This window comes from Perissodus microlepis, chromosome 8 (genome assembly GCF_051167445.1).
Source record: "Perissodus microlepis isolate ML-2025 ecotype Zambia chromosome 8, ASM5116744v1, whole genome shotgun sequence".
Classification (NCBI taxonomy): Eukaryota; Metazoa; Chordata; class Actinopteri; order Cichliformes; family Cichlidae; genus Perissodus; species Perissodus microlepis.
The window spans coordinates 9,413,217-9,470,490 of record NC_140468.1 but is presented as its reverse complement, the minus strand read 5'-3'; the positions used below and the strand labels follow the sequence as shown (position 1 = coordinate 9,470,490).

General features: G+C 40.8%; 3 protein-coding genes across 6 annotated transcripts; 2 read left to right on the top strand and 1 right to left on the bottom strand.

The window, feature by feature from the left end:
- Positions 1-4,918: 4,918 nt before the first annotated feature.
- On the bottom strand, positions 4,919-38,907 carry LOC146381371 (neurotrypsin-like). The gene is made up of 14 exons (XM_084937373.1): positions 38,593-38,907; positions 34,674-34,716; positions 22,344-22,586; positions 20,079-20,217; positions 19,811-19,989; positions 19,509-19,656; positions 14,278-14,456; positions 13,822-13,963; positions 13,442-13,662; positions 12,072-12,213; positions 11,698-11,976; positions 10,899-11,021; positions 10,518-10,786; positions 4,919-8,439 (listed from the first exon to the last, which is right to left on the bottom strand). The coding sequence occupies exons 1-14, from the start codon at positions 38,689-38,691 to the stop codon at positions 7,904-7,906; spliced, it is 2,742 nt and encodes a 913-aa protein (XP_084793499.1). The 5' UTR covers positions 38,692-38,907; the 3' UTR covers positions 4,919-7,903.
- Positions 24,410-47,096, top strand: LOC146381370 (E3 ubiquitin-protein ligase TRIM21-like). Of its 3 annotated transcripts, none has more exons than XR_014801060.1 (3): positions 24,410-24,679; positions 26,186-26,292; positions 45,459-47,096. XR_014801060.1 is itself a non-coding variant. In XM_084937374.1 (3 exons), exon 3 carries the CDS (start codon positions 29,560-29,562, stop codon positions 31,276-31,278), a length of 1,719 nt encoding a protein of 572 aa, XP_084793500.1. In that variant the 5' UTR covers positions 24,410-24,679; positions 26,186-26,292; positions 29,558-29,559; the 3' UTR covers positions 31,279-32,956. The 3 variants fall into 3 exon arrangements, 2 of the variants coding, with proteins under 2 accessions (XP_084793500.1, XP_084793501.1); XM_084937374.1 differs by lacking the exon at positions 45,459-47,096 and adding an exon at positions 29,558-32,956; XM_084937375.1 differs by lacking the exon at positions 45,459-47,096 and adding an exon at positions 29,558-32,956 and having other exon boundaries at positions 24,410-26,292.
- Positions 47,097-49,885: 2,789 nt separating this feature from the next.
- On the top strand, positions 49,886-56,990 carry LOC146381369 (cerebellar degeneration-related protein 2-like). 2 transcript variants are annotated; one of them, XM_084937372.1, is made up of 7 exons: positions 49,886-49,984; positions 50,080-50,151; positions 50,785-50,897; positions 52,188-52,336; positions 52,441-52,608; positions 54,220-54,439; positions 54,613-56,990. In XM_084937372.1, exons 2-7 carry the CDS (start codon positions 50,082-50,084, stop codon positions 55,213-55,215), a joined length of 1,323 nt encoding a protein of 440 aa, XP_084793498.1. In that variant the 5' UTR covers positions 49,886-49,984; positions 50,080-50,081; the 3' UTR covers positions 55,216-56,990. The 2 variants fall into 2 exon arrangements, with proteins under 2 accessions (XP_084793498.1, XP_084793497.1); XM_084937371.1 differs by having other exon boundaries at positions 49,886-50,151.
- Positions 56,991-57,274: the final 284 nt, after the last annotated feature.

Genomic DNA, 57,274 nt, shown 5'->3' with positions numbered 1-57,274 from the left:
CAGCAGGTTGTCTTGACCAGGTGTAATGTGCTAAAATGCATTGGTTTGCATTGGCCCCAGTGGGCCCCAGAGGATAATAATGCTATACTGTTGACCTGTTTTTCATTCAATTCAACTTAGATTCTTTTTTGTTGCTATTTTTTTTAACCTCATGAAAGGCACTGTCATATGGAAACATTTTTGTCCTTTCTCTTAAAAAGAAAAAAAATCTTAGTAGAAAGGTATCCATCGCTTGCACTCCATCCATTCCCAGACAGAGGAACCTGCCAAAAACCCTTTGTGTTTACCCAGTGTGCTTTCTGTCACCATGGTCGCTCATACTTGTCCTGAAATCACCAAATTTGGCGCTAATAGAGATGTAACACACTTTGCAGATTATGTAACACTGCAACATTGATTAGTTATGCTGAAAATCTCTGCTCCCATACTCGCTTTTGGGGAATTTTAGGAAGGATACTAGTTTGTCCCAGGCGATGTTAAGCAAGGAGACACTGGCTTGCTGCAGGAGGAAGATTTTGATTAGAGCAGAGTTAAACTGGCAGTAGGTTGTGTGTCACTGGTTGGCAGGATGCACTGAGCAACAACAGCTGGCATAATATTTGCCCTCTGTGCAGGACTGTCATCGCATCACGAATTCAGATTAAGCCCCGAGTAACACTGCAAAGCCTGCAGGCCATTAACATACATACAGACTAAAGCAATCGCTGCTCAACAGATAGTGCAGCTTCCCTTCTCACCACTTCAGCCTTTACCATTTTACAGTGGTCTTATTTGAGCCGAACACTGAAGTGTTGAGTAATGATTCAGCTTCATTTAAAAAGGTTTTGTGCTGTTATTTATGATGGTCCCGGTTATTTTAAGGGTCTGGCTTGTGTGTGTGTGTGTGTGTGTGTGTGTGAATCTGGGATGTAGGACAGCTCCCCCTGGTTCCTTTGCTTTCTGTGTGATTAATGAGAAGAGCTCTGCAGTTGGTTAACTTCCACACTTATACTTACTTTATCAAAGACACAGAAAGGGAGGAACTCTGGAGGGAATGTGTCTTGTTAGCTCTCTCTGACCTCTGACTTTTTAGTGCCTATGAAATTGGGAGAAAAGCCAGAACAAGTCTGCTGAATGTAAATTACTTTTGACTTTGCTGAGGTCTTAAAGGACTTTTCCCTGTCTTTCATTCTTTTATCTCAGAGTTTGTAAAAGTCTTTTCAATCATGCTCAGCTTTTGTGGCAAGGTGATCCTGCAAAATGCTTGTAACTACTTAAAAAGCATCATATAAAATCACACATTTTCCACCAAGGCGTGCCGGTATCCAGTCCACAAACCCGCTCCACCCATTTCGGTTGTTGTCAGCCTCGCACAAACAAAATCCCTCAGCCTAAGGTGGTAACCACTGATGTCACTACCACTAGAAACTCACCAGTGACTCATAGATACAGCCCACAGATTCTATCCACTGTGAGTTTATTTGGTTAGTTTGCAAAACTGGAATCGTTTTAAAATATAAGTTTTAAAAATAATAGTGAGAAAAGAGCAAATGTCCCAGCTTTCAACATCAAGTGTCCAGGTGAAATATGTGTGCTCACTGACTGCAAGTCCCAAAAGTCAGCACATCAAAGAGTTCAAAATGCTTTTAAAGTCCATCGATGTTTTGTGCCCAAAATCCAGCCGTCTTATAACACTTCGGAGCATTTACTGGGGACAGTTACAGGGACAAAAACCACTTAAAAGGTTTGCTGACTTCACCCTAAAATAATGTTTTTAAACTCTTTTTAACCCCTAAAAGTTAAACTTGTTCCACTATCTTTGCTGTTGCAGAGTTCTCTTTTAGATTTCAGTGTCTCTGGCAGCACAAAAAAGCAAAGTTTCAAAGGCTATCACAGGAAACAGCACAGCTAAGGGGGGGATGTGTGTTAGAATAAATTCGGTATCTTCACACTATTCACTCCAGATCTTTTGTCTCATAAAGCTTTTACAAAAGTCCTTGAAGCCCAAAAACTGTTAACAACGCATCAGACCATTGCATCATGCAGCCATCAGCATTGCAGTTTATTTTGTGTTATTCCTGCACACAGCACCCCGATACTGTATATCCTCTCAGGTGTTTATTCTTGTGTAGGTGAGCCACACCACAATGTAAGTTTACTAAAACATAAAGTGTTTGAACATCTGAACATATTACCTTAGGTCTGACAGGACTGAAGTGCCCACTTTTGAACCTTAATCCTGTTAATGTGTAGAATACATATCTTGATAAGCTTTTACAAGGATTATAGCCATAGGATCTGTGCTACAGGGTAAATATGGGTCGAGTTCTTCATTCAAAGTCTAGAATGAGTGCAAACACGCTCCGTCCTGCTAAGCAAGTCCAGAAGAAGGCTGCGATTCTTGTGCATCCTGTGGTCCACAGTGATCTTAAGATTGCACAGCATGTCTTTCTCTTCAGGCCTTCAACCCTGTGGAGGCTCCAGGTGACTCTCATGCAAAGATGTCAGGCGTTCATGGAGAAATTCTGTTGACCTGCTTGCAGTTTGCAAACTAGCAGTGGTCATTATTGTCCCAGCAGGCCTCACAGAAGTTGAGGAAACATTGCAACAGACATGGGCTCAGTGAAGACCTCAGAGGTTGAGCACTGAAACTGCTCTTCACACCAGAGACTGCTGCAGGAAGCCATGGCGGCAAGCTTACGTAAACCACAATGTTACTTCCTGGAAAACAATATCAGGTTTTGTTTTTCATCTCCGAGCTCGTGTTTTCTTTGCCCTGATACTCAAACATACTGAATGAGCCAGATTAACTTGGCTCTAATCTTTCAGTTAAAGGTGAACTAACATATTATCTTGTATCCTACCGAAGGCCCACATAACACTATTCACTGGCTCACACAGATGCATCCACTCACCTGAGGGTATAAATGCAGCCCATACACGTGCTCTGCAAGCTTAAATTAGAAAATGACACAGCAATTATCCGTGTGCACGCACCACTGTGCGCTGTTTCTCTATAGCTCATCATTATCTGTCTGAACTTTTGCTCTGGTGTTTGTGTCAGTAACCTGTTTTAGGCAGACGTTGAATGTTGAAACTCCAGGAGGATGAAAAAGGGCTGTATGAATACAAAAGTGTGTTTATGTTATGTTTTTATATTTACCATTTATTTCTTACATTTGACAGATTTATCAGACAATTTAAGTTGTGTTACTTGGAAAATTCTTTTTTTTTAGTTTGCATTATCTGAAGGGGTTTTATCACAATTTTCCTTCATTTCGATCATATATACACTCATCTGACACATTATCGACCGATTGCTGATCAGATATCTTATCCTCCCATCAATGCATTTACACATGTAGACAGTAAAGATATCCATCCTTTTATAACCACCAGAGTGCATTTGGGATGTGGTGGGATGGGATCAAACATGTGACTGCTCAGATGGTCAATTTCACACTTTCTTTTTCTATTCTTGGCTTTCTATGACATCAGAGGGAGGGGATGTCCCTAATATGGTCATCTGCTGTTTGTGAGGGGCAGCCAATCAGAAGAAAGGCAGTTTAAAGGGAGAGGAGCTAAGGGAGAGGACCCAGTACGTTAAATAAGGATTATTTTGAACTGTAAGTCAGATAAAACTAACTTTTTTTTCTAGTTTTTTTTGTTTTTGTTTTTTTTTGCATTGTGGTATAAGTACCCTTAAATGAGAATAAATTGTACTATTTCCTCCATGTCTGAAATAAAAGGAATAAAGGGAAAATTAAGGAAAGGTTACAAGAAGACAAACAGTAAAAAAGATAAAAAGCAAAGATTTTTTATACACTTTAATTAAAGTGTTAATCCAATATTCCCAGCCCAAATTCAAATTTGTATCCCAATGATCGCATCCCATCTTGTTCAAATCATTAGCATCATTAGTCAGATTTATAAATAATTAGCCTTGTCCCAACAAAACCATCTCAATTATACTCGTTATAAATCACTCGTTCTACAGTTTTCAATAGTCTGGTCAATCCAGTCCAGCAAGGGTATCCTCTGATCCCCTTTTATTTCAGAGGGGAGCCCATTCCAACAAAAGAAGAGATTAACAGCGCTCATGGGTGACTGAGAGCAGCAGCTAAGCAGATTTACTTTTCAATTACTTGGACGGTAGAAACGTTTTGTAAGCAATCTCACACTCCCCCCCCCCCCCGCCCAGTTTATAAAATCCATGTTTCTAGTATGTAAACCAACCAAGATTATTAAAACCAGAAAGATTTTTTTGTAGTTTAATATTTCTTAGTGGAAAGTGTTGAGACAATATAATCTAATTCAGCGGTCCCCATCAGCGGGCCACAGACCGGTACCGGTCCATCAGTCATTTGGTACCGGGCCGCAAAGTTGAGGCTCGGGTGTAAAATTGATGGTTTTCAGGGTTTTTAATCCCTATTTTTTTTTTTAATGCTTAGCTCGGTTTCCCTGGGTCTTTGTGTGTTATGAATAAATCTTCTTTTTTTTTTGGTACCGTTACTGCTTTTATTTTGTTGTATTTATCCGCGACACCTTAAAAGGTCAGTCCGTGAAAATATTGTCAGACAAGGTTGGGGATCGCTGATCTAATGGACATGAAAACATAGACTTTAAATAAAAGATGGACAGAACCACTAGTTTAGATTATTTACAATTTGAATTTTAGCATTTTGGCCACATTTTTCTTTTCTTCTTGGCATGAGAAGTGCCCATGTGTAGAATAAAGTACAGTCAATAAAAGTAACCAAACCACCATTTCAGGTTCTAAACATATTAATTCACTCCCTTTCAGAGCCTCAAGTGGTCATTAGAGGAACTGCATTTCTTAGCTCTTTTCTTGTTTTCTTGCCACATGGGGAAAACAGAGTTCAGGAAAGCTAATTAATAAATATCTGGTGCTAAAAACAGAGACGACAGCAACACTCACTTGTTCTCAGCAGGTACACATTTTTAATACTCAACCATGATTCAGCACATTACACTGAGGAGCAGCTGATGGGTTTAACACAGGTAAAGCAAGAGTACATCTGAAACCCTTTACCCTGTCTGCGCCCTCATCGCCCAGCCAGAGACATACAGTATTTACATGAACCAACAGGATCTGCATGGTCAAACATCAAGTCTGTGGTAGCAGGGCTTGAGTTTATGTACAGGATTATAACAACAGGCTTGGAGAAATGTTGGAGTTGAAGGTTACAGGATGCTTCACGACACAATGGTTCACAGTATATTAAGCACAAGTCCATACACTTACAGCATAAACAGTATAAAAAGAACCACCAGGGTACCTGATGGACCCAGTTAAAATAGAGCAATGTCGCCATCTTCTGGTCAGATCACACATCTGCTCAGAGAACAACAGATCAGACAACGTTTAACTTCACCAGCTCGGCTATCTAATTCAGTCAAGAATGAATGCAGAACACATACTATCTAAATGCAGAAGTAGCAGCTAGCTATCTGTCTATCTGAGGACCTGTCTATTTATCTAACTAGAGCCAGTACAAAAAGATATTTATGACCCAACAGTCAGCTTCCAATGGCTTTAAAAGGAGAGTCCTGTACAATTTTAAAGGACCATACCAATGTTTTTGCACATTTTAGCTCTTTATCCAGTACACTTAATGCAACCGTTGACTTATTTCTAAACAAGGTTGTTGTCATTCAGCCACCGTTTCCTTTGTTTCCCTGCTCAGACATCTGAAATCAATGAGCAGACTCCTGCAGCTGTTTGTTCTATGCTGTTATCATAGGATGAGCGGCCTGGTTTACCCCTAGACTACTCTGAGAAAATATCTACAGATAAGACATTTAGTGTGAGGGATTTTGATTTAGTATTGCACAAAAATCACATTAATTAATAACACATTAATCACACTAGCAGGGATTCTTCTTTTTAACCACAGCCAAAAGAAAATCATTGGCATTATTATAAAATTGTATTTTAACCATTTTTTAAAATGTATTTCATTTAACCAAGAATAATATGCATTTTGTTGTTATTAAAGGTTCTGGCATAATAGAAAAAATCATACATTTCTGTCATATAATGTAACACACAATGATTAAATTTCTCATATGTATTTCACTTTTTCTTATTTCCTTTTGGTTGTATTGGGTTAGTCTAAGTTTGTGTGATATTTGCGGCTTACTGCAAATATCAATGATCAAGACAAAGCACATAATCCCTTACTTTGCATGATTGTACTTTATCACTACATCAGTTTGTTAAGGTAGAGGTCTGTCCATAAATATTTGGACAATAAGATTTTTTTTTTAAATTTGCCTCTGCACACCATCGCAGTGGATTTTCAATCACGCAATCAATATGTGGTTAAAGTGCAGAGTCTCAGCTTTAATTCAAGGGGTTTTACTAAAGTATTCGATTAACTGTTTGGGAATTACAGCCATTTTAAAACATATTAACTGGACAAACCAGCATTATTTTCAATATAGCGGTTGTTTTTAATTCTTGGATCAAAACCCCCGCCTGAAGTCTAAAGCCTATGGACAACACCAAATGCTCGGCTTCCTCCCTTGCAAAGCTCTGACAGAACTTGATGAGTTGTTTCTCTCCTTCTTCATACATTTGTCTTCCCATCATTCTGCCACAAGTTAATCTTGGTTTCATCTGTCGCTCTGTTTTCTGGCAAAGCCTAATCTGGCCTTGTTGTTCTTGAGTGTAATCAGAATGTCCCAGATTGCTGATTTGGCCATTCCTAAAGTTTTTGCTATCTCTCTGATGGGTTTATTTTTGTTCTTCAGCCCAATGATGGTCACCTTCACTTTCATTGCTTTGTACCTTAAGTGTTTCAGTGAACAGCTACCAAATGCAGGGTCAACACTTAAAATCAACTTTGGATCTTTTATCTGTTTAATTTATTCAATCGTACAACAACTTTGTATTCCCAAACAGTTGATGCAATAGCCTTTTTTACTACAATGATCAGACAGTCCTCTGTAAGTACAATGTTGGCAACAGTGGGAAGGAAGAACTCAATTTTACCAGGAAGAGACCTCCGGGTCAACCAGGATCAGGGAGAGACCGTGATTGGTTGAGAGGTGATGTGAAAGGAAGGAAGATAAACGAGATTACAAGGAGATTGGCTCAGTAAGGCATTAATAAGCGCTTTAAAAGGGGAAAATAAGGTTAATCTATCCAAATAAGAAACAAGCTAAAGGAGAACGTGTGTAATGCAAAGTGACCTCATTTGTAATAAATGCACTAAAACTTGCTAAATCAGTGGTATGGTCCTGAGTTAAGTAGCTTAGTCATGGGTCCAAATGAACAACTGCACTTTCACCAGTAAAGGTATAAGACAACAGCCTGAAGAGAGAAGCCCTGTTTGAAAAAGAAAGCCACATCTGGATTTTTATAAAAACCTAATGTGGGACGAGCCTCATCTTCTGCGAGGAGTTTGGAGTTTATCTACATTAATCATCTCAAAGGGACATCAGTGATGGTCAGTCAGCCTTTGTACTTGATGTTTTGCTCTTTTTCTTAAGCTCACACAATGTAAATAGGTGAAATTAGCATAGATTCTTGTGTGACCGTCTCAAAATTTTACCCCCGGAATATTTTACGCGAGCAGTAGATTCCTTAAAGTACATGCAATTGGGATTTTTTTTTATTTTCAGTAAAAGGGCCTGATCGGCATGCTGATAAATCTGTCGACCTGTTTCGCTCTAAACGGGCTGAAACTCACACGTCGAGCACCGCAAATGACCCGTACAGCTCAGGAAAGCCTGCCCACAGCACACACCCGCGATTCACGAAGACTGAGTTCAGATTTGACAGACGGCCATTTGCACTGACTGAAGTTTGGGAGCATCTTTCTTTTCTTTTCCTCATCTTTTAACCCTCCTCAGGCGGTCACATGGCACAGGTGGTAAGCCAACGGCACGGCCTCAATCAGACCAGAATTTGTGTGTTTGCGTCCTCCGCCCGGCGTGTGTGTGTGTTTTTGGTGTGTGAATGATGAGAGTGTGTGTGTTTAATCTCATTGATTTCATTTGATGGCTGCTGATCGTGTGCGTGTTTGCCGTGCGTGTGGAAGGACACATCTTTGCCCTCACTGTGCATGTGTGTTATGTCATTGTGTGGCAGATCTTCTTGTATATGTGCGTTTGGCGCCTCCGGGCGTGCTTGCACATTGATGACCTCGTCGATCCAGCTCCTGAAGCGGCTGACTCGCGTGTAGAGCGCAGGTGAGGAGGGATCAGCGCAGCCGTAACCCCCGGCGACAACGCCAGTGAGGATCCATCGACCTGTCTCCGCCTGACACACTAACCCGCCTCCAGAGTTGCCCTGGCAACTGTTGTCATGGAGGAGGCTGGTGTCTGGAGGACTGCCAGCACACAGGGTGCCGTGACTGGAGAAACTGTTGCCATAGCGCTTCTTACATTGCCATGATGACATCAGAGGGACCCAGGAAGCAAGAACAGAGTCTAGAAGAAGAGAGAGAAGACAACAGGATTACAAATACTAAAGCAAACAGCTGATTAAGGCGATGCTACAGGTATAAACATGTTTCTATGCTCAATTTGGGCCGTGGTGTATAACATGTTAGGCCTCATTAGCGCTGTGTTTAAGCACATGAGAGAGTACCAACAGAGCACGCTCACATCTGCAATCAATAACTTATAAACTGATTTTAGAAACAGAATATAAAGTCATCTTTCTGCCCGGCTAGTCTCATGTTCATCCATGTCCAACCATCTTTCAGGGGTGTGTCTAGAAGAATATCATAGAGTGGCACCAACCCTTCCTGAACCCCCACCCCACCAAAGCCACTGGAGTAGAGTACCATTAATCTTATAGTCCCCAAAACCACTGGATGAGAGCATGGATAGAGCCAGCAGGAATGTTACAGAGTATATTTATTCAAGTACTTGTACTATGCTGCACTCTGATTTTACTCCATCACATTCTGAATGTGAATATTCAACTTCATACTCCATTTACTTAACGTTTTAGTTACTTATAACTTCTCAGATTAATTGCATTATTTTAGATCAAGCTACTGAGGAATATATAGAAGTATTTAAAATCATCAACATATCACTAATTCAATAATTAATAATAACAATATTATACTAATACTTTACTAATTTTGGGTTTTGCTGCTGTAGCCCATCTGCTTTAACTACGGTTGGATAAAGGTGTTGTTGGCATTCATTGTATGAACTACTGATCATTATAGTAAGAATCTGACGATCTGTTTAAACAAAGTCTTGAAAATTGATGTTGTTCTGTGATCAGTACCTTAATTTTTCAGTTATTCAAGATTATTGTTACATTTTCCTCTTTGCGTGTTATCATAAAAATGTAATCACTTTGTGAAGGCCTTCAGTTCGAAGTGTCGCAACAAAATGAAACAATAATTTTGAATATGGCTTAATCCAACATTTATATTTCTGCTTTGTAAAAAGTCTGCAAATTAGAGCATTTTTAGAAAGCTCTGTGAAGCCGTGATTATGCGGGGGGGGGAGGCCTTAGATTACCTTGTTAGCATTCTAATGTAAGCCCTAACTTTTGCTAATTAGCACCCGACAGTACAGAAACAGCTGATGGAAATGCCATTGTTGTACAAGTATTTGAACAAAGACGATGAAATGTGATGGGATCTCCAGAGTTATTAAAATTCATCTTGTGGGAGGGCTTAGATGTGCGTGTGTCATGTTTTCTGTTTCTTCGTTGCCTTTTGTGTTACGTAGCCTGATGATTGATGTGCATTTTGCTAATTTTTTTGTCAGTATGAATTAGCTCTACTGCATGTGATAACTGAGACAATTCTTTTTCATTTTCAAGCAGCTGCTGTAACTGGTTTCACCAGACAACAGATACAAATGAACCTTTAGAGTCATGGCTCATTTACAGTTATTTTCCTATTGGTCAATTAGCACTTTCACTGTTAATTAAACAAAATCAAATCACAGGGAATGAAATGAAATGCAGTTTCCTGTTAATCCATGTACCACTGAGGGCTAGTTTCATCAAACAGTGCACATATTAACCACACGGTGGCGCCAGAGGAAAAGTTAGGAACACATCGATGTCATTGTGATTTGTTTGCAGTGGAAAAGGAAAACCTGTATTAAATTCCATAGTAATTTCATAGCAATCCGGCCACATGTTGTTGGGATCCTGCTCCTGACGCTAGTCCGGCTCATCTGCTCTCTCATTTATATCCTGTCCTCTATAAAATACTGATGTGAAGATTTGCTGATTTTCACTGTTCTATACGTTTGTTTGTTGAATGTTAGACTGTCATTAAAGATGTTACTACAGATGTAACTGAACAGATTTTCAGAATGAAAGTGTTTCTGATTTGTAGCCCAGCACCTTCTATAAAACTTACTGGTCAAAGTAAACCTCAAAAATTCCACAATTCCAGGTTATTCTTGTACTTCTGCAAATTTGTGCACCTGTGTTGAAACACACTACTCACAAACTGGTGATCTCCTCCACCCAGATGTTTCATCTAAAACATATTTTCAGACTTTATCTTTATATAACTGCCTACCTGGACCCGTCCAGCCAGCTGTAACCGTGACCACACAAGATGATGGAGTACTTCCCCCTGAGTCTGTGTCAGTGGCAGGAAGGCATGCTGCATTGGTGTTGGGATCAAAGGTCAGACAGTGATTCTTTGAGCTAGGTAGCTTAAGCAAAGCCAGATCGTGTCCGCCGCTCTGACCCTTAAACTTCCTGTGAACCACCACCTGCTCCGGTGTGAGGCGCCGCTCGGACCCCCCAACTATCACCACGTACCGGGACGGATCACCGCCAAACCTTCAGGAGAGAGACAGAAGCAACTTAAGGGTGATTTACACTTGTGTATTACTGCGCTGAGTGGTTCCACTGCAGTGTAGAAACTGATTTATTAATATTGCTTTGGATTTACCTGGTGACACAGTATGCAGACGTCAGGGCCCAGCAGGGGCTGATCAGAGTGCCACTGCAGAGAGGACTGCTGTCTTCTTCCTGAGACCGAAGCCACACGGACACCTGCCATGGCCACGTGGTCCTGAGCAAGAAGAACGAACAGATCAAAACTACTTCCTGCTTCTCTTTTTGATCTTGTTGCCCTTTCAAATTAACTTTTGTTAAACATATAAATGCCAGTCAAACCAAAATAACCACAAAATATGTGATGTTTTCCAACTCGGAAGCAAAAGTTGTGCAAGATTCACCAGCTAGCCAAACGTTTCATATGTCTGCTCTGGGAGCAGCAGGTCAGCAGGTCCAAGTCAGACACACCACAGAAAAGAGGAGCCGGGGTGCAGGTGGGTTGCAAAGCAGCTTGCAGGCAGGCAAAAGCAATTTAAATAGTGTGTCTTATATGAAATTTACTAACTGGATGTGTAGAAAGAGATCACCTCAGCCATCAGCTTTTTTCTACTTTTTATAAATTGCATACAAATTATTATAAACTAAGAATCTTAGAAAACCCGTTTTTAATAGTATTAATCCTGTAAGTCCTGCATGTGCTGTATGCTGTGATTTCTGTGAAAGCCACAGGTTGCATGAATAATCCAGCGGGGCTGGGAGGTGAGCAAAATATTTATGTATATATTTGTCTATCCAGTTAAGCCACCAATGAGAATATTTTTGAGAATATTTTAGTGAAAATGGTCTGAGAAGTGAAGCAAAAAAGGTTTAAATTTTCATTAATTCTGTTTTACCTGATTTTTTTCCCCTACCTGAGTATGTTTTCCTCTCCCTGATTCCTCCTCTTGCCATCTTCCTCGGCCATCTTCCTCAGCCCACAGCTCGGCTCTTCAGGCTTAATCTGTGCCGTTGATTCTCGTGGCGTGATGTCACACCGTACCCCTGCATCCTCCCTTCGTCTGCAGCCCTGGATGCTCTGGCCCAGAGAGGGACACTCGCCTAGGAATTCCTCTTTCCCTGTGCACCTCACCTGGTCCAGGTGGACGGGTCCTTTCCCCTGACCAAACCCTCCAGCTGCAACTGCTCGACCGCTGGGGATGACACACATTCAAGAAGATGTGACTTTATGTTATGTTTTTGTTTTCACTAAAACTGTCATCTCTCATTCACCCACACAAACATTAACCTGTGTCCAAGCTGTCTGCACACCACGGCTGCGTTCAGATCGTTCCAGCCTGAGTCGCAAATACTTCCCCAGTCACCATGGAGATACACTTCGACTCGACCTTCCTTCCTGCTGCTGCCACCCACAAGACGCACCAGGGGACCTAACAAAAAAAAAAGAAAAGAAAAACAACGCTCATTCATATTCATGCCTGCGCATCTACAGAGATGGAGGTAGCTGTATGTCCGCTGACGGTGTTAAATGTCATCCATTTATCCGGCCGCTGTTCTCATTCTAATGGACTGTGTGTGTCGACAGGAGAAGCAGGACCTCTGGAGAACAGAGCCAGTAACATCGCTTTATATTCACAGCTGTCAGCATGTGACATGTAAACCATTTGGACAGAAAAACACCAGTGTAAACAAAGAAGGCCGGCAGCATGCGAGCAGCGGTCTGCAGCAACATCTTGCCCTTTTGTGGCAAAATAAATTTCAGCACCACCAAATTTCTGCAGTGCGGTGCAATGATACTCCTGGTTTAACTGGTTTATTTCTTCCACTATATGAAAAAGAAAATAAACTCTTTAAAATTGTGATTATGTTCTGAGACAGGAAATATATCTTTGTAAATTTAATTCAAGTTATTATTTTTAAAACCTGATCTTTATTTTTGTCCATACAAACACTGGGCATGAGTGGCTTAAAGGGTGAGGAGGAGAGCTCTGGAGGTTTGCCAGTTTGGGGAAATAAATCTAAGTGGTGAGTGCTGCTGCTGTAATGTCCTTCGGCAAGGCGGTAGCCTCAAGTTGTTCACAACAAAGGCTGTATATAAATGATGACTTACAGTTGGTTTAAACTTCTGCGTTCGATCTGCGTCGTATGTGTGCAATAACTCCCCTGAAACAACTGTGACTACTCCGATTGGCCTGTTCAGTACCGCAGATTCCTCCTATGCATTTCTGACTACGTTTTCTTTCCAGTTTTTTTAGCGTTTATCAGTTATTATTGAGAGAATAACAGCCATCGCCTCAATATAAGGTCTCACAGATGTCAGAATCTGTCAATTCCTGGTGGGACACTGCCGAAACTATCAGGAAGGATGGGATGGAATCATAAAAAGTGGAAAACCTTGAGTGACAAACATGTTTGCCTCAAAAGATGCTCATAACACAAAGCAGGGATCCAGCAGCGAAAATTTTCCCAGGAATGTATTTGTCTACTTGACTCCCTCTCACTTAAAAGCATTATGTGACACTACCAGAATGTATTGGAGGTGTGTAAAGGCCGGATCCTGAGGAAAATTATCCCGAAAGTTAAAAATGTTTCAGAATTTAAAAAACGAATCGGCTGATTCATCCTAAACTACTGCATGAAATCATCCCCATCACTCACCTGTGGAAGGTGCGATGACCGGCACCTCATTAGTCTCCTCGTCGGACCTTCCTCTGCAGCGAACACCGACGTCCTCGCTGTGGGAGCAGTCGGTCCGTCCCCAGATCCCATGTTGGCAATCCAGCAGCGAGGTTTCAGATCCCTCGCACTGGACATCATCCAGGAGGATCAGGCCCACGCCCTCGCCAAACGTCCCATCAGATACGACCTCAGCATGACCCCTGGAGATGGAGAAGAGTTTATCATCTACTTATAAAGTGTTCAAAATGCAAACAGCAGTCTTCTTAGTTGTAACTATGGCAAACTTGGGGTGCAAAGAGTGCAGCTGCAATTTTCACTGAAAAAAGCTGCATGCAAAAAGGCTAAAACTGTGTTCATACCTGTAACCCAGCTGCCTGCAGACCACCTCTGCATGCTGCTGGGTCCAGTGGTCGTCACACACCGTCCCCCAGTCACCGTTATGAAACACTTCGACTCGGCCCTCCCAGGGACTGTCTCCTCCAACCAGACGCACCACACCGTCTGAAACATTTTGTGGTTATAAGCAAAAATCAGATCCTCTTTTCTCAAAGGGAAGATTCTGTTTTATAGATGCTACATCTGAAATTAATATTAAAATGTGTATTTTTGGAGTTTGGTCACATGTATTGATATGTTACTGCTCAGCTCACATAAATCCTGTTCCTACTTGTCACAAACAGGATGTTGCTGCTCTATGCAGTAATGATTTATTGATGTTCGGAGCCCGGCGGCTATAAATAGCAGCTTTAAGCTCATCAGTGTGTACAATTGCTATGTGTGACTGTGTATATGTGTGTGTGTTTGGGTGCGTGTACCTGTATAAGGGCTGCAGGAGACCCCAGCGTCCTCCATGTGGTCACAGTTGTGCTGCTCCCAGTTGCCATGAGGACACTGATCCAGGAACAGCTCGTTTCCTGTGCATTTCATTGCATCCAGCAGGATGGGACCTGAACCCTGACCGAAGTGAGCCCAGGACCAGGCTTTCGCCACACCGCTATAACACAAACACACACACACAGAAGGTTTTTCCAGAAGGTTACTTAAGATAAGATAAGTATATTGTTTAAAGGAGCAGAGAGGGTAGTAGAGGGACCTGAGAATAAATAGGCCATTAATAAATAGTTAAAAACCAATTACCTCAAAACCTCAGTTTATTTATCAGGTTAACTGACAGAGTCAAACATCTAAATTGATGGCAGTTTTACTTAAACAAAGGGATCAGATAAAATGCTGTCAGGCAGCCAAACAGTGAATAGTAGAAAACTGTCGTCCCACAACATTTGTGTTGGGGTGAATTGTTAAATGTTGTCATTGTTGTGCTTAAATTTGTAAACCTTGTCTTAAACTGCATGTTTAGATATTCTTCTGTTCTCCTCCCCCACATGCAGGATGGTAGAGAAGGGTATAGTGTTTAACTGCAGGCACATTCCATCTAAAGCTTCTGGTTCCTTATCTGGTAAGGGATGGTTACTCCCGGCCATTTAGGGGCTCGCCTGTGCTTGTATATGGCGAACCATTAAAGGGGTTAAGCCATATACAGGTGAGGGGAGATGACCTTTGGATAACTAGGAAATGTGGTTGAACAGTTGTAAGCATATATTGTGTGGCAGGAAGCCACATCTACAGAGACACATACACACATACACACACACACACATGCACTCACGTGCTTGCACATGCATGCACACACACACAGTGCCTTAGGTTTTACGATACACCACAGGGGTTTTACGGTGAGAGGTTGTGTAACGGAGTAAAAGCTGTGAGTGGAGACTGGAGCTTTGGAGTTGGCTACAGGTGTGCTTGTGTTAGCTCTGAGCGCAGTCTCCCCTTGGAAGTAAAACGTACGAGTGGATCTTGTGTTCTGTTCGCAGTCTCTCGTGGTCTGATTCCAGCAGGGTTGCATGTTTAGACCCAACAATTTGGCATTGATAAAGCTACACAGTGTCGCACAAAACGATCAGCTTTCCCAGGAGGACGATTCATTGACACAAAATCTGTCAGTCTACTGGATATAACTCTGAAAAACACGACTACGACAAAAAAATACTCTAAAGATACTCTTTGAATAAATAAAATCATCCAAAATAATAAACTGCTTTTTTTTGTGATGTCTTCTTAATCCCAGCTTGCTATAAAAAGCCCTTTTGTGCTTCTGCTTGTGCTAAAAGTGATGTTTATCCTAAAAATAGCATGCAGCAGGTTTGTTAAAAAGAAAAGTAAAACATATCAAATTACAGGGTGGGCCATTTATATGGATACACCGTAATAAAATGGGAATGGTTGGTGATATTAAAGTCCTAAAGAAGAGGGTTGCATTGACAATCCAACACAATGGGCAGCACATTAAACACATTTTATAAGTGGTCAGAAGCTTGTAAATAACTCATGAAAGAATAAAGTTACGTTGAAACCAAACACACCATTGTTTTTCTTGTGACATTACCAATAAGTTTGATGTGTCACATGACCCTCTTCCTATTGAAAAAACAAAAGTTGTATCCAAGATGGCCGACTTCTAAATGGCCACCATGGTCACCACCCATCTTGAGGAGTTTGCCCCCTCACATATACTAATGTACCACAAACAGGACTTTAATATCACCAAACATTCCCATTTTATTACGGTATATCCATATAAATGGCCCACCCTGTACAAAATGTTGCAGGAAAACCATCAACTAATTATTTGTTATTTATAAATATGGAAAAATAGGAGGAATCAGAGTACGGGAAGCAGGGAAGGGCTGGAAATTATCTAGAAATGATTTTATACAGTGAAATTTATTCAGTACAGCTTCTTAAATTTTAAAAGGCGCACAGATTCTGAACTCTTTGCCATCAAATCTTAAAAATTTTAATTAACAGGCAAAATTATGGCTTGTGTGGTCTTTGTTGTTGTTTTCTGTTTGATCTGATATTTGCATTGATGTATTGTGTCTTTAAAAAGCCCAACCAGGGACACGGTCTGCAAGGTAGCTGTGGCTAAACGTTTTATATGCACTGTATAGTTGCATTCTGTTTAAATGCACTCGTGTTAACATGTGTTGTTTAAATTTTACAAATAAACATTGTATAAATAAAATACAAATACGGGTGGTTAATGTATACTGAACATTTGTAATTACAGCCTCTCAGATATAATTTTAACAAAATCTTATTTTCTTTCATATGAATCATCAATTCATTAGTGAATTATTTATTAGTGTAATAATTTACTTTTTTAATCAGTTAAAAAAAAGTAAAACCTTGTGTTTTTCATTCATTACTTACATTTAATGTTTTTACTTCTCCATTTTCCTCATTATATTTAAAAACTTGCACTTCCAATTAAAGTACTAAATGCAGAACTCTTACTTGTAATTGATTATTGTCACAGATTTGAGTTTTTCTTCCTCTGCTGTTTGTTCACAGGGAGGAGGAGTGTTAGCTAGTGCCAGCATGCAAAGTGTCTACATGTTTGACACATATTCTCTATCTATTGCAGAGCGAAACAAAAAACGAATACAATCCATGTGGGGAAAAACAAATCGAGTTTGCTTCGTTTTGTTTTGCGTGTCAAAACACATCAGCGCACAGCTGTACACAGCTGTGTGGGAACCTGTGCATCAGTGTCAGGACATCTATTATTCACACGTACAAACACAGATGGTGAGGTGTCCCCCGGTGTTTCGGGAGATGAAATGCAACCTCGTGTTAACCATGGAACAAGATCTTTCTCTTTGCAGCTACAAGTTCACTTTCTTCTCCGTAGGGTTTACATTCTGTGTGTGAGGAAGTTTTTCAAGATGAGACAAACTGTAATCTGCTCTGCTGGAGAATCCTGAACATCTCCAGCTTACTCAACAGCATCTGATAAATAATTCAGTTTTACCTCATTTTTGGGATTTTAAAGATACTGGCATCTTCTGTTTGTAAAGTGATTAGTGAAATTTCCAGAGCTGAATGTTCCCTGTATTTGTGTCATCCACAATGCCCCATCAATTCAGTCATTTTCAGCTGCCACACTGCAAACCTGTAAATCTTGTGTAATTGTGGTGCCATTAGTCTTTCCACTGAGAGTGAGACAAATAAACACCTGCACAAGCAAAAGGTGCAGTCAAAACGTTATGCAACTCCACACATAAAAACCACAACCTGGACCGGATTTACATTTGGCTGCTATCCATCTGAAGGTCGTCTCCTTGAGCAGCCCTGCAATAACCTGCACACTTGGGATATGTGCTGGATCTCCTCCACTGAGTCAAAAAGGTGACACTTTAAGGACAAAGTCACAGGGAGCCAAATCGGGCATCTAGGGCAGGTGGTGTGATACATTTGCTTTGGCTAATAAAAATCCTGCATTTCCAATGTGCCGTTTGCTCTTTCTCCATCAGATGCATCAAGCAGTTACAGTAATGTAAATGCAGTCAGCGACCCTGGGGGAGTTCAATACACAGCACACAACTTCATATTTATATACCATGCTCAAAAAATTAAGGGAACACACAAACATCACAGTATACACAACGTTAATTAAACTTCAGGGATATCAATCTTTCCAATTTGGAACCATAAACCACTGTGAATCCATTTCATCTGCTTTAGTGCAAATAAAATTGACAACAGGTGCACTGGAGAGGCAGCAACAGCTGTCCCAAAAAGGGAATGTGTCATGGTCCGTGGGAACAGGTAGTGTTTGGGTTGCCTCAGTGGCCACGACCTCGGGTTGGGTCGCATCGCACCTGTATTCCATCCGAGGCAATTACCAGAGAACTATTTCACCCAGCGTGGACGGCTGCTCCACGCCAGTCCGTTAGTCACTCTTTGTGGTCACCGTCTGGCAATTGAAGACATCTCTTGCCTGTCCTCCTGCCTGTTTTGCGCGCAAGAGAACTCCCTCAGTCTCCGTCTCTCCCTCCTTGGATTTTCTCCCACGGACACCCTCCCATCCGAGCCCCACGGTCTGACTCTGATTGTAAGCCACAGCATTCTAATTCTGGTTTAGTTTTGACTCTCTCCTTTCCTGCACACAAGTAATTGTTCCCCTTTCTGTTGCAGCTTCCCACGGTCCAGATCACAGCTTCCCAGGGAATTTCAGTTCCTCGGCTTGAGTTTTATTCTCGTTCCCTTGGTTGTTCCTGATCATTTATGTTAGAGAAATAAATCTGTACATAGTTCCTGTGAATTTTGTATTGAGTCTGCTTTTTGATCCCCACTCTGTGTGTATGAACCTTGGTTCATGACAGAATGGTTTTGCAGGTGGTGGCCACAGAATACTACACTCTGAGTGTTGTACAGATGCTCCAGTTCCTTCAGGCTGGGGTATCCATACGTCCCATCACAGGAAGGTTTGCTGTGTCTCCGGGCTGTTACAAGAGGAGAGCTGGGCAAGGCTATAGAAGGACAAGCCAGCAGCTGAACCGTTATCTACTTCTTTGTTTGAGTATGATTGTACAATCAGGAGGATCACTGTCAGACCGACACAGGGACCTGCAGCGGGCTACTCAAGTTCATTCTTCTAACCTAACTGTCGCAAACAGACTTTGAGGGATGCATGAGCACTCATCATCTTTAGGCAGTGCCAGTGGCACCCGGTTCTCTTTACCAATGAGACCAGGTTCATGCTGAGAACATGTGACAGACATAAAAGACTCTGCAGGTACCGCAGTACACATTATGCTGCCTGCTACTTTAGGAGTACACTTATCCCCTGAAAACTGTTTGGCCTCTTATTCGTGAGCGGAGACCGAGCCGGTGACGATCCTTGACATGAAAGTCGGGTCAACTTGCCAGGTGGTGAGAACAGGACATACAGGGAGTGATCTAGAAATAGCAGCAGTTCTGGACTTGGTCCAGAGGTGCACAAGGAGAAGACCTTAAAGGGGATAGAAAGCCAATTTAAAACAGGCATAGTGTTTGCTTTCTTCATTTGTACATTTGTGGCTCTCCTACTACAGTAGGTGTCTCTGTGGCCTGAGGCTCACAACGTAACCTTTAAACTAGGACAAAGATCAAAATGTTACCATACATCTCTTATCTAGCTGTGGTGGAGGTGTGAACGTACCCAAAACCGAGCTGTCTGCACACCACCTCTGCATCCCTGTCGTCCCACTGGTCATCGCAGATAGAGCCCCACCTTCCTGCATGAAACACCTCCACACGACCTTCAAAGTCTTCCTCACCTCCAACCAGTCGCAGAGGAGGGCCACTGCCTGAGAGCAGTTTAAAAGATGGCATGAGATCCAGCAGCATCCACCTTGAATGCTCTCACACACATTTTATTGGAACCGAATCGCTCTGTGCCTCTTATGTATGGGCTGAAACATTCAGGTGCGTTTGCCACGACATTGTGGAAGTCACACTGACCTTCTGGTGGTGCGCACACCACTGCTGCTTCGTTTCCATGGCTACAGTCACCAGTGACGAACATCCTGCTCCGGCACTTACTCAGGGTGTTCTCATCACCGCGGCAACCCAGACGTTCGTAGTGAAATAGGCCAGAGCCCGAGCCGAACTGAGAGTGCTGCAACGCTGTGCCGATATCGCTGAAAATAGAAACGTCACCGGTGAGAATGAACTTTTTACATCAGTCACACGTCACTGTAACTCGTAGCAGATGTTTCATCCGACCTACCCCAGACCCAGCTGTCTGCAGATCACACTGGCATCCCGGTCTGTCCAGTGAGAGTCGCACACTGCTCCCCACTGGCCGTTCAGGTAAACCTCAACTCGCCCGCTGCCAGAGATCGAGCTGCCAACCAGACGTGTAGCACCTAAAATCACAAACACGCAAATTTTAATGATCAGAAAACTCAAAAATTCACAATGGCAACACAAGTAGATAATAAACATAATTTTGATAACCCAAATAAGTTCAGTACAAACTCGTCTTCACAGGCATCACACATACTGTGAGGTTAACCGCTCATCAAGGTGTTTGTTATTCAGTTATTAGATTGTGATCGTATCTCTGGCAGAGCTCCACTGTTTGATTCAATATTCAGCACTGAACACCTCTACATCACTTTATCAAGCACTTGTCTGTTGACACATCCTGCAGACAAACATTAGCATTCCTTTGAAGTTTGGTTTCAGGTGTATCTAAAATCGACAGTCATCCTTTAAACTCGTTTGTCCAGAGGGGAATATCTGTCTCTTCAAATGCTAATCCCCCCAATACATCCAACAGCTCGTAATCATCTGTGGCTGTCTGTTGTTTCATAGCAAATATATAGCTATACAAAACTAAACTTGTTTTTCCCAGCAGGCCAGTTTTACAAGATGACACAAAACCAGTGGCCTGTTTTTTTTGTGTTTTTTTTTTAAAAGCATTTACATTTATCAGATGAAATTAACTCAAAAGACACTTTGTTACCATGTGGAAACAACTCAGTGCATTTAATCAAAATGATACTGTTGAAGTTAAAACTGAGCAACAGAAAGTGGATAAAATGTGGCTTTGAATGTGGCATGGTTGTTGGTACTAGACAGGCTGGTATTTGACGAACTGCTGACCTACTTGGATTGTCCCACACAACCATCTCTAAGGTTTACAGAGACTGGTCTGAAAAAGAAAAAATATGTAGTGAGCAGAAGCGTGTACCTCTGTCCTGCTACTACTCATTACAACCAAGGTATGCAGAAGAGTATCTCTGAACATACTACATGTAGAACCTTGAAGCAGATGGACTACAGCAGAAGAAGAAAACACCGCCTGTCCTTCCTGTCAGCTAAGAACAGGAAACAGAGGCTACAGTTTGCATTTGATTGGAAATACGTTGCCTGGTCTATTGAGTCTTGATTTCTGCTGCAACACACACATGTTAGTGTCAGAACATTTTGTAAACAACATGAAAGCATTCCAGCAGGATAACGTGCTGAGTCACAAAGATCAGATATTCTCAAACAGGTTTCTTGAACTGACTGAGTGAGTCCACAGTCACCAGATCTCAGTCCAACTGAGCACCTTTGGAATGTGGTGGAACAGAAGATTCACATCACTAATGTGATGCTATCATGTCAGTAGATACCAACATCTCTGAGGATTGTTTCCAACATCTAGATGAATTTGAGCCACAAACAACTGAAGCAGTTGTGAAGGAAAAAAGGGACCCTCAGTGTCAGGTGAGTGTAAATAAATACTAAAAGCCGCACAATCACATGGATTTGAAAGCAGTTATTCGATTAAATACATTAAGTTGATAGAAATACCATGTTGGTAACATTTGAAATACCTGGAACTCTAATCAGTTTAGAAATTGGTTGTTGAGCCAGTCAGAGGCTTAATTTTAAATTGAGTAATACTGATATAGAAAGTTTAGATTTTACATGCCAGAAACCAGATTTAGAAATTATTCTCCATTACAAGAGGAACTGGAGTTCGGTTTGTGACTGTTTTACTGTAATTGGAGCCACAATTTACAAAATGAACAATCTGCTGATTTAAAGAACTCTTCAAACTTGTATTGAGAATATAAACTCATCAGGAAAATGTTTACTAAAATAAATAAAATGAAAAACAGCGTCACATTCCCCTTTTGGACATTTAAAATAATGCAGTTTAAGGAACTTGTGCATAAAGGGTCGACATGTTATTGCAGCTCAGTCATTAATCAGTCATGACTTGCAAGTATCAATAGAATTTTATCTTTACACACCAAATTTCTTTGGATTTTGAATTGTTGCAGTTGTTTTGCAGATATTATCTTTTACATAAAAGAGTATCTTCCTTTTTTTTGGTGTGAAAACCTTGTGAACAGCTTAACCAACAACTAACAAATGTTTCATTTGAATCTGCTGGGGGGGGGGATGAGTACAGCACTAAATGTGGAATGAAATCATTTAAAGGTCAACTTGTTTTTAATCATGCATGAACTGTTCAGAGCGTCTGTGGATATACCCTGGTGGCAGTCGCAGTAGGCCCAGCCAATTGCTCCTGAGTTCTGTCGGAAGAAACACCACGGGTTGGACTCGCGATCCGGGTTCCTGCAGTAGTTGTGGTCACCCAGGCCGCGGCCCGGGTACTGCATGACATAGTCTGGAAACTCAGTCCATTTCAGACAGGGGGCACCAGAGTCCGTCTGCGACACGGTGCCGTTGTAGTATCCCAGTTCTGTGAATCCCTCAGAGCATGACAGAGGCACTGCACACCAAAGGGAGAGGAGAGTAAGTATATGTTGAGGAAGATGAGAGAATGAGATGTTTTGGATGAAAGGACGGGTATTTGGGTCAGCGAGGACAATGAGAATAAAATAGATAGTTTGGGAAAAGAGAGGTGAAATGGGAGTAAAACGGGTCTTATTCAAATCACATTATCCCCGTGTCTTTATTATAGCTTAACATAAAACCCTACATGGATGATTCTCCAGTACTGCAGCAGGATCCCCTCTAAGGCATTCAACCACACTGATCCATGGTGAACTGGGGAAATTTCTATGACCCTGAACCTCCTTATTTAACACAGTGGTGGCCAGATACTGCCAGTAATCTTCTCTGAGAGGGAGGAATGGGTGAGTGAAGCTTCGACAGTCTGAGAGGGAAACTGCTGACATCAAAGTGTAGCAAAATTAGGCCACAAAATGTAGAGCAGGTTTTGTGCTGCAGCTGATTAAAACATACACAGAATGCACTAATGAAAAGAAATCATGCTAAAAAATATAATGGGCAGAGTGGTGCACATACAGGCACTACACAGCACACTCAGAGGTGCAAAGTCACTTAAAAAGGTAAATGATTTATACAAGTAGAGTGGAAAATAGGATCTCTCTGACTTTAGTTACTTGATCTTTTTATTGTATTTGCATATTTGTTGGAATGTTGGTCTGCAGGGCCACACTGAACTATAACATGTTAAACAGAGGATGAACCTTTGCTGATTGCATTAGTCGTTTGCTTCTGTGACAAATGTGGGAAGGGTGGCTGAACTTTGGTACAGATATCCAGGATGTTTGCTAATGATTTTTCTGTTTTTTCTTCCACTCTGTGGACAGAGCAGCAGCACCTCAAACTCGTTCCTGTGAAAGATCAACATCTGCTTAATGTGGCACAAACAATCAGTCACTACATTTTTTATTCACAGCACAACAGCAAACAAGCCGAAGACAGTTAAGAGGAAAAAATAAAACAATCCCGGTGAAAATTATGCCAAGTTCATTACAAATATCAACAAAATGTTAACTATAATACACAACATGTCTGTCTGTTTCTTTGTTTCTTTGTCTGCCAACTCGGGCTACATGCAGGTTCTTATCTATATCGCCTTTTGTTGCCTATCAACCACCTAGCAACAAACTGAAATGAGCAGTTTTTAGCACTAATGCGCTTACATCAGCCTACCATCTAACTTATATTAGATACAACAGGATCCTGAACTGCTGTTTATGCCATTTTCCTCCTGCATCAGTAACACAATTCTCTGTCAACCTTAGAAATAGTTGTGAGTACATCAGCAGTTTCTGAAATAATCAGATAAGCCCCTCTGGCACCAACAACCACTGCACATTTATGTCACTTAAATCACCTTTCTGTTCAATTCTGATACTGAATTGAACTTCAGCAGGTCATCTTAACCATGTCAACCTAAATGCAGTTTCTGCTATGCGATTGGCTGATTAGGTAGTTGAACAGCAGTTGCATCCAATAAAGTCTTTTCAAGTTTCACTTTGGCTGATCTGTAAGTATGAAAACCCCCTAAACCAAAGAAAGAGCTCGACTGAATGTTTTCTACAGATACAGGAGTGTTTTCCTCTTGAGTCGTTGCATCTTCCTGTGAAGAACTTCAGTACTTTTCCCGCACCAAAGCTTCGGGGGTTTCGGAGGCCAAGCGGCTACTAAACCATGATTAATGGTAGCAGTGTATCAGCAACCCCCAACCCTTATCTCTTCAGCACACACCGCCCTGCAACCCTGAAGCTCACCTCACACACTAACGCACATCCATAGATTTCACTGCAGAGTGACCAACACTGCAACACACAAACACACACAGACAGACTGGAGACAGATAAGAGGAAAAGCAATTCTGAAGTAAAGCACAAATGTATCCTTAAGACTTGAAAAATCTAAATCAACCTCATACTGGACTCAAAACCTGAATGCGGAGCAAGCAGCAAGAAAAAGGGTGCCTGTCCCTTTAAGGAAATTTGACACCGAGGAAACCAAAAGCAAAATACTTCTGGAGAAAGGGAACTGAGCCATACTCATTATTCTCACTCCCACACCAACGAGGAGCAACAAGTAAGTAGTCACTAGTAACCTAAGCTTTCTTAATAACACATAGCTACTGCAATTAATATTATTTATGTGCTGTACGGTCATAAACTTCTTTGCTGGTAAAGCCTTTTAGCTGAGAAATGTTGTCACAGCTGTTGTCTCAAAAATATGATCACATGATCTCTTCAGTGATATTCCCGATTAAAGATATTTGTTGTCTAAATGTCGGAGTCGAATTTCCCACGTTTCACTATGTTTCCGGTGTCAGTAGTGAACTCTGAACTGCAGCTTTTAGGGCAAAAAGCATGAGAAGTGAAAGTAACAATAACAACATACTTTCCAACTGCATATACCAAGGATACAAAGGCCACGTGGGACTAATTTTATAATTTCCTTTTTTTTTTAGTTTATCTGATTATGACTCCAACAATAGCATAAAGTTCAAGGAAGTTGCCAGTCTGTTTGAGGGTTACCGACAGAGTGGGATGATACCTGTGTGGTACACACATAGTTGGCCAAATGAGTAATAGTTTAAGTGGTTTCTCTCATTCATTGCCTCACTGTGTCAAACCAAGTCTGGAAAGGTTGATAAAACCGAATCCATTAATAGTGCTAGAAACGACAGTTTCTCTAGTGGCCACTTGATGCTAGCTTTAAAAGAGGAGCATGTTAAGATGCCTAAACTTACAGCAGGAGAAAAAGCATTTGTACATCCTGGGGAAAAAACAGATTTGGTTCTTATAGATGATTTCCCCCATTCATGGCAGCTGTACAAAGCGTGGAGATTTTATAAATCATCTTTTTTTCTACTTGTTCAAAGGCTTAAACATATGGATCATAAGTAGAGTGTGATATGTGCTTTTCTTTTTCCATGAAAATAATTTAGAAACCAGAGTGGTCCTGTATATTTTTAAGCCTATTAGAACTTTTTAAAAATGTATTCTATTCTCAATGTAATGTTTATAGAATAATTATGAATTTTGAAAGTTCAGAACTTAAACATATGACAATAGCGTATACTCTGCTGTGTAGTTTCTAAGTGAAACTAAAATGTGTAATATTTTATTGCCAATAAAATGAGGCAATACAGACTGTTTAGTTTGTGACTTCTTTCACTTTGTGCTATTTGGCCAGCTGTGCCAATTACAAAACAACACAAAATATGATATTCTGTCCCAGCAGATTTTTTCTTTCTCTGCTTTAATGACATATTTTTTTCCCATAGAGGAAATCTGTCATCTGTAAACCCTCTTTTACCCATATCTGCGAATCTTCAGACTGAGAAGGAGGCAAACTTGTTCGTTTGCTGAGATCAACGAACTAATAAATGTGTGAAAATGACTCAGCTCTCTAATGTGTTTTACAGCATCATGGACCACAAGTTCTAAATGTGAACGATGCACTAAATGACAGTTAGATTAGGGATGATGTAATGCAGAAATGTGGTTGCAACCTCCCCATCAGCCCATCACCGCAACTCCATCATCAACTGCAAAGCCAACAATCCGTGTACATAACTTTTCTTCACAGACATCCTGAAAACAACGGTTTCTAAGTGCAGAATGTGAGGCAGCCGCCCTGGTTCAGCGATATAAGAAGACTTCACCAGTGTAGGAAATTCTGATGTCAACAACCAGGTGAGTATTTGATATTCAGTAGAAATGTTTCTGTCTTTTTCATGATACTCCTGCAAAATCTGTCACTCTGAATCCTTTTTAATTCTCTTTTATTTGATTAGGAGTAGCTTTTGCTCTGAAACAGCTAAGATCATGCTTCCTGCTAGTCTTCTCAGACTGAAAGTGAAAGCCAATTTTACTTACACTTTAACCCCACTGGGAAGTTCTTAAAATTTTAGCAGAGGCAGGGACTCGTAGACCAGCCTCATTATAAGGAGTGTAAGCCCTTTGATTGACAGCTGGGTTTGCCCTATTCAGCACTGAGATATAAGAAGAAAAGGAATCAGCTGTTTATTTTCCCCAGTAGGTACATTTTGTTTCAAGGCTGTTGTTTGGTTGCCAAACTCAGCATCCTATTTAATATCACAGTGACAGCTCGGTAACCGTCCACCCTAACTAGTGCCAGCATTAACTAACTTCCAAATATGATCACATGTGATTTAAAAATAAATATATAAATAATGACGTTCAAGATATCAAACGAGCAGTTCCTCTTAATGCACAACTACGATCATCTTTGATAGCTACTAACTCCTTTTAGTAAGACTCAAGATTAATCAGTCAATCAATATAAGTCAGTATAAATCAGTAAAAGTCATCACATTCACATGGAAAAAAAATGTTGGCCTTATCCAGTTCAATTAGTATTAATTCCCACGCTTATTAATTCATCGTATATATCTGTTTTAATTATACAATCTAAAATATACATATATGCTATAAATATACTTATATAAATATCAAATGCACAGTCCTGTGTTATATTAACATATACACCTTTATACACTGATCTATAGTTATTTAACTACACCTATCCAAAAGTATTGCTTTTTATAATACGTCATTCTTTATATAAAGATTTAACACCCCACCGCTTCCATATAGTGCTTTATTGGTGTTTTATATAATTTGTTAATAATAATAATAATATATTGCATTTATATAGTGCTTTTCAAGGCACCCAAAGCGCTTTACAATTCCACTATTCATTCACTCTCACATTCACACACTGGACAGAAGCTACTGACAGCCTCGCTTCTGTCAGTAGCTGGGGCAGACTGACAGAAGCGAGGCTGCCATACCGCACCATCGGCCCCTCTGGCCAACACCAATAGGCGGTAGGTGTCTTGCCCAAGGACACAACGACCAGGACAGAGAGCCGGCGACCTTCCGGTTACAGTTGCGCTTCCCAACCCCCTGAGCCACGGTCTGATTTATATTTGTATAGCCTCCTCCACATTACTCCACAAAACCACTCCACAGACTGTTAACTGCATGCTCCTCGTTGTTGTCCTCGCTTTGTGTTTTTTCAAATGTAGCTCCCCTCTCTGTCTGTGAAAACTTTTAACATTTAAAATTTTTGGTAACAAATTATTTCTTCTTCTGAATATTATTTGACCAGTTTTAAATCTGACCAGATCTGTGAATTTTCACATTTTTGAATTTAAAAATATATACGATCTTATTAACTGTCCTTACTGCACTTTTTGTGCATAGTGACTGTAGTGTGCTTTTATACCCACATAGCAAAATTGGTATGGCCCGGATCTGGCCCACACAATGTGCTTACACCTGGCCCACATACCGCAAAGAATGACGACCCTTTGGTGGCCCAGATCAGGTTTGCCAGAGGTGGCCTGCACAAGGCCAGTTGCAGACACACTGCTGGCCCAGAACAGTTTCAGCTCAGCCCCCAGATGTCAGCCTAATGTGTACCTTAATCAAGCCATGTAATAACAACATGTGCCAGAACACAATAGTGCAAAAGTAACATGAGAAAACTCTGTTCAGACAGTGAATGGACTGATTCTTATATAGCACTTTTCTACTCTCCCAGATTACACAAAGTGCTCTATACAACATGCCACATTCACCCACTTCCTCTAAATTGAGTGCTTCATAACTACGTTCAAACTCTTGACACGCAGACTGAAGGAGCCAGGGATCGAACCACTAACCTTCCAATCAGCAGGTGACCTGCTCTATCTCCTGCGCTATAGCCACCCAGTAGTAAACATGAGTAAAACCTCACTAGGTTTAGGATAAAGTGTACACTCACAAACCTGTCAAACCTGCATTTGAAACGTTGGCTACCATAGCAGTATAGTATTGCAACATGGCATTTGGGTCTTCTAACTAAAATAGGAAAATAGGAACATAAATAGTGCCATCATTGCCAGACCTGGCCCACATCTGATTGACATACAGCCTGCCATGACACCAGTCAGTCAGAAGGGCCAGCTTGATGCCGGATCCAGGGAAGACCTGTTTTCTATGAGCCTGGGCCACATAAACCAAACCACAGTCCGGCCAGATGTGGCATGCCATCACATAAACAGTGCCATCTACGCCAGGCCTGGCCCATATCTGGATGACATACCACTTACCCATGCCAGAAGTCACCCAGCAGTGTCTGCTCTGTGGGTATGTGTTACCCCACATCTCCATATAGTGAGCTCTCACATTAGCTCATCTAATCAGTCTATTTGTGAATAACATCAGTAGTTATGTTATTAGAGATCTGCAGCTCAGATCTGCACAGCCAGGTGCTGTTTTTATATGGGTTAGTGGCTTTAAATTCATAAGGTTAATCAAGTTAATAAAGATTCATGAAGTTAGCAATAAAATCATCTTTATTTATACAGGAAAATGCCTAGTTACTACATAGCAACAGGTTAAAAAAAAGAATGCAAATACATAATTTGAAAATGAAACGAGAAAGAACGGCATTTATTAAAAACCCAGTCTATAAGCATGGGTCCATTTAATCCTGAGTCTCGATGATGGCGCAGTTTGGTACATTTGCTCTGTGGTTTAAGTGCAGACTATCTGGTTATGAAGTGATTTGAATGTTATCAGGATGATGCTGGCTGAAAAAGGAAAAATTTGTCCCCGGGCAATACCGAGGCTCGTTAAGGTGATCGCACAGGTCGCGTCCTGTTCTGCAGCCTGAAAACAACAGAGCGAAACCTGCCATTCGAGTTTAAACTTTAATGGTTAAAGTCAGCGTTAAATAATTACAGCACTAAATGCAAAGATAAGCCTTTTGCTTATATAAGTAAACTCTCGGGGGTTGTTTTAAAGAGTTAGGCAAAAATGTAACTTCCACTAAAAATGCAGTGACAGCTGCTGTAAAAAGCTCCAGAATAGCTCATGAACTTATTTTAGCTAAAGCAGCTAATCTGAATGTTGGCCTAGATTTAATAGTGTTTGTCTGTTTTCTTAGAAATGGCATCTGGCAGCAGTCTCTTCTCTGAGGACCAGTTTCTGTGTCCCATCTGCCTGGATGTCTTCACTCGCCCAGTTTCCACTCCATGTGGACACAACTTCTGCATGTTGTGTATCGAAACCTACTGGAAAGATGCGCAAGTCTGTCGGTGTCCTGTCTGTAATCACGCTTTTGAAAGAAGACCGGATCTCAAGGTCAACACTTTCATTTCAGAGCTCGCGTCAAACGTCTTGTCGCTTAAAGCTAAAGATTTTGACACCTGGAGTGCTCATTCACTGCAGGCCAGCCATGGAGCTGTGGTGCTATGTGGCATCTGTACCGACACGATGCAAGAAGCAATTAAATCATGTGTAGAGTGTCAGACTTCATACTGCGACGTTCATCTGGCGCCTCATCACCTTGCCCCTGGACTGAAGAAGCACACGCTGATTGAACCTGTGGCGAGCCTGGAGGGGCGAATCTGTGAGGAACATAACAAGCTGCTGATGTGGTTCTGCAGAGACGACAGCGCTCTGCTGTGTGACGTCTGCTCCAGCTCCCGCCACAAAGAGCACTCTGTTGTTCCTGTGGAGCGGGCGTACGACGAGAAGAAGAACCTGCTGGAGCACACTGAGGGTAAAGTGCAGCGGATGATCCAGGAAAGGCTCCAGAACGTTGTGAAAGTGAAGGAATCAGTAAAGCTAAGCAAGACAGAAACTGAAAAGGTGACTGCCAGCGGCGTGCAGGACCTAACAGACCTGGTGTCTGAGATTCAGAAGAGTCAGACAGAGCTCATCGCGGTCATCGAGGAGAAGCAAAAAACTGTAGAACAAGAAGCAGGAGGGGTAATTAGTGATATGGAGAAGGAGATCACAGAGCTGCAGGTTACAAGTGTGAAGCTGATTGAGCTAAAGCAGACTAAAGATCAGCTCCATTTTCTCCGGCACTACCCAAGCTCCTCTGTCCTGCCTCAAACAATGGATCCTTCCCATCTCAGCTTTAACCGACACCTGGAGATACAACACATAGGCGAATCTTTGAAAAACTCCGTCTCCCAGCTGCGAACAATGCTCAACAAAATGAACACAGACATACAAAAACTGTGCGACAGATCAGACGTGTCAAATAAAGCCACGCTCAGATATATGCAGCAGTACGAAGTGAACGTCTTGCTGGATCCGGACACGGCTCATCCTCTGCTCATGATATCAGACGACTTGAAACAAGTAAGATACAGCATGCGCTCAGGATGGTGGGCAAACCAAATCTCAAACCCAAGCATGTTCACTGAGCATCTTGCAGTTCTGGGAAACAGAAGCTTCTCATCCCGCAAGTTTTACTTCGAGGTTTACGTGGGTCAGAAGACCGAGTGGTGTCTGGGCATGGCTGCTGCGTCGGTCCAGAGGAGAGGGTCACTCAGTCGGGATTCGCGTAGTGGGCTGTGGGCCATGTGGTTCCTGGAAAATAAGTTTGAAACCTTCAACTCTCCGGATGAGCCGGTACACTTTGGGAAAGTGGAGCGGATCGGGGTTTTTGTGGATTACGACCGAGGTCAAATATCATTTTGGGACACGGAGGCTGAAACACTTATTTACTCTTTCACTGAGTGTTTCTTTACCGAGGAGCTCTATCCGTACTTTAATCCCTGCGACAATGAATTTGGCTCCAACTTAGATCCAATGATAATAGTTCCTGTTGGTGAAAGCGAGTCAGCGGGGCTTCAGAGACTCACCCTTTGAATCAAATATATTATTCTGTTGGAGTCTTTGTGGGGTAAAAGCCAAGTGCCTTACATTTAAAGACATATATCCAATATGAAGGACGTTTTGGATATTTAATGTCTTTATCAGATATTTATCAGTGAGATAATGTGAATACATGAGGTTTTCTTGCTAAATTTGCTAATCGCCTATCCAAGTACAGATTTTTTTCAGTTTTGTTTGGTTTCTTTTTGCAATTAATTAGCTAGAGAAAAATAGATCAACAATTCTAACGTGTTTCAGCTCCTCGTCAAACTGACACAACATTTGGGCGTTTTTCTCTCATTTGAAAATGTTCAGGTACAAGGATGGGACTGAAAATGATGGAAAAATCTTCCAGAAAGCCTGAAGAACTATTGCTGCAGACCACTTTAAAATTACAAGAAAGACTGGCTCCTTGGAAAGAAAATATAAAGAAATGACGGTAGAATAAATCCGGTTTTGACAAGTAAAAAGGAAAAGCAAACTGATAAAAACAGTGAATGTGAATCTCAATACGAAAGTCTCTCAATGTTTGTTTTAAGGAGGAAAATAATATTTAAACCTTCAGAAAGTTTAGATGTGCATTTAATGACTAATGAGTTATTTATTATCACAGTTTTTCGTATAATAATTAAATTATTTAGTCTATCACGTTTTGACACATTGCCAGGCAGCTTCATAATTGTCTTATGAATGTAGGACGGTGGCTTCATCTTATAAACAGGCAGACTAATTCATTACACTACAAAAAAAAGACTAAACTATAGAGGGGGGGGGTTTCTGCTACATATGGTGACGTCAGTTTAAGGGTGAAAGGTTCGAGGCTTGTAAAGAGTTCGGCACTTCGTGCACAGAAGATCGAACAGCATGTTAACGAGGGAGAAGAATGGGTGGAAATAATAAAATTGAGGATTTAACTGAAAAGAAAGTGGTGCTGTAAATGGGAGCAACACCTGTGATTTCAAGACAAAATATGAATTCACCAGGTGTTCTTACTTATATAGCCGACATGGAGGTACGAGTGGAGTCTGTAAAGTGGTGAAAGGACTAAAAGGATGTGCTTCTGTAAGTCACGAATAGATGCACATTTTGCACGTGTTTACGGATTTGTAGAAAGAAATGTTGCTGCGGAGTAGTGTATTCTTTTGTATGTGTTTTTGGGCACTGTGAGCACTGCTAAAGTAGATTCCAGTATATTAAACATATACAACAGATATATCCACATAGCAAGTCAGAGAAAAACACTGTCCCTTTAATTTTGATATATTTAATATTACATATATACCTGATTGAAGAGCGATCTGATTTAATTTTCAAGTGTCAAACTGGAGTCATAATTCCCTGACTCATTGCAATGGTTTTTGTATTTTTTTGCAATATCCAAATAAATACTATTTGTGAGGAATGAAAGTCAAAATAAATGACATTTTTTGCCTACAATTTGTGGATTTTGTAGCTCCTTTTTTCACCTCTCTCATATCCAGCACAGTTTAGAAGTTAATGTAATGTGTACAGAAAGAAAGTGATAGGTTTTTGTGTTATTGGTTAGTTGGCAGTACTCCGCAAACAAATGAGGCTTAAAATACACTGAGAAGTCAAGGAGGAGCCAAACAGTCATGTCCAAGGCAAATTAATGTTGTTGCGCTAAAATCTGGCCAGTACCTATGGAAGAGGATTAGAGCCACAGGAAGAAAAAAAAAAAGTGGGCACGTATTTTTTTTTTCTTTTTTTCCAGAATTCTGAGAAAAAAGTCAAAATTCTGAGATTAAAGTCAAACTTATGACTTTTTTCTCAGAATTCTGGAAAAGCAGGGGGAAAAAAAGACATGCCCACTTTTGTTTTTCAGTGGCCCTAATCCTCTTCCATAAATACCCGAAGTTGAAAGATGGTAAAATTTCCAATAAAGTGACAAACATGACTTTGGCCTTGAGCAGAATTTGGGTGAAAATCCACTATATGATCACTGTGCTCAAGTACTACACCTGCAATTCTTGTCCATCTGACACATATTCGTGGCATAAAAACATCAGACGTTTGGCCGGATGAGCTAAAAATGATTGAAAATCAAAATAAGTGGAGCATTTTAGAATATCTGCAAGAGAAAAGAAACAATATAGATAAGATAAACACAATTAGAGATAGGAATTACACCTCAAGGTCATTGTAGTTACTAGTTGGGTCGCTGGAGAGTTAACGCTGACGTTTTGTGTCGATGCTGATGAAAAATAAATGCACAACTTTATCTTTGAGCCATTTTTCCTTCCTTTTAAGCACTTAGGCACAAATACAAACAAACAATCATCAAATATTTAAAAAAACACAGGATACACTGCCATACGAGAACAACAGAATAGCCATGTTTATCGTTCCCTTACTGCTTTGTAATTCGTAATCTTACCATATAAATCATGTAATATTTTCACATATATATTTTGCATTTGTTGTGCTGAATGGAAAAAACATGCTTAAAACCTGCACAGTAGCATTAATCAAACTTTTATCTTCAGCTTCATAAAATTTTAATAAAGTAAAAAAGTGTTACGTAACTAAACAAAAGCAACATTTTCAGTATCGCTCAAAACTAACATTTATTATGATTTTTCATGTCTCAATATGATCCCTAAATTCTCCCCTTGTTTATTTTTTTCACCACTTTAATATTTCACTACGCTCTTTAATGCATTTCACACAATGCTCGACACCCTCCTCATTGCCACGACAACCGTACTCTGCCCATCGCCATGGGAACACTCAGTCTCCCTTCTCCCGTAATCCGTTTCCCAGCCACAATGAGTATTTGACACGGTTCACAGTCGGAGGCTGGCTGTATGGGGGGTGGGTGTGTAGCAACAACATCCTCTACACAAAACACACTAATAAATCTGGAAACCTGAGGAAATTTGCTTTTACACCATTTATCCTCATTTCCACCCAATAAAAAGAGGCAATTTTAGCAGTATGTGAATTTATGCAGGTGTTCAGTATTGTTAAAAAGCCACAATTTGGATTCCCCATGATGGATGGTGTGTTTCTGACTGCATGGGCACTTGTCTGTCAGTGTGTAGCGAGTGTTAAAGCGGAGATGTTTCACCGCACTGGAAATGAGCCGAGAGGGAGGAGTTCTTTGCCCCAACCCCCCCTCTTATCTTCATCATGCCCTTCACTCCTCTCAGGGATGCGGAGAAAGAAAGAAGAGGAAAATGAAAGGCAGAGGGGCGCAGGCCAAGATGAGGGGGAGAGGAAAGAGTGGGAGGGGCTTTGTGAGAGTCTGAGTCAGAATGTGGGTTAAACTGGAGGGAACGGAGAAAACAGCAGAAAGGAGAGAGATGGTGTAGGAGGGGAGGACAGATGGGAGGAGAAAGTAAATGCACAGAAAGAGGATGAGAGCCTACCTGAGTTCTGCACCTCGTTTAAGTAGCTGTCTTCAGCCACCACCTGCATGCACAAGAGAAAGACAGAGAGTGAGACAAAGGACCAGAATTTCATCTTGGTATAATAGTAAACAAAGAACAAGAAAAAAAACATGAAATTCATTTAAAAGCAAACATAAAAAGGCAAAGATCTTCTAAGCAGATTTGGTTGAAAACTGGTGGAAATTAGGCCACCAGCGCATGATTCATTTTCCACCACAAAGTCTGAACTTTAGTGAGTCATGACGCATAAACAACATTCTAAAATATGCATGATGATTAGTTACAGGCCGTATCTGACTCCTCATAATTATGAATTGCAAAAAGCAAATGTGAAAGCACCAAAACAGCTGGACTGCAGCTCGATAATAACGCCTTAACACCCCCAAAAAAGGGGAAAAATCCTTTCATTGAGTCTAATTAGAAAGAAATTTAATGGACAGAGAGTCATAAGGTCTCGAGATTATCTCTACAATTACCTTCACTGAGCACAAAAGCAACTGTGGCCATTGTTATAAAATAAGACAGGTAATTTTCTATCTATAAGGTGTATATTTTAGATAATTTAGTTTCATTTCATGCCTCATACACAGATGCTCGTGTTAAACATGGCTCTGTAAGACGTCATAAGGAGCGGATATATCTGAAGCACAGGTGCCCTGCTCACCTGCTGTTCCAGCCTAATACTTGTGAGGGACAGCCACTCAGAATAAAAGTTAACTGAAGAGTAGAGAAACTGAAACTCTCTATTTCAGACAAAGGATGAACTGAGGGGGTGCACCAAGGCCCAGAATAAGATAAATAAGGATTATTTTGATCTGTGAATCATGCAAAGCTACTCTTGAGTCATGGAATAAAAAAACATGGAGCTGGAGACAAGCAGAAGAGGTCCTCTTTAATGGTTTACCGCACACGGGGGATCAGACTCATTCTTCCACAAATCCCTTGAGTACTGCGTATATTTAGTTTTTGTACAGCTTTACATGCAGGTTCAAGCATTTCCCCCTAAAGTATTCTGATTTGTTGGTATTTATCCTTGAACATGAAGTCGTCTCGATGTACTTTCGATGTATTAATGAGTTTACTCCCTAATTCTCACCACTTATGGTGTATAAGTATAAGTATAAGCAACCCAGGGACGAGAGTACAGCACAGTAACTGCAAACACACACAGTACTAGACAGCATCAGAGTTTATATTGCAGTGTTTATTTAATTTTAGATATCAGACACATTTACACAACACACAGCCCATCTGCTCTGCTGAGAGGGCAGCGATATACAGCGCATTTCACCGTCACACAGGTGAGTTCTGCTCTCTGCTTCCTGTCACTGTTTCTGGCCACTGCACACGCACGCGTGAAACCAACACACAAACACCTCCCAGAAGACTCAGCTTAATGGTATTACATCAGGAACAGGCGACCTGTGATAGCAGACACGGGTGCCGATATCTCCACTCATGTCAATCACACGGCTCAATTACGGCACTAATCTGCTCTTGCACCTGCGTCCAGTGTTTGGCCATGCAAACAGACGCACCACACCAGATGGAAGGGCAACAAATAAATAAGCAATAATCGAGAGCGCTGCAGCACTGAGATAGGAAGTTGCTCCAAAGTGATGCTTTTAGTCATAAATGATCACACTCGTGCGTGCCACCTAGATGACTGTTGCTGGTAAGGTTTCGGGATATTAATGATGATTTTTGTCACTTTTATGATGCGAAACCTTAAAAGAGTCAAAACCTTTAAAGGGTAGAGTGATTTTACTTGGCATTTCCTATTATGTGTTATTACAAGGGAGCCTGGGGACCTGCAGAAGACTTCACGGTGGTGCTGAAAGCATAGTGACACAATGATTGTCAGGCACAGATAAGAAAAGTGAAAGTATTTATCAGGTCTGACAGCAAACCAGCTGCAGAGAGGGTTAGTTTATAACCAGCAGAGCAGGATTAGGAGGATTCTCCTCCACTAACTGACCTCACTGTTAAATTGAGGTTGAATCCTGATGTTTAATATGAAAATTTGGCAAAACAGGTGATGATTTTTTTTTTATTCCCCCCTTTATTCAAGTGACACAAAGAAATCTTGATTATAAAAAGTTCCTTGCTACAGTAACCTCAATGTTTAGCCAGTACAAAATCTATCTAAGCATCGATTTATCCAAACAATATCCCTGGAGGACTGCAGTCCCTGAAGACATGCGAATGATCATTCATGACTCTGCAGTTCCTCCAACACAAAAGTGATGCAAACACAGGACCTAAAAAAAAACCTCATTCTAATCTTACAATCAAATTCCTTAGATTCCATAGATGACGACAAACAGCTTTGTTCATGCACATGTCCTCACTGGCCAATTCAATTTAAGCTCCCTGTTTTATTTCACAGTGAGGGTGTTTTCTGCCACCCTCTGCTGTTACTAGTATCCTGTAGATTTGTGAATATGATTCTTAGTTGGATGTTTCAGTTTGTGTGATAAAATATTGTTCAACCATCCGATACATCAAATAACCTCCTTGGCAGAGGTAAATCATAAAGCAATTTTATCACAAATCCCATTAACTTTGATGTTGTAGCCTCTAATAAAGGTTCATAATCTGCAGAAACATTCATTTTATTTAACATTATGCTATATTATTAATAATATAAGTTATATTTGTAAATCTGCTGTATATTGGCTCTTTATTAAGTGAAGCTGACACAAAAATGTATTCTGCGATGTAAATTGGAGGCTGGTTTCTGCCTATTGTTTACATACAAGCATTTTAGTCTCCACAGACTGAGCCACAGGGAAGCAGTTTGCAGGGTATAGAGATCTCCAGATTAATTTTCTGTTTTGTTCACGTTTCCAACAAAATGAAGAGCTTCTGAATTCCAAGAATTCCTGCCAGGGGGGGAAAAACAAACTGTCTAATAAAGATGAAAAATTAGGAATTCATCTGTAGCGTGCTCGGTGTGCTCGATGTGCACGGCTGCTTTCAGTGTAAGTGGGTCTAATTAAATCCCGCACACCGCTGTACTCCACTAATGACTTCTACACTGGCTACTCGGCTCATATGCTGCATATTAACGCAACACACTCCAACTGCAGTGAGAGGAAAACTGGACGAATGTGACGAATAATTGATTGATTGATCATTAATTGATTGCGTTGCTTCTGCAAGACACAGAACAAATAAGTGAACCTGACTTCCAGCTGCTGCAGAAACGCGTGTTTTGACCCACGCATGACAGAAACACCTGCTTCCTAGCGTTTCGAATTTAACATATCTGCTCTGACATGCAGTGACAGCTTTAACAGCCCGTGCTGGGTCCGTTCCCCAAACACCGCGGGGGCAGAGGAGGCACCGACGGGTTCTTCTCATGATATCCTGCCGCGGGGGGTGGAGGAAGAGGATGAGGAGCAGGAGAAAAGAGAGGAAGGTGGAGGGGTTGTGTTTGTCACCCAGCACGAATGGGTGTGTGCGACAATGTAGACTCCGCTTAATTGGGCAGTGTACCTTCATGCCACCATTAATTGGCTAAAATGTGGTGCTCTTTAAATTTCTGACCTGCACTTGCATTGTTGGAAATGCAGCCCAGAGAGAAAAAACACGAAAGCACCCTTTCTGTGATATAGACCTTACAACGTGGCGGCACAGCCCTGAATTCTTCTACAGGCTTATCAATACAACTGTCAGTTTAATCAGGCTGTTGGACTAATTTGTTGTTTTGTTTTTTGTTTTGTTTTTTTATGAAATGCAGCAGAGGTCAGCAAAGCGTGACCGTCACGGGACATGGCTTCAAAAAAAAGGAAAGCACACACAGAGAGACACACAAAAGAAAAGAAATAAATCAGGGCACATTGCACTATAAAGGAAAAACACATCCTCAACAGCAGCAGGCAGGATACAGTACCTCAGCTAACAGTGGCAGCCAGAGACAGGCGGTTCCGATCAAGCACAACATTTCCCGGCTGGTGAGAGCCATCCTTCCCGCCCGCTGTGTCTGTGTCATAGCCAGAAAAGCCGCCGCTCCTCTCCCATCTCTGTGTCCAACCTGCCCCGTGAGGTGAACCGTTATCCTCCGGCTCGTCCCGCTGCTGGAAGAAACGTGGTGTGCGGTGATGATGATGATGATGATGTCGGCTACGTGGTGGCTTTTACGCACAGAAGGCAGGGTGCGGCACTATAAACGGGATGAAACACACAGTGATGCATGCACACACACACACACACACACACACACACACGCTGAACCAATCTTGGGTGAAATAATGTTGAGCTCTGCAAAAACTTGATGCCACGAGCATGTCGCGCTCACACGCCCGCACGCGGACACATTTTTTGTCAGGGTGAATTGCTTAACTGAATTTAACTTCATTTTATGTCGTTGGTCTCAAGCTGTAGCAGGTTTAAGACTATGCAGAAAAATTTCCTCAAATACTCTCCAAGTGACCTTTAAAATGTATGAAAATGAATACATTTCTGAGTAAGACATGTCACTTAGGCATGATTGATGATGGCTTTTTAACATCTTATAGGGGGCAAATAGACACATAAAAATATTAGTAGTGATATGACAACCAGAGACCCTTGTATGTCAAGGAAATTCAGCAACTTGAGTTAAAACTGTCTCAATTTTGAGATGCCACTGGAAACAAAGCAGATTGACTTATGATGGGGTGGTAAACACATTCGAGGATTACCTACAAAGCAGAGCCTGGGACGTTCACTAGCAGCTACAAAGTAAAGCACACTGAGCAAATTGCTTAGATGGGACTTAACTCATTTATTAGTTTTTATTAGGAGCATGGTTCTTCTCAGGTCAGCAGAACAGTGGTGTTTTGCTTCACAGCACTCAATCAGTAATGTGTTTTAAGCAGCATTTTTAAGCCAGGGACTGCCATCGGTCGAGTAACCCACTGCACTCATGGTGTCACAGCTTCACTCATCTCTCATGAAGATAAAACCTGAACATCAGTGACGTGGAAGCTCATCCAGCTTAATATTGCACATAAATCACAGATTATTGTAATGTGTGAAGTACAGAAAAAAGGGGTTACCTCCATTGCACAAACTAATGAGAATTCCACTGGAAGGTCCCATCTGTACCGTCTTAATGTTGGAGTCAACCAACAGGACCATTCCTTATATGATCACGAGAAAAAAGATTCATTTAACAGGATGCAACATGGAACAGGATTAAAGCTATCACATCACTTAGTTCCTCATTTCAGTTCAAGGTCTTTATCAATTTGTGCATTGAGAATCTTACGTTAATAAATGGTAAAGGGTTTGAATTGAATATTGTTCAGTACATCATGAGAGAGAATGTGGTGAAATTATTAGTGTCCATGAAGATCAGCCCACAACGTGATACATGTGACCTTGATCTGGGGCACAATTTGGATGAAGACCCATTAGGTGACCACTGTCCGCAAGTTTGATAAAATTCTGATCAATGCTCTAGGAAGAGCAGTGACTCTTGTGAATTTGGATGGACAGATGGAAGACCAACACCTCCTCATGGCACAAGCTCATCTGTCCTAAGGCCAGATGAGTTAAAAACACAAACTGAGAAACTGACCTTCATGGAACAAACACAGAATCACTTTTTATGATAGAAAATACACAACATTTAAACCACTGTCCATAAGCATTTCTACAAATCCATATTATTTATTGCAGATGCAGACAAGTGTGTGTTTTGCGTTTGTACTTATTGTTTGCTCAGTAGCATTGCGGTGGTTTTTAAAAGTAATTTTCCCAAGTGGAGAAGATCCGTTTATTAGACCTTGCTATGCTATTTAAATGAGTTTTAAATTACTTCATTACTTCATTAAGTTGCTGTGTCTTTGGCTTAAAAAGATAATAATCTTTTCACTAAATTATATAAAATTTGCAGTTAGAGATCACAGGAGTTTGAGAAAAAACTGGGACCCGAAATTTTTCTGCTTTTAAATATTAAAGGAGTAAAGATTAACACTAAAACATATAATGGAATTAAGCCTTGTGGATAGAAACATTAAGGTTATTTTTGGACTCTAAACACCAGTTTACAACCTGTATTTGGCTGAAAACGACTCAGGAGTTCATAACCATAAATATCTTTAAATATATACAGAATTGTGACTTTTTTTGAATCAATAAATGTGCAAAGACATTTAAGCACAAATCAAGGAGTCACTGATTATCTGCTGTGAACTTGGACCAACATGTTAGAGCTCTACCATCATCATGATGCTGAAAACAATGGGAAAATATAAAACGTATTTGCAAAACTGATCCAGTGATTTGGAGAATCTATGAGTGTAAGCACTAAAGCAGTTTTTTCAAAGCTGGTTTTAGACAAAACCCTCACCCAGACACTCATGAGTCATTCATCTATAAATATACAGTTTCAATAAAGAAAGCCACACGAGGCCCTGTCCCTGTTTGTGCATAAAAGGTGCTCTTCTTCAATTATTTAAACTGCTGCTGGAAAATACGTTTTTCTACTATTTCCTTTTTATTGCTGCAGCTCCAGTAAAGCTAATAAAACATTATCAGCTTTGTAAGAGGAAACATCCAAAACAGAAACTGGCTGCAAAATAAATTCAGCACAGCAGCAGGTTTTGGCTGACGGTGGCAAAAAGTGTAAAAAAAAAATACACGTTTTGATTTGTTGTCAGTAAAATTGTCTGAGTGTGTTGCTTCAGAATACTGCATTTGAAGCTGATCCAGGAAGAAGCATTTCACATCAGAAGGGATAAAACAGAGCGAGCTGCCAGGCCGGTTTGTCTTCACTCAGCAGTTGGACTGCACCGCACTGCTGGGCAGAAGTGATCTGCTCAGCTTTTTCCAGTTTGTGAGCCTTAAACTTATCAGATACACAGAAATGCAGTCACAACAAGGCTCGGCTTAAAGAAGAGCTGAACCTTGCTTCTATAAGGACTCTGATGCTAGATTTGACCAATCTTTAGGCTTTGAGAAAAGGGAAATCTAAATGATCAAATGATATCAGGGACAAAGCACATGTGCCAGATCTGTTCTGTAAACCTGATTTTATCTACAACAGCAGTAAGGGTAGGTGGTCTGTGAAGCATGCATGACTTCAACTCTGTGGGTAGAACACATCAAGTGCCACAACAAAATATTCTGCAATAAAATGTTATGATGCAAAATGCTGATTGTGTTTATCGTGTCCACAATCTCACTTTTGCATGTAAACAAGTAGGCTTGATGGGGACATCATCAGTGAAGGTATTTGGTTATAAAGCAGTGTTTAAAATGTAGCCCGATGATCGCTCTAAATTAAGAGGAATACTATCATTTGGGTTTCAAGCTTCTACAATCTGAAGGAGTCCTATCAAGACTACATACATAAATTTTGTGTGTACAAGAAGAAGAAGCTACTTTTGCTCCTTTATTTACAGAGGGTCACGAAAATGTTTCCTTTGGCCAATATTTAATGCCCTTCGTGACACAACCCCAAAGGGATTAGCGTCTCTTCCCAGGATCAAACCAGGGTCTTTTTCTTGTTAGTTAAATATGTAATCTAATAATAAAATTCTTGGTTCTCACCTTTTAACAATGCAAGAAATCTGCACCCTGTAAGCTACTGACACATGCAGAATGAGACAACGTTTGTTGTTTATACTGGTTTATTCAGAACACCCCCCAAATAAATAAATAAATAAATCTGTAAATAACAGATACATTTAAAACAATCTAAGGGCATTTTCATGCTTATGGTTCGTTTACTCTGGCCTGAATCAGTTGATGTAAATCAGATGCAAATGTGTTGCTTGGTTTGGTGGTTTGGTATCTTGTCATATAGAGAAATCCCTACAAACTGCATAAAATTGTTCAAAATTTTTCATGGTAAGTTGACTATGGGGCAGGAACATTGTACAGGAAGGTCTAGTGGATATGTGGAATGGATTTTGTGGAGATGTCTTGAAGTTAGTACACTGCCTCATGTGTTTCAAAGAAGCTGGTAGCTGCTTGCTACAGTTTGTGCACTCTTTAGTTCTGTTGTACTGTGCTACATCACAGAAAGGCAAAACGTACCTGGATGTTTGAAGGCTTTTAGCTTAAGCTTGCAGTGTGCACCTGACCTGTTAGCTGGTTTGGAAGGAGATCAGATCAAGTTCTCACCATAAACAAAAAACAACTGAGACGAGATGGAAAAGTAAAAAGGCAGTGCTCAAGTCCCTTAAAACTGTTTTCTTTTTAATTGCCAGCAGGGGGCGATTAGTTTTTAAAAAAGCAGTATAGAGGTCCATAGAAAAAACATCCTCCCTTCCTTTTTATGAATAATCTTATCAATTGTTACCGCAATAACACTATATGGTCTAAAATTCTAGGTTCACATGTACTGTACTGAATACAACATGGTGCTAGTTTTCTAAATCATGGTCCCACAGGTCGCTACATCCATCTTTCTTGTACAGCTTATGTGGTAGCGCTGCAGACCTCAACAAAATTTCTTGGCCATCCATCAGTTATTCTGATGGGATATTATTCATTGACTCATCGTTTCAGCTCTAAACTGAAGGCTCAAACCAACATTTAGCGTCTGGCCTCACACACACCATCCATCATCGCTCCAGTCTGCTGCATCAGCGCTGCGCATTGATGCAACATCAGCCATGTCGCTTTTCATCTGCAAACACCAGAAAACATCTGAACAGGAGACAGCTGCCAGTCATTATTCAACCTTTCTTCTCATCCTCAGACTCTACAGTTTCTCTTGGATCTTGATTCAAAAGCAGGGCAAAACTGAACCCAAGCCATAAGATGTCTCTTTTTCATAAAATTTCAGCACCAAATCAGGCACTTGGGCAATTTTCTATCCCTGTGCCTCTGTGATCCCCCTGAAGCTGTGGGAAAGAGATTAGCTAAATTCATCTACTTCATAGAGTTTTGTTTTACCCACGAGCCCCAGGCTGGGAGATTACTTATGAAATTAACTTTTTTTTCTTTAAAGTTTAGTGTTCCCAGTCAACGATTGCTTTGATGTTGCTGTTCAGTGATAACACTTTGCTATCTTTCAGCCAAATCCAATTTCTCTTATCGTAATCGTCATCTGTCTCTCCCCATGTTATCTCTCCTTCTCTTTCCCCCCTCATTTCTCTCATTTATCATTTTCTGTTGATTGCATCCTGTCCGTGTAAACAACATGGAGGAACCAGTGTAATATAAAAGTAATATCTTCTTTAAACACACGCTCGGATGGCTTCTGCCACCGTCTTTGTCTCCCCATATGCGATCCTGCATGAGAGTTGGCATCATGCTGATATTTTTTTTTTTTTTTTTTGCAAACGCCTGGTTGTCACGGCAACACTCCTCTCAGCACCAGTATATCTCCCCATCCTTGGCTGTTTGTGCATGTGTCCAGAACAAAAGGCAAGAAGAAAGAGGAAGCGGAAAAGAAAATAAGAAATCACAACAAATTAAAATCGCCGCAGGCTCTCTGCTCTCTCCGCCTGTCAGGGAGGATTTCTGCTGAAAGACAGAGCTTTGAAGATTACCTTAAAACAAGCACGCGCGCACACATGCACACAGTCAACATACAGTATGTATTATATGTGTGTTTTTGTGTTGAGGTTCTTCCCCACAAGCACTTCCTCAAATCCCATTACACCCCCCGCTCCCAAACACTGAAAGGATCCAATCCCCACAGCCAAGACAGTTGGTATGGAAACGGATCAGTAAAGCTCCAAATCTCTCTTTTAACGACTCATTACTGTTTGCTGTCGCCCATTAATGTCACTACTTCCACGCTGTGGCAGCAAGAAACATCATTACTAACCCAGATCGCTGCAGGGATGAGGAGGAATATGTGAATTGGGTGGTGAGCACGGTGGCAATCATCTTGTTTGCCTTCACTCTTGACTGTAATATTTCATTCCCCCCCTCAACCCCATTAGTTTATCTGGCTTCCATTTATTTGTGGGGCTATTATTGTGCTGCTTCACTTTACTGAAACACAGAAAACATGAGTGGAAATCTAGTCTGAGATGCTCTTCTAATCATTTTCTGTCAGGAAGATAAGACAACAGGCCAGGCTGAACGAGCGCATGGGGTCCCATTCTGCTGTTCTGATATTTCACACCCCATAAAATCTAAAAGGCAGTACGGCATCAACATAAAAGTAAAAAAAAAAACATGGGTGTAAGTGCAGATAGGAGAAACACAAGCCGTGTTGATTTTGCAGAAAGGAGATCACAGCTTTTGTATCACTCTGAGCATCCAAAGTCCCGTGGAGAGCCCCTGCTCTGCCGTTGCTCTCATCTCGCTGACAACCACAGAACAGAGACGCAGAAATCAGGAGGATGGTGGAGGCTGGATGGGGAGAGAGGGAACATGCTGAGGGTGGAGCGCAAAAAAGCGAGAGCACGTTGAAGATGAAAGGGCTGGAGCTAAGAGGCCTTAAAGGAAAAAGCTTATGATGTTACTGCAACTAATCTTCAACCTGCATGAGTAATCTTGCCTGGGGTTGAGGAGGCACTGAGACGTGTGACTTCAGCTATGACGGCTAGCACAATCAGTGAGCGCTCCGGCCTCACGACTGCTCACACAGTCTTGGAATAAAACTTCCTCTGACTCAGCTGCCTGGCTAAAATGACACGTAGTAATTAGGATGTTTACTCATGGATAGTATTGTGCAGATGGCTGATGAATGAATTGCACTGTCAACATGAGAGTTTTATTGGAATTTTTCTCAGTTACATCCATGTGCTAATTACCCTTAGCATTGACAGCCTAACATCTCACTCACAATCTTTGTCTCAACAGAAGCAGATGCTACAACTGACTGAATCTTCTGTTGCACCACATCCCAAAGGTGCTCCACTGGATTGAGCACTGTGGACTGTGGAGGCCATCCGAGTACAGTGGACTCACTGACATGTTCAAAAAACAATTCTGAGATCATCTGAGCTTTGTGATATTTGATATCCTGCTAAAAGCATGAAGATGGATACATTGTGATCATAAAGGGATGGACATGGGCAGCAACAACACTCAGACTGCCTGTGGCGTTTAAAGGGTATTAAAGGGTCCAAAGTGTTCAAAGAAAATATCCCCCGCACCATTATAAATCAGCAAAAGGCTGAACAATTTATACAAGCAATGATGGATCCTTGTGCTTCTTCTGACACCACCTTCCAAATGTTGCAGAAGAAACTGAGAAGCATCAGATCAACATTTTTCCAATCTTCTGTTGTCTAATTTTGATGATCCTGTGGAAAATGTAGCCTCGGTTTCCATTTCTTAGCTGAGTGGCGTGCAGTGCTGCTGTAATAGCCCATCTGCTTTAAGGTTTGACTTGTTGTACTTGGGTTGTAATGATTTACTTTTGCTTTCCTATTAGCTCTAATTAGCAGCTTAGCCATTCTCCTCTGACCTTTGACATTAACAAGGCATTTTTGCTCACTGCTGCTCACTGGATATTTTTTGTCTTTTTAAGATCACTTTCTGCAAAGCCTGGAGATGGTAGTGTCAGAAAAATCCCAGCAGATAAGCAGTTTCTGAATACTCCATGTCTATATGCATAATGTATTCAGTGCATCCATGGGATTGGCTGATTAAATATTTAGGTTAACAAAAAAAAATTCCTGACAAAGTGACCTGTGGGTGTATGTATAGATATAATACTATAATACAATATAATCCATATATTGTTCCTTGTACAGTGACCAAGTGTCCCCTCATCGACACAGAAATACAGAACCCAGGTTTGTTTGGTTATATCTAAGTTCAAAGAGCTTTGTATAGAGGAAGCTGCAGAGCAAATCTCTGGATTACTGTTAGCTGTTTCTGTCACGCAAATTGGATCTTATTTAATGTAAACTAGACACTAAAAACATAAAAGGTTTATCATATCTGTTCCTACGGCTATGTACTTTGGTTTGGAGCTATTTTCATGATTACATAATAAGTGTCTACATATTTTATTTGTCTGTGCTTATACTTTTGGGCTTAAGGTGTATTTCTGATTTTTTTAACTACATTATAATATATTGTGTAACTGTCTGCTGTTATTGGCTTGTTACAACATATGCAATGTGCATAATATTGCTATACAACCATAACAAATAATCCATCTGAGGTCTCAAAGTCATTCAGTGTATACTGTTGTTTCATCTGTTTTATGCACAATAGTAGAAACAGTGATTAAACAGATTAAAGATTCACATTATTTTACTAAATAAAGGGAACTCCTGTTTGGATAGGAGGATATACAAGGTGAAAGGGCTGAAGCTGTACTCGTCATCATCATCTCACATCAAACTATTATTTATAACCAGCTGGCTGGATGGTTCCCAAAAGAAATCATGGAGAGTGTTTCATCCTCTGCATCCAATAACAAAACTGATTTTTGACTTCAGCGCTGATCAAATGCTTGTTTTTGTGTACACTGTGGATCAGCACTTTGTGGTGAGTTCATTTATTAGAGCTTGGTTAGTTCGTTTGATGTTTTCAAATAAACAATTTATTACAAATCAGTGTACATGTATCGTCTTTGTCTGGTTTAAATGAGGACTTTCATGTCTGGTATATGTCATGCTTGTCAAGCAAATTATGAAACTACACTGCCACCATCTGATGGTAAGAAACAGGACACTCAGTGAGATGTAGAGTAAAAAAGTCAGATGCTTTTATTTGAAATGAACAGTTTAAAAACGTACATTTACTCACAGTGAACTTATGTTTTATGATAGTTAGGCTTAAGACTAATTTATTTCGTTTTCTGCGGTTTTACAGGAAAGTTTTTGTTTGTTTGTTTGTTTGTTGACAGTTGTAAATTGGGATTTTCTATAACACACACAATCAGCTTATTAAATATGAGGAATTGAAGAAATGGTGAGGATAAACACTCCTACACTTGGTGGAGCTTAAATGTTAAATACTGCATATTTGTCATCATTATCAAGATTTTTCTTAAATATCACTGACTAACAGAAATGGATTTTTAATTGCAGCACTTTCACTTGTAATGGATTAGTTTTATGTGATATTTTTTACTAAATTTAAATTGATGAAGTAAATTATTTAGAGTCACTATAATGGAATAAGATATTTAAAATTAACTAAAGAAGACATTTAAAAAACCACCAAAATAAATTATAATAATAAAAGTCTCTGGGAAGACAATGTCACTCTTATATTTTTGTAGGAACTATTTATTGGATAAAATCTATAAATTAATTTAAATGAAACTTCTTTCACTTTGTTAGTAATGAAATATTTTTGTGTCAAAAAAATCATCCATTAAAATAAATAAATAATAATAACCTTCGACTTACAAGAAGATCCGTTTTTTAATTAATTAAACAAATGTAACAAATATAACAAATATGGCAACATTTTCAAAGACTTTTTCCAACTTGAGAAAATACCAATACAGGCTGTATTTCAATATATAAAAGACAGATAATGAAAATAATGTAAACATAAGTAACTAAAGAAATTAATAAGACATAAATTAAAATTCTAAGAACCGTTTTTCAACCACTGCAGTTAAACCACAATGGTACGGTCGGTTCTGGTTGCTATGGAAACGTGTAGCTGTTGGGCAAAACAGCGCAGGCGCAGAAGCAGATCTCCTGGGGGGGGTTTTCCAACCTTTATTTAAAGATTAGTGCAAAACAAAGTAGAATTAAACAGTATTACATTAAAGGAGTTGTACTTACAGAAATTGTAAACCATAAGCAAACAAACAAACAAACATTATTCAGAACCTACAGGGGGAGAAGTTTTAGCTGATTAAGCCAAAAAGCGAAGAGATTGAAGGATCTTCATTTTTTTTCACATACAGCCATTGTTTTTATAGCTTTAGTTTTAGAAGAATTCTTAGTTGAATTTAGATATTGCAAAAGCTCATAGGAGTATACATAAAAGGAGGGATGTCTTCCTAAACATTTGTATTTGTGAATATGAAATTTACCCATTAAGTTTAACAAGTTAATCATATATCTGTTATCATTGTTGAATTGTCTTTGTTTTTTGTGGAGACCAAATAATACATATTTCCAAAACAGAGCAAATCCTTTAAATACATTTTCTGAGATAAAGACACATAATCTCTGCCAGAAGTCTTGTACAAGAGGACAAAACCAAAGAAGACGTACAGTGGATTCCTTGCAAGTCTTACAAAAACTACAGTTTGCATCAATGTCTAATTTGAATTTGCTTTGAAGATAATCTTTAGATGGGTAAATTCTGTGCATTAATTTATTTTATTTTTATTCGTTCCACATAATATCATCAGTCAACCGGTTCCAGAAAAAAATTACATATGGTAGCGTGGTTATACTATTCTGAAATAAAGATCTGATAGGTTTATTGTTGTTTTTTGAATGCTTAGAAAAGCATATCTTACCAACAGTTTGTATTGGAGATGCCAATGGTCTGTGGTCTGATGGGATATTAGGTTTATTCTTTAAAAGCATACAAACCCCTGTAGGTATAGAGCCAAATACGTTAGTATAATCATCACGACTGATAGCTAAATTGAAATGTAAGAAAAATTCTTCATAGAAGAAAAGCATACCATTTGAATCGAATAACTGGTTAACTAAAATAATATTGTTCCTAAACCAACTATCTAAGAAGATAGATTTTCTGCTGTTCATTGATGACCGCAGATCATTAGCCTACGGTATTTCTGGGGTTCTACCTTCGTGCTGTCATGTTTCTGCAGCGCCCCCGTGTGGTGGCTATTAATCTTTGGCGGACCAAACTCGGAGGAGCAGGTGTGGCGACCTGATGCCGGAAATCACGGGTGCTAATCTTCACAATAAAACCACAATTTTATTTTACCTTTGTTAACCAGACATTACTACGCCACTGACGTTTAAATATAGTGGAATCATTTTTTTCTCAAATTAGTTAACATCCAGTCCGCACACGTTCCTGTTGCTTTTCCATCTGTTATTCACAGATTCCACAATAACAAGATTTCGTTTTTGAACCCAAATTAATATGTTTCTGCTAAAGGTCATACCTGCTGATCATGTGCCCAGCTTTTTAATTAGTGTACTTCAAGTTTTACTTTGTATCTTTTGTTCTCTTGCTGTTTATCTGTTTCTTTCTTTCTTTCTTTCTTTAACATATTTGTATTTTTAAATCTTTATGCGCTGTCGTCTTCTTTTTCGGGTGTCTTGGTGCAACACTTATTCTGAAAAACCAAACCGGAAAGCGATCCTGCGCGCTGACGATTTCATGAGCGGTGAGCTGGAAGTAAGACTGTCCTATGATGAGCGCGCACCGGTGCCGGCTGTGGGGGGGAGAGGACGCTGACTGAACCGGTTATCTTGGTATATCAAAGTGTTTCATGTTTTTAATGCAGATAAATCTTTAAAGAGTTTGACTGATTAAATAAATTAAAATAAAATCCCGAGGATGCTTACAGACATGATTGTGGAGGAAGAATTTGAGATAAAGGAGGAGGAACCGTGGTACGACAAGCAAGACCTTGAACATGGTACAGTTTCCTTTCAGTCTTTGTGTCTCAGTGCTTAAAGATAAAGATTCGCACTTAGTCTTTATTTACCCTGCAGGCAGAGAATTACAGGGCTGTGTTTAATATATGAATGGCATTATAAGTAATTTTAAAAAATATGCACGGGCAATATTTGCATAAATTTCTGTGGGTTTTAAGTCGGGGTGGTTTTAGTCTGAAGTCTGATTTAGTGGAAATTTTGCGAGTCCTGGAAGGGTGCGAGAAAATCCAGGAGTCAGCAGCACACTCACATATGCGGCAAAAACAGAACCGCTCTGCCTGAATGTGCCTCTGACTTTATTCATCCTTTCTGCCTGCATGGGCTGCTTTTACGCTAGTGGCCGTGGGTTTGTGTTCCTGTGTGTGCAATCACCTTCACATTTTATTATGTTTTTGTCCATGTAGAGTGAAAAAGAGCTTCGCCTGTAAATGTAAAAGTGCATGCCTTTTATTCCTTTCCTTAATTGAGTTTCTAAAGAGACACTTTGTGTTACTGGATTGCTGCCAACACCAACAGCACCTCTGAAAGCTGCTTGTCAGGTCTCCTTCACCATTAGTACAGAGCCATGAATGCTGAAGGACTTACGGTTTCACCTCTCTTCGTGTCTCCTGCAGACCTGCAGCTGGCAGCCGAGCTGGGGAAGACCCTTCTGGAGAGGAACAGGGAGCTGGAGCAGGGGCTCAAGCAGATGTACTCCAACAACCAGGAACAACTGCAGGAGATCGAGGTAAATACCTCCTTTCTCTCACAAAGTATAGTCCTAAACAGCGCTCTCATTTGGCCAGGCTGTGCTGAAAACATCAAGAGATGAACCCGCTTCTCTCACACAGCTCTGATTTCCTCTTTAATGCTTTCAGGGTGTTACTAAACGTTAACACGAAACATTTTGCTGTACACAGCCATTTCTTCTTCTGGGGATGGACAGACATGTGTCCCTTTACCTTCAAACTCCCCGAAGGCTGTGGTCCAAAACAGTAGAAGCTCAGAGTCAAAACCTTTTCTAAGAGACTTCTGACTTCCTGCTAAATTTAACTAAATAGGCTCAGCCTGGTGGTGGTGGTGGTGGGGGGGGGGTCTGGCTCTAAATCCATCCCTGCATTAAACTGCTGACATACACAATTAATCTCTTAAGACCTGCAGCAGACACACGTGACATCAATGTTGACCAGGGCTAGGATCGATTCGCTGATTTACGCTCGCTCTTTGCTGGATTGAAAGGCGACTAATAAAAAGAAGCACCATGAACACCTCATTTTAAATGTACAGCTTGCCTTGTTGACTTTGGACTGTTTATGTTAGCGTGTCCGGGCAGAGTGAAGTTACTTATCAGCTGGGGTTTTTTTCTTTCTTTTGATTTTACGCCAACTGATTACATGACGAAAGTTTCCTGGCTGTGACGCCCTGTTATATAATACGTCCTCAATTAATCTGGGACTTAAGGGAGGCATTTAGGTGTTACTGGGAAATAAAATTGTCGAGCTGTTAACCTGCCAGAAAAATGCTCAAATAGCAGCATGTGTATAATAATAGAAGGTTCTCACATCAAACATGACCAAAGTTTAAATATTGAGTATCTGCTGAAAATGCTTATTTAAGAATTTGGGTTTTTTTATAAATCTACTCTCGACTCTGTTCGAGTCAGTGAGAGAAGATTCATAAAGGTGCAGAAGCTTCACCTACAAGCTGTTCAAACCTTTTGGCTGCCCCTCACAAACAATCAGATGAAAGTGGGCTTACAATGAGGGGAGCTTGGAAAAGAAATTCAAGCTAGGCTTTAAAGGGAGAGGAGCTAAAATATCTGTCAGCTGGATAATGAATTATTTTAAACACTGAATCATGCAAAGCTACTGTAGAAGACGGTGAACATAAAAAGATGAGTTATCAGCGATTTTTGTAATGATTTAATCATTAAAAATAGCTGCTCATTTGACCTGCTAATGACTGATAGTGTAATTGTTAACAATAATAGATGTGTTTCTCCTTTTAAGCCCTTATCACCTTTTTCTCTCGCCTCCAGTACTTGACAAAGCAGGTGGACCTCCTCAGACAGGTTAACGACCAGCACGCAAAAGTGTACGAGCAGCTCGACCTGTCGGCCCGAGAGCTGGAGCAGAGCAACCACAAACTTGTTCTGGACAACCGGGCAGCCCAGCAGAAGAGCCAAGGGTGAGACATTTATCACCGGTTTCTTATTAAAAACCTTTTTTTTTTCTTTGTTTTTGTTTTTTTACTAACTTTGTTTTCACTGGTTTTTATTTTTTTCTGTGCAGGCTTACAGAAACTGTGGAGCTACTGCAGATGCAGGTGGAGGAGCTGCAGCATCAGGTGGAGGAGCTGAAGCTGAGTCCCTTTCCACCTCAGAAACCTTCACACAGAGAGAGCTGGCCTCGCAGCACTCACAGCGTGTCCTGCCTGCAGGAGCTGCAAAACACACTCAGGTGGGTAACGTGCAAACACAAATTATCACAGACCAGTGGAGCTTAAATAAGGAGTCGAGAGAGCTGACTTCAGACGGGCAGATCTGAAGCTTGCATGTGTTTATATCATCATGAATGGTTCTGGGAACCATTTATGATGATGTCGTTTTCCATCTTCCCTGCCTAATGTTACACGCTCACAGTAAAAGGGGCCAAAACCTCCAATTATGAGGTAAATGTAAGTAAAAGTAAACACTGTGGGACAAAATTGACGACTGATATAACAATATCTCTGCACTGATTTCATTACACGGTCTGCTGCAGGCACAACATGCTCCATGATGACTGTATGAACATATTCTCTGAAAAACATCTGCAAGAAGTCGTATTTAGGCACTCGATCTACTCAGGGGTACAAATGCCCAACAGTGCAGGGAGATACTGTAGTCCTCAGTTCCTGATATGAGATAATTTCCCCTTCAGCTGATATTTTAGTTCATTTTCCACACATACACCTTGCATAATTATTATCTGAGCCTGAAAAATGTGCTGTCAGTACTGTTCTTGCAGGTGGACATCCAAAACCTGCTAACAATGGATAAACACCTGTAGTTTCAAACTCTATAACAGGTGAAATTTTATACATTCTGGAGACTGTGGACAGTAATTTGTCAGCTCATTGCTGTGTTTTTTTTTCTGGTAAAATCGCCTTAATTGCTCTTTGTAGGTCTCAGGAGGAGATCTAAGCCGATCCTCTCAGCTTTAGCTTTAACCTATCTGCACTGATCCTGCTCTTCCTGGCAGCGGCTCGTGTCTACCTCGCAGAGGCCTGTGTGCTTCGTGCCCCCGTCACTTGTTCTTGATCTGTAGTGTGACGCGTTCATTCACAGCCTCAGTTTAGTCTCTGTGATGTGTAATCCTGTTAGCAGGGCTTCTTCACAACATGCAGGAAGTCTCAGTGATAAAGTCAGAGTGCAGCGCGGTGGTTGAGGTTGGAAGAAAGGAGGTCAAAGTCTCGAGCTGAGAGAACATCTGTGTCTCAATATCTGTCTGAAGTTGATGAACTCTCACTCAGGCTGCCCGGTGCTACTGATAAGCCCTTAATTCCTTGCTTAGTGTGCTTTCTTTTCACTGGTCGTTACTTATTTATTTATTGTTTTCAGCTCTTCATTATCTTGGATATATATATAAATTTTCACCCACACATCAAGACAAATGGATGAAGCTGCAGATTTGGTTTAAATTGTCAAAACGCTTAAACGGTCACAAAAAACATAATATTTAAATACCAGATTGAACAGCCTGGCTGCTGACCTTTGACCCTTCTCCCAATTGCATTTATTGCCATCTTTTAAGCTGTTAAGCAACATTTATAAATAAGTGATAATGGATAAGATTAGCTGAGGAAATAATCTCCATTAGAGATTCTTTCGCCGGGTTCCTGTGGAGCTTTTAGCCATATCACATGGTCTCTATCAGCCAACAGGGTGCTCTCCTGGGAGTCACTGCTTTGGTCAGGACTGTAGTCAACCATCTGCTGGCTGTAGCTTCATATTTAGTATCCAGACATCAGTTCTTTTATTTAAATACTGTATATGGAAATCGGGGTCTAAAATGCACCTGTTTGTGCAGGTACGACTACGATCCCGACAAACCCTCAAAGGATATCGAGCCGTCTACAACATCATGGCAGGAAGAGGAGCAGGACTCGCTGCGACAGTCCCTCCATGCTCTTCAGACACAGTTTGCCACTGAGCGTGCTCGGAGGGAAGAAGCAGAGCGAGAGGCTGAGCTGCTCGCCAGAGAAAATGCAGAGCTGGAGCAGCAGCTGGCCAGGATGGCAGGATGTCAGGTAAGACTGACACCAGTATCTCTCGCTCTTTATCACTTCTGTCCTTAAATTTGTTTCCGACTTGCATCCATCCACTTTCTTGATCACTAATCCAATTTAAGGTCACGGGTGGCGGGTAGCACCCTGGACAGGTCGCCAGTCTAACAGTTTGTCCAACTGTCTATCTTCATCAGGCCAGACTGTCTGAGCTGGAGCGCGAGGCGGAGGAGCTTCGTCAGCTCTGGAAATCAGAATCCTCTACAAGATGCAACAGGCCGGACGTCCTCCACGGCCTGCTGCCGCACACAGTGTTCCTCAACCCAGAGGAGGAGAATGACGGAGAGGCATCTTTGGCTAAAAGCCCCGCGGTCCTGAAGCGCTGGAGAAGTGAGCGGCTGATGAAGGCGACGCAGATGCCAGACTCTCCTGACAGGGTCTATGACCACGAGTGCTCCTGCGTGCGCCGGGCCGAGGTAGTGAAATATCGCGGGATCTCGCTGCTCAACGAGGTTGACGCTCAGTACAGCGCCTTGCAGGTGAAGTACGACGAGCTGCTTCGGCGATGTCACTCTGAGGAAGACGAGCAGGACAAACTGAGCCACAAGTCAGTGCAGACTGCATCCTTCATCGCCACCACATTCCCTCCTCTGACAGACAGGGAGGACTTAGAGGATGACTTTCACCAGCCGGAGTACAAGGAACTCTTCAGGGAAATTTTCTCCCGCATCCAGAAAACCAAAGAAGACCTGATTGAAAGCCGGGGGAAACACTCAGCTGGGAAAGCTCTGCCTAATTGAACACTTGTAAAAAGTTAAAAGGGGAAAAAAAAAACAAGAACAAAATAACCGTCTAATAACCGTCTTCCTGTTTTGGAACAACTCTTCGAAAGACTTTTATCTGCCCAGAAACTGTGATCACCGCACAAACAGCTTAACAGATAAGGGCAACACAGGAACACAAAGGCTAACACCACCAGCTCACGTCGCAGATGTGGCTCGTTTTGCACAGAAACACCAGTGCCTGACGCCACCATCTCTACTGTGCAATCGCTTTACCTCAATTTGCGAAAACGTGTTCACAAACAACCTCCTGGGGGAAAATTGTCTTCCTTTAAGCCGACTACTCTTTAGTTTGAGTCACACAGTTTCCTTTTAGAGAAGTAGCATTCTAAAGTAAAATCATCAAGTTCCCAGTAAAGATACAAAATTCTCGAAAATATAGAAAGTGTACGCCTTCCTTCTTCCTTAGAGTAAATACTTCCTGGAAATCAAACCACATCAAAGCTTCAACTTAGGCTCTGTGAAATTTGTTCTAGACTAAGGTAACACCCAACAAGTAGTCTGAAACATTAAGTGTTTTAATTTTACTGTCGGAGAAGACAAATATCCCAAAAAAGTACAAATTCAAGAAGCTAGAGCTGGGACTTTTAGCTTCTTTATTGAAAAAACAGCAGTGGTCCACTGTTTTCTGATTCTGCTCCGTTTATGGTTCCAACCAGCTGCTGATGGAAATCTCCGCCCTTTAGCCTATCGGCGCTCCACCAGCCTCTTGTTAACGGTGCGTCTCAGAGGTGCTGAGCAGGTATTGTGCTGAGACCAGAAAGGGAACAAAAGCAATAAAAGTTGTTGGCCAGGCAGCTAAACAATGACCGCGTCTCGTCTCAACTCTTTGGATCACATGATCACAATCGCTTTTATATATTAACTCCAAATGGCGTTGCTCTTTCTGGGAAATTTCCAACATCATTATTAGGAAATTATGGACCTGTGAAACAGAAGACCATGTCTGTTTTGGGATTTTTTTTTTGTTTGTTTTTAACAGAGCTCATGTGAGCTGAAATACTTTATAATTTATGGTTTTCTTCTCCGCTGTAGCAAAAAAGTGAATTTCTCGATGGTAGTTTTCCTGCACTTGTTAGAGTCACCATTGCAAGGTTGACTAAGTCTGGGTATACAATGAATGACGTATTTGTGATGGAGTTCAGAGGTGATTTTTAGGTGCTCTAATATATTAGGGTTTTTGTAACTGATGCATTATCCTCCTGAATTTATACTTGATTGTCTTATGGTAGTTTAGATGGCTGTAAGCGAATGTTATAATAAAGTTTACCAAAATATTAACTGTGTACTTGATAATATAACCTGTAACGGTGTCTTGAAGTATGATTAGAAGCTTTTTCTTAGCAGCACTTCTGTTGCTTCTGCTGCCCGATGTTCACGAGTCCTTGTTCAGCTTAATAACTGTGCACTGCTGTATCTGTAGATGTCTGTAAAATCTCAATGAGATGCACTTTAGAATTGCACAGGCGTTTTCAATGCTCTTCTGACACTTTGCGCATGTGTTGTAAATGTAGCTAGCTAATGCTACATGTGATGTGCTACTGTCTCCTTCAGAGACCTGAATAATCTGCTGTGTTTTTCGCTGTTTCATGGTTAATGTTACTTCTCTGAGCCATTAAAACATGAAGCAAGCTGAGATGGAAGCGTTTGTGTGTGCTGTTTACCATGTTTACATGTTTGTGGGGTCCAAAAATTTGAAGTTTACTGTACTTGTGGGGACCAACAGTTGTTATGAGGACAAAATCACCATCCAGACATGTCTGAAGGCATTTTTGAGACTCAAAATGAGGTTTTAGTGTCAGAGTTAGGGTTAGGCATTCATTTTTGATGGTTAGGGTAAGCGGCTAGGCAAAGCATTGTCAATTAGATGTCCCCATAACTGTGGATGTGTGTTTTTGCTCTAAAATACAATTAAATCTTATCTATCGAGAAAAACGTCACTGATCCGCTTTAACAATTCAATTCAATTTTATTTATATAGCGCCAAATCACAACAAAAGTCGCCTCAAGGCGCTTC

What these genes read in the sequence shown, in the direction of transcription:
- LOC146381370 (XM_084937374.1), top strand. Translation starts at nt 29,560, where the DNA reads ATGGCATCTGGCAGCAGTCTCTTCTCTGAGGACCAGTTTCTGTGTCCC.
- LOC146381371 (XM_084937373.1), bottom strand. Translation starts at nt 38,691, where the DNA reads ATGACACAGACACAGCGGGCGGGAAGGATGGCTCTCACCAGCCGGGAA. An exon ending in AAACGAGGTGCAGAACTCAG is followed by an intron (nt 22,587 to 34,673) that starts GTAGGCTCTCAT and finishes TTTGGTGTGCAG; the next exon opens with TGCCTCTGTCATGCTCTGAG. An exon ending in GGTGTGCGCACCACCAGAAG is followed by an intron (nt 19,657 to 19,810) that starts GTCAGTGTGACT and finishes AACTGCTCTCAG; the next exon opens with GCAGTGGCCCTCCTCTGCGA.
- LOC146381369 (XM_084937371.1), top strand. Translation starts at nt 50,070, where the DNA reads ATGCTTACAGACATGATTGTGGAGGAAGAATTTGAGATAAAGGAGGAG. An exon ending in AACAACTGCAGGAGATCGAG is followed by an intron (nt 50,898 to 52,187) that starts GTAAATACCTCC and finishes TCTCGCCTCCAG; the next exon opens with TACTTGACAAAGCAGGTGGA. An exon ending in GCCCAGCAGAAGAGCCAAGG is followed by an intron (nt 52,337 to 52,440) that starts GTGAGACATTTA and finishes TTTTCTGTGCAG; the next exon opens with GCTTACAGAAACTGTGGAGC.